Source organism: Lissotriton helveticus, chromosome 5_1, assembly GCF_964261635.1.
Source record: "Lissotriton helveticus chromosome 5_1, aLisHel1.1, whole genome shotgun sequence".
Classification (NCBI taxonomy): Eukaryota; Metazoa; Chordata; class Amphibia; order Caudata; family Salamandridae; genus Lissotriton; species Lissotriton helveticus.
The window spans coordinates 1,311,013,319-1,311,085,407 of NC_136065.1; positions in this window are offsets into that span (position 1 = coordinate 1,311,013,319).

A 72,089-nucleotide genomic window follows, 5' to 3' on the forward strand; every position below is an offset into this window, starting at 1 on the left:
AATTTTATCCCCATCCATACCCTCTGTGATTCCCTGTCGGAATCAGAAAGTGGTCCCCCCTTTTTTTCATAGACATCCCCATACTATTTGGCCTTACACTCATTAATCCTTCATCTGCCTCTTTAGGACGGACACTCCTTTAACTATGAGATCCCCCAGTCACTCTAGGCAGATACTTCCCCGACACTGAAGTTCTCCAGAGTAAAACACCATCCCTTTGTGGCACACACCACTGTCTATAAAGACACATTCATATGAGACATTGCCCTCTTATAGACCTTATCCCTCCTGTGCTGTCAGTAAGCACTTTAAATGTCCTCTAGGCAGACACTTCCCTGACACTTAAAGTTCTACAGAGTAAAGCACTACCCCTTTCTGACACACACCACTGTCTATATGGAGACATTCCCATGAGAAATTGCCCTCATATAGACGTCATCCCTCCTGTGCTGTCTGCCAGCACTTTTATGTCCTCCTCCATTACCATTCCCTATTGAGAATCCGTTTTTCCAACCTGTCCATTCCGATAATGGAACATGTATACCACACTACCACGGGTCACAAGATAACTACACGACTCCGTACAACTCCCCATTCTAAGATGGTGCCCACGGAGTCCCTCGTGGTACAAAAGGGGGTGGTGATGGACGGAGCATCCGAATCAATCAAACACTCACACCCAGTCAAAAGATCTGGGTTTAATCCATCACCGTTCTTTAGCCCACTCTGCCACCCCAGTTCAGACATGGCTATATGCAAATCAGTCTGACCCTGTGCCTCATGGGAACAGTCCAGCTTGAACTGCCAAGCCATGTCTTCCCTGGACCGGAAACAAGCTTCCGATGACCGGTTTCTGGTATTCCAGCCGTCTTCAGCCCAGCTTGCTTGAATCCAGTGGCAAAGTGAGCAAGGGACTCACGTCTGAGCATACCCTGCCACACTTATGGCGGCCAAAAGCAGTACAAAAGGGGGTGGTGATGGACGGAGCATCCGAATCAATCAAACACTCACACCCAGTCAAAAGATCTGGGTTTATTCCATCACCGTTCTTTAGCCCACTCTGCCACCCCAGTTCAGACATGGCTATATGCAAATCAGTCTGACCCTGTGCCTCATGGGAACAGTCCAGCCCTAACTGCCAAGCCATGTCTTCCCTCGACCGGAAACAAGCTTCCGAGGACCGGTTTCTGGCATTCCAGCCGTCTTCAGCCCGGCTTGCTTGAATCCAGTGGCAAAGTGAGCAAGGGACTCACGTCTGAGCATACCCTGCCACACTTATGGCGGCCAAAAGCGGTACAAAAGGGGGTGGTGATGGACGGAGCATCCGAATCAATCAAACACTCACACCCAGTCAAAAGTCCCTCGTGACTGGATCTAGATCCACCTCTGACCTGGATGTGCTCACTACAGGGAGTACATCAGACGGACAAGCACCGCAGCGTGGTTGCTGACACTGACTGCAGAGACCGTCTTTGACCCACGGCATTTTTGCCTATGACCTAAAGGTAAGTGTTGTGTCTTGGCGGCAATAATAGGCGCACACAACCTTATATTTTAGGAGCTTTATTGGGTACTTCCATTCCTTATCACGTCCCTACTCTAACTGCCCTAGTTCCTGTCCCTGGCTCCTCCCGTTCCTGTACCTCCCTTTAACTCCACCCCCCAACCACTAGACTACATCACACAATCTTACATCTCCCCCTTTCTTAACAAAATGAACTTAATTTCCACAGTGTTCGCAATTCTTCAATCAGCCACACAGGTCGGCGGACAGCCTGTTCTTCAAGCATCAGTAGTGTCGAATCAGTGATGGGCCTGGCTTTGGTCGATCTTTCCGTTGTCTTAACAAAGGCATCCTTGACTGCGGGAGTGTACTTTTGAGAATGCAAGCCATTGCGTGTGAACTGCTTATTCTCAGGTTCCACAGTTATCATGGTTCTTTCTTGTTGTGTGACTGCTATTGGCTCAGCTCGGCAGTGGCAGTCTGTTTTCCTTTGTGGCTCTTGTTCTATTGACGCTCGATCTCCTTCATGAGTGGATGATGTTCTGGTTCTCTTCCGAGCACCCGCATCTACTTTTACTTCTTTTTGTCTTGTCCGGTCGAGGGCAACACTGCCCTCCTGTTCAGAGTCATGTATACCAGACGGTAAGGTACTATCTGAAGAGATTGTCTTAGTTTGGTTCGGGGACTCATTCGCTGCTTCTGGTTGTCTCATCCACTCCCGCTCGCGTTTGGGACTGGTGAACTCTTGGACTATCTGTGCATAGGCATATTTATCTCTCATCCGATGATGAGCTGTCTCTATTGACACATCCGGCTTTCCTTGCAGAGTGACTGGCTGGTCCCGTCCCATCCGGTGACTAATGTCCACTATATCTGTTTTTATTTTGTAGGCCCTTTGAGTCAGCCTCGCTGACCCCCTCAGGGGTGACGGTGTATTATCTATGTCTTGATATACCTGCGACTGACATGACAGGTTGTCTTGTGGAGTGATTGAGTATTCAGAGACATTGGTGTGGGACATGTTGCTCTTGACGGGAAGAATGTCCTTTGGTTCTATGGTGTGTTCGGGTGGTTGACGCCATGGCCGTTGTCGGGACCATGACTCGGTCGACTCGAGGGATCGAGCAGACGTGCTTTCTGAATCGGAGTAGTCTTTTGTTGATTTCCTTTGAGAACGTTCCTTTGAGTGTGTCTCGAATGGTAGATTTCTGAAACAGGTAGGCCGTGATGGGCTGCTCCTAGCGTCGGAGGTTTCTTTGGGATATTTCTCCGGGTACCTTTCTCGAAGTGGCTTCGGTGTCATCTCACTGGAGAGGTTGTTTGATAACCACATGCTTATTTCTTGTTTTTGATCCCAGGGTGCTTCATCTCTGCCTCTCTCGTATGATGATAATGGCCTCCTCTCAGTTTCCTCGTTATCTCGGGTGTCATGAGTCCGTTTGTCTTCGCCTCTCCGGTGTCTGAGTGACTTACTCTGTCGTATGTGGTTTGCTTCTTCTTCTCGTTTGTTTGGTGCCCTGACATCCGTGCCATTGGGGTGATGTGTCCCACTGCTTGATGCTTCCTCGGGTGCCCGGGGGTTTCGTGTGCCGATTTCCAGTGTTGACAGGATTGGTCCCATCTTCTGTAGTTTGCCTTTCTTGCCCACTTGTTGGGCAGGCTGCCATCTTGTCCATGGGTGCGATCTGTCTCACTTGACGCTTCATCCTCTTCAGAATAGTTTGTGCTATACTTTGAATGACTCCTTGAGGTTGAATACCTCCTTGAGGTTGTGTCAGTGAGACTGTCACAATCCTGGATTGTCCCGGTCTTTTGTATTGTTGACTCGGAGTATTCCATGTCACTTTGTCTCTCCCTCTGTCTTATCTCTGGTCTGCCTTCACCCTCCCTCTTTCTGGTCTTGTTTGTTTCTTGGGCTTTGTTCCCAGATATGAGGGATGTCTCTTTCCTGGTATCTTTGTGTCTTGCATTCGGGTGCAATTCTTTTGATATGTCTCTTGCTTTGACCCGCGCTCCAGCTTCGGCCTTTCTGATGATATCCTTTAGCGACCAATGCCCTCGAAGGATCTTGCGCTTCGAGCTAGAATTTGAACAGCCTTCGATTATCCGGAAGCGAACTGCTTCCTCATTTGTAAATGTGTTGAAATGGCAGCATCGTACCAGACTTTGCAACTGGGTGATGAATTTTGGCAATGGTTCTCCTGGTTCCTGCCGTGCTGAGTTGAAGGCGATGCGATCATGATCCACGTCTGCCTGTGCGTGGAAATGGACACGTAGCTACTCTTGGAATCTTTCATAGGTCTCTGTGTCCTTTTCAGGAAATGTTCTGACTAAGCGTCGGCCCTTATGACCTACCAGCTGAAGGAGTAGTATCAGACATTTTCCATCTCTTCATTCACCGATTGCGTCAATAAAATCGTCCAGTGATTCCAGCCACCGGTTCCATTTGGGACCCAAACTCTGACTGTCAGTCTGCGTCACTGGGGCTGGTACTTCAATGCAGGGATTGGACCGGTGAGTTGCTTTTCCCACCGCCATGAGGGAGGAAAGTTTTAGTCTGCTACTGTCACAGTACTGTTCACTTTACTTCCCGTCTTATTTGCTGACCTTCTTCCGCCGAGATCCTGTGTCTGGTCGTTTCCTTTGATTCTGGGAAGGGTCGCCACTCCTGGGTGACTACTGTATTATGTCCACCCTTACTACGACTGTCTCAGTGAGTTAAGCTTGGATTTCCTGAGTTCGAAATGGCCATCACTCAGCTACACCATGCGTGACTCGTGGCTCAGCAAATCCCCACTTTCTTTAGGGTTGCCTGCTAGCTGGAGGTGAATTGGGGCTCTTTCACGATGATACGTGACACCAGTGACATCTCGTTCTTGTGTTTCTTTTCGGCCTAGCTCAGGTTATCCAGTCACTTAAGTGATGAGAGAAGGCTTCCTTGATATTCGTTTACTCCTGCTTCTGGATCATTTGATTTCTTAGCTTCTCTTGCTGTTGATCATTTATCTTCGCGTGGTGCTGAAAGTTTACTTTGGTACTTGCCTCTGCTCGTGTTTGTTACATTCGGGATCTGTCTTTGCTTGGTGCATTCAGGATTTGCACTTGCTTGTGCTCACTGACTTCAGGACTTGTAGTCGTCCGTGCTTGGTATGTTCGGATTTGTGTTGGCTCGTGCTTGTGGCGTTCCGGATTTGCATTTGCTTGTGTTTGTCGCATTCGAGATTTGTGTGGGCTGTGTTTGTTTACGTTGAGGCTTGCATTCGCTCGGGCTTGCTTATACTTGAAACGTGTGTTTGCTTGTGCTTGTTTTCAGTGTATCTCTTGCATTTGCCAGTGCTTGTTGTGTTTGTTGACACCTTCGTTCCTCTCACTTTTGTTGCTGGTATCAGTGCTTGTTTGTGCTCACCGTCGTCCTTATTTGTCTCTTGCATTTGCTTATATTCGTTTCGTTGCTCTGCTTGCATTAGCTTATGCTTGTTCTGTTGCACTTCTTGCATTTGCTTGTGCTTACTTGATTACATTTCTTGCATTTGCTTAGGCTTGTTTCATCACACTTCCTGTATTGGCCAGTGCTTGTTCGTTTACCTTTGCCAATGCTTGCTCCTTTACATTCACCAGTGTTTGGTCTTTTGCATTTACCAATGCTTGTTTAACTATTTCTCTTCTTGTCTTTATCAATGCTTGTTTTGTAGTTGCTTGTGCTTGTTTTCTGGCATCACTTGCATTTGCTTGTGCTTGTTTGTGGTGGCTCCTGTATTTGCTTGCGTTTGTTTGCTTGTTTCATCTCGCGCATTAGCTTGTGCTTGTTTTCTTGTTTCCCTCTTGCATTCGCTCGTGTTTGTTTATTCTGTTATCTTGCATTTGCTTGTGCTTGTTTATTTGTCTGCTCCTTTATGTTTGTCAAAGTTTGCTCCTTTACATTCGCCAATGCTTGTTGACTTATATTTACCAATGCTTGTTTCTTTGCACTTGCCAAGGCTTGTTCTTTATTGTTCATTTACATTTATCAATGCTTGTCCTTTAACTCTATTGGCCTGACTTCAAAATGGCCGACTCAGGTCCCTGACAGGGGATTGGAGGAAATCGCCTGGTTCTAAGATGGCCGCCGACTTGGAAATCTCGTTTTCGACGAGATTTGGGCTCTTATTGATTTCTATGTATTTTCACTGCATCCCGGTGTTCACTCACCACGCCGGGCTGCAGGCACCGGCCCACCAGGCCAGGACCACTGCACCTCCACGCCGGACTTCAAAGCTTCTCCAAAGCTCCACAGAGGACTGCCGTGACAGCGCTGATCTGCAGGTAGGACCGGGGTAGGCTCCCGACGTCCTTATCTTCGCTCACCGCGCGCGACCATGCGCAACCTCACGCATAGGGGGTGAGCACCCGAACTTCGGCGCTCGACGGCGCTTTCAAGCTTGCGCTCCACGTGGTTTTCTGGCCACGGAGCTATGAGGCACCCACCACAAGGCTGTCCACATCTACCTCAGCGGCGGTCTTCACTTGGGCATGTTTGTCGCGACGGCGACCTGCTGCCTGTGCCTCACGGGGCGGATTTCACAGCTCCTGGGATTCACGCAGGGATACAGCGCGACCATCCCACCCTCGTCGCCAGATGTCGTGTCTTGACGGCAATAATAGGCGGACACAACCGTATATTTTAGGAGCTTTATTGGGTACTTCCATTCCTTATCACGTCCCTACTCTAACTGCCCTAGTTCCTGTCCCTGGCTCCTCCTGTTCCTGTTCCTCCCTTTAACTCCACCCCCCAACCACTAGACTACATCACACAATCTTACAGTAAGCAATGCTGGAAACCTTAAGAGGCATCTACGTGCCGCTAAGGCCGACCCCCGTGCTGTATTAATTGATTTTCCTTTAACCTTTGATTACTTATAAAGCTTTCGAACTGCACGGACATTTGCAGTCCCTATCATAACTAACGGTGAGCGTGATAGCTGTCCTACGAAAATCACATTATTCCGCTTCCCCACACTGTTTTTAACTTGATGCCCCATGCTTCACCGTAATCGTGTTTCACCGAGACAAAATAATATATCCCTGTCATGATACTTGAGACACGAGTTTTAACTAGATAAACTGTGTCACTGTTTTTCATCGATTATAGCCCACCGGACCTCTAGACACTCGAGACACTAGTTTCCAATAGACATACCCCGTCACTGTTTTTTCACCAATTTAGCTCACCGGACCTGCAGGCTATACCTCATTGACCGCTTATGTATAATACCTGAGTCCAACCGATCCAAATACAGCACCATGTTATGTAGGCCCCCCTCTGATCTCTTTTCCTCCTCTTCTCTCCCTTCCCTGTTTTTCTCTTTCTATATCGAACCAGGACCTGTCCTTCAACTGTAACCCGTAATTATGCCAAATGTTGATGATATGTGTTGCTTTAATATGTGCTCCTTAACCCTTCATGCTTCTGAACATTACCCAATTCTGATTATTTCATAATGTTCTAACACGCATATGTCCAAATCCGGGTAACCAACTGTTTATTGTATGTTGTCTCCACACACGTGACAACTCGAAATATGCTAAAAGAATTTTCTTATATATGTACTATGATTTATGTATTCTTTGGCCGCATTGAAATCATGTCTCTTATTTTTATACATACACCTGTCCAATTTTTTGAACTGCACGATGCTGCATCACCTCTCAATGACTGATGCTTGCTTCCCATATTTTGTGATTTAACATCATGCAATTTGCTTGTATAAATCATTTCTCTATATGTCATTATACAGCCCTGAGGAAGCCCAGGCCGGATGGCCGTGTAAGGGGGCAAAACACGTGTTGGCTGTAACTTTTGGCTAATCTCCTAAATAGGAGTCCTGGCAACTGTACATAAAAACACTGCACATGATCAGCTGAGTCTGGGAATTTGTTCCGTGATTGAACTACTGAATTTCTATTTGTCCTGACAACCTTGGATCTCAGGGTATGGTTGTTGTATTAAATATAAAACAAAAAATTGAGGCCATGCTGCTCTCAGAAACACTCAAGCCATGAGAAGGCCATACAAAAATGCCTTCTCTAGTGAAAAACAATTACTTTCTGTATACAATGAATGTAAAAGATAAAATAGTCAATGTTTCAAAATGTTTTATGGGTGAGTGTATATGGAGATGTAAAATAGCCATGCACTCCAGTGCAAGCCTATGCTCCACTCCACTCTCTGCCTCCTTACTCTACTCTGTGCCACTATGCTCTATTCCAATGCATTCTATGCCACTGTACTCTACAACACTGTACTCTTCGCCACTGCACTCTACACCACTCCCATCTCAGCTACCCCACTCTACTCTGCACAACTCCACCTTATGTTACTCTGCAACACTACATTCTAAGTTGCTGCATTATATGTCACTGCACTCTAAGCCACTGCACTCTACTCTCCACCACTGTACTCTATGCCACTGCTCCCTATGCCACTCTACACTACTGCCTCTTCGCCAATTCACTCAATGGCACTACGCACTACTCTCCACCACTCTATGCCACTCTACTCTGCACCACTCTAAGCCACTACATTCTATGCTACCCTACTCTATTCTGCACCACTGACCTCTAAGCCACTGTACTCTACCCTACTCTGCTCTACTCTGCACCATTACACTCTACACTATTGTACTCTACTATGCAACACTCTCATTTACACCATTGCATTCTACCACGCTGCACTTTACACCACTGAATTTTAAGCTGCTACACTCTATGCCACTACAATCTGATGCACTCTATGCCAATGCACTCTACACCAGAACAGTCTACAACACTTTTCACCATTCCACTTCATGGAATATGACACCACTCTCATCTACGCCGCTAACTTTGAGCCATGCAGAACCGCAGCCACACTGGTGTATGGCATGCTTAAAAAGCATTGGCAAAGCCAAGCTGTTGCATAGGTGAGACATCTACTGGATTTGCCAATGATTGTATATTTAGTGGGCAAGACAGTCCTTTTATTCCTTTTAGTCCATTGGACAAATCCCCTGGGGGCTGACTCCATTGGAGGCCATATTTCTTCTGGTGCCTACGAATATTTCTGCAGCTCAGAAGCACACAGGGGGCTTTGAGGGAGAGGGTGTACGAGTGGATAAAAGGGAGATATAAGAGAGCATGGAGAAAGTAGTGAGAGAATAAATGGATGGAAAGGGAGAAATACTGCAAAGAGAGAAAGGGGTAGAGTCTGGTTTCAGCATTTGTGTCAGGGTTGTTTTTCTTTTGGTTTCCTGTCTAACAATGCAATTCCACGTTTCAGTAGACATATTTTGTTTCTAGCAATTTGCAATTGTTTTTCGTTGTTTTGTGTACTCTTAATTAAGTCCACCAGTTTTCCACATTTACTGAGTAGTTTTACATATAAATACAAATGGAAAACAGGGTGAGGCACTGTCGGAAAAATGTAAACATGCACAAGTCTTCATTTGGGTAACCTGCCTTCCTCTCTATCATGGCTGCCAGGGCAATAAATGAACCTAAGGACATAATGGGGAGTTAAGAAGATACCACTTATTTCCTTTAATGGCTGCAGATGTGCAGTTGATTTGCACTATAAGACTGATGTTTTCAGAAGTGTGTATTTTTGCATTATATGTGGCTGCTTATTTATGCTAAAACGTGACAGATATACAAGTATGAGTGTACATTTATCGATTAACTAAATGAGAAAATATACTTCACACTGACAAATTTTTATTCAAAGAAAGCAATGCAAATATGGTTATATAATAAAAAGAGCAACAACAATAATTATGTTTAAATACGGACGGTGATAAAAAAAAACCTGAAACTTTGAGTCCTATTCAAAGAGTTGCGCTAATACCTTCAGTGGCAACATTTACAACACATTTCATTGAAGCAATTTATTGCATTACAAGAAGGCACACACATGTAAATACTTTATTCTTCGGTTACAAATTACTAACAGGTCCAAAGCAACGTACCCCACCAGGAGCTCCAGATGTTCTCTGCTCAGCCCCTTAAATCAGACACATCAAATGACTGCAGGAACACTGACTACACAATAATTCCATGCATTCCAAACACACACAGATGGCGGGAACTCTCCCAGGATGGTCAGGTAATCGGCTGTCATAGGGTTACTATAACTTGACCTAAATGTTGTTTTTGGTGGTTAGTGTACAAAAGACATTCTGAATAAATTGTGTTAAAGGATAATATGTTTCTTGATTTTTGCTTATGAATTGTATTTGAATGTCATTTTAAGGCCTTGGAAAATGTTTTGATATCAAACCCCCCTCCCCCAAGCTGGATCCAGTCCATCACCAAACTGCAAGGAATTTGCCTCCATCTTCCTTGAGAAGATGGAAAACATGAAAATTGATTTGCAGAAGGCTTCAGAGCATCGTCCTCCTTTACCTCACTCCCTCCCTGAAGGGATGCGCCTTAATTTCCTGCGACAACACTATAGAAGGAGTAGAATTCACACACCAAAACGTCAAATGGGAACATACAACCTTCACAAACTGTAGGACGAAAAATGTTGTATATGCTGTTGTCTGCCCTTGCAAGAAAATCTACATAGGGAAAACTAATCAACAAATCAACCAGAGAATAACCCAGCACCGCTCTAGAATTAAAAAGAAAGTGTGTACAGCCCCTATGGTTGACCACTTCATAAAAGAGAGCCATTCTGAACATGATTTTAAATGGATAGTTTTGCAATCTGTGAATGTTTCCAAAATCACCACAGATATTGACTCTGTATTGTTGGCCAAAGAGGCATATTTGATAATGAAATTCAACAGCGTCCTAACTGGCCTGAACGAAATGTCTCAGTTGTCAAGAGTTTATTAAATCTAGAGAGTAGCTGTCAAGACTAAAACACCGACCAATCAATCAATCAATCATAGCATTTTTATAGCGCACTACTCACCCGAAGGGTCTCAAGGCGCTAGGGAGGGGGGGTCCGCTACTGCTCAAACAGCCAGGTCTTGAGTTGCTTCCTGAAGGCGAGGTGGTCCTGGGTCCGGCGGAGGTGGGTCGGGAGGGAGTTCCATGTCTTGGCGGCGAGGTAGGAGAAGGACCGTCCTCCTGTGGTGGCTCTTAGGATGCGGGGGACGGCGGCGAGGGCGTGGCCGGTCGATCGAAGCTGGCGTTTGGGAGCGTAGAAGTTGAGGCGGCTGTTGAGGTATCCCGGGCCTTGGTTGTGTAGGGCTTTGTGTGCGTGGGTGAGGAGTCGGAAGGTGATTCTCTTGTTGACCGGGAGCCAGTGCAGGTCTCTCAGGTGTCCGGAGATGTGGCTGCGACGGGGGATGTCCAGGATGAGACGTGCTGAGGCGTTCTGGATCCGCTGGAGCCTCTTCTGGAGTTTGGCGGTGGTACCGGCGTAGAGGGAGTTGCCGTAGTCCAGACGGCTGGTGACGAGGGCCAGGGTGACCATCTTCATGGTCTCGGTGGGGATCCACCGGAAGATCTTACGTAGCATGCGCAGGATGTTGAAGCACGACGAGGAGACGGCGTTGACTTGTCTGGTCATGGAGAGGGAGGAGTCCAGGATGAAGCCCAGGTTGCGTGCGTGGTCTGTTGGTTGGGGTGCGCTGCCCAGGGCGGGGGGCCACCAGGAGTCGTCCCAGGTGGAGGGTGAGGATCCCAGGATGAGGACTTCCGTCTTGTCCGAGTTCAGTTTCAGGCGGCTGTTCTTCATCCATTCGGCTACCTCTTTCATCCCTTTGTGTAGGTTGTCTCTGGCGGTGGCGGGGTCGTTGGTGAGGGAGAGTATCAGCTGGGTGTCGTCGGCCTAGGAGATGATGTTGAGGTTGTGCTGGCGTGCGATGTCTGCGAGGGGGCCCATGTAGACGTTGAAGAGGGTTGGACTGAGCGAGGAGCCTTGAGGGACGCCGCAGATGACTTCGGTGGCTTCCGATCTGAACGGAGGGAGGCGGACTCTCTGTGTTCTTCCGGCGAGGAAGGAGATGATCCACTCCAGTGCCTTCTCCTGGACTCCGACGTTGCTGAGGCGCTGTACTAGGGTACGGTGGCAGACAGTGTCGAAGGCCGCGGAGAGGTCTAGGAGGATGAGGGCCGCTGTTTCTCCGTTGTCGAGCAGGGCACGGATGTCATCGGTGGCTGCGATCAGGGCGGTCTCGGTGCTGTGGTTTGCCCGGAAGCCAGACTGCGAGGGGTCGAGGGATCCGTTCGTCTCGAGGAAGGCGGCCAGCTGCTTGTTGACGGTCTTCTCGATGACTTTTGCAGGAAACGGGAGCAGCGAGATGGGGCGGTAGTTCTTGAGGTCGGTGGGGTCGGCTGATGGCTTCTTGAGTAGGGCGCTGAGTTCGGCGTGCTTCCAGCTCTCCGGGAAGGTAGCGGTGTCGAAGGAGGTGTTGATGATGTCCCGCAGGTGGGGTGCGATGACAGCGTCGGCCTTGTTGAAGACGTGGTGAGGGCAAGGGTCGGTCGGAGATCCGGAGTGGATGGAGTTCATCGTGCGGATGGTGTCTTCGGTGCTGATCGGAGTCCAGGCGCGGAGGGTGGTGGTGGGGGGCGGGGGTTCGGTCGTGGCGTGCGTCGGTTGAGTGCTGAAGCTGTTGTGTATGTCCGCGATCTTGTTGTGGAAGTAGGAGGCGAGGGAGTTGCAGAGGTCTTGCGAAGGGGTGATGTCGTTGTTTCCGGCGTTGGGGTTGGAGAGCTCTTTGACGATGTTGAAGAGTTCCTTGCTGTTGTGTGCGTTTTTGTCCAGTCGTTCCTTAAATGCGGTTTTCTTGGTGGCGCGGATGAGTTGGTGGTGCTTTCGGGTGGCGAGCTTGAGGGCAGCCAAGTTGTCCGGGGTTGGGTCTCTGCGCCAGGTTCTCTCGAGGGCTCGGCAGTTCTTCTTGGAGTTCTTGAGTTCGTCGGTGAACCATGGGGCTTTCTTGCTGCCGGGTCTGCTGGGCGGGGTCCTCAGGGGGGCGAGGTCGTCTGCGCAGTCGCTGATCCACTTGGTGAGGTTGGTGGCCGCCTGGCTTGGGTTCGGTGTGCAGGTGGGAGGGTTCATGCTCAGGGAGGTCGCAAGTTGGTCGGCTGTGATCTTGTTCCAGCTTCTGCGTGCAACCTGTTGCTGGTGGTGGTGGATCGTGGTCCTTCTGAAGCTGAAGTGGACGCAGCTGTGATCCGTCCAGTGGAGTCCGGTGGCGTGGCTGAAGGCGATGTCCTTGCTGGATGAGAAGACGGGGTCTAACTATTGGCCCGACGATCCCAGAGAATGCTCTGCTTCCAAGGACTTCTCTGCCACTCTTCAGTCACTGAACTTCTCCCCTCACATCACTGTCCCCACCCACGACAAGGGCCACATTCTAGACCAAATCTGGTCATTGCGTCGCCAAATTTCCCTTCCCTCTATCCTTCCCTGTATCTGGTCGGATCACTTCATGATTTCTTTTAATATTTTTTCTGCCTCCCCTGTTAAAATCCCTTTCACTAAGAATGTGTCAGTCCGCTGCTGGAGCAAGACGGACCTCGTTCTTCTTTCCTCTTCCCTGGCCTCCACAGCCCCTGATTTGACGGATCTCCCTCTTGAATTCCAAGCTGATGCCATCAGCTTTTGGCTTTCTTCTTCCTGTGACACCGCCGCCCCCCTCAAGAAAGTCAAATCTGTTCGGCCTCACGATGCCAACAGATGGTTCACGAGTGAACTAAAAGATCTCAAGCTCAGTCTCAGGCGTTCGGAGCGCCATTGGAGACGCAAATACTGTCCCATGCTCCGCTCCAGGTATAAACTCTTATTGAACAGCTATAAGAAAGCTATTGTGTTGGCCAAAGCTGCTTACTTTTCAGAGAGGATTGCTCTCTCTATCAATAAACCCCGCAAGATCTTCTCTTTGGTCAAGCAGCTTGCTATCTCTGACCGCACAAATATTAGCTCTATTCCATCTCAGTCTTTTTGCCTCACTCTTAATAATTATTTTATCGACAAGATCACGGCCATTAAAAACAATATTTCCATAGTCTCCCAAACTCAAGTTACCTTTTTTCCCCCTCCGCTGCTTGTGCTACTGGATTATTTTCTTCCTATCACTCATGATCAATTTCTTCTCTTGCTTGCCAAGGTTAAGTCTGGCTCCCCAGCTGACTGCGCCCCGGCTCGAATCCTTCAAACTCTCTTCACTTCCTGCCCCGGACCTCCTCTCACTTTGCTTAATTCCTCCCTGGCCCTTGGATCCGTCCCTTCCTCCTTCAAAACCGCAATAGTCCTCCCTATCATAAAAAAACCTGGCTTGGATCCCTCTTCACCCCCTAATTTTAGGCCCATTTCCCTTCTTCCCTACCTGGGCAAGATCTTGGAAAGGCATGTCACCTCCTGTCTGTCCTCCCATATTGAGGAACACTGCCTTTTAGCTTCCCACCAAGCGGGTTTCGGCCCGGGCCATTCCACAGAGACTGTTGTCACCGCGTTTTGGATGAGCTCAAGGGCAAGGCGGATCTCGGCCTTCCCCAGGCGTTGGTGCTCCTCGACCTGTCGGCTGCGTTCGACACGGTCGACCACGCCATTCTTCTCGACCGTGTCAGCGCAGCCGGCATTAGAGGTGTCGCACTCTCTTGGATAGCATCTTTCCTCCAGGGCAGAACCCAGGCAGTCCATCTTGCAGGATTCTCCGCTCCTCCCCGCCCTCTAGTGTGTGGAGTCCCTCAAGGCTCCTCTCTTTCCCCTCTTCTCTTCAATCTTTATATCTACCCTCTTATTCTCTCTCTTCAGGAGCTGGGGGTCTCCGTGTACAATTACGCTGACGACCTTCAGCTCATCTTTGATCTCTTCACTCCTGACTCTCCCTCTTTCCTCAGTTCCACTCTAATTTTAATCGTGGATTGGATGATCACTCATCATCTCAAGTTGAATCCCGACAAGACGGAGCTTGTCCTCACGGGTGGTCCCACCAATCCTTGGTCCCCCTCTCACTGGCCCCTCTCCTTTGGCCCCTCCCCTTCACCTGCTCCTTCTGTTTGTACCTTGGGCATCAAGGTTAGCAATGACCTCTCAATGCACGCCCAAGTCAGCTCCGTTGTTTCATCCTGTTTCTTGTCCCTCCGTCTCATCTGTAAAATTTCCCGTTTCTTTTATACCACTGCCCTTAAATCGATCATTATGGCCCTTATCACTTCCCGTCTTGATTACGGGAATTGCCTCTATGTCGGCATCCCGGCCTTCGAATCACGACGGCTACCGGCAATTCAAAATCAAGCAGCCCATCTCATTTTTCATCTCCCCAAATTCTCTCACATCACGCCTGTCCTCAAGTCCCTCCACTGGCTCCCGGTCCATTTCCGCTCTTTCTTCAAACTAGCCTGCCTAGCCTTTCTGGCCTACACTCACTCTGCTCCTCTCTTCATTGTTTCTTTAGTCACTCCTTACATTCCGACTCGCACCCTTCGCTCCTCATCTCTTCTTCTTCTCCAAGTTCCCCGCTTCCGCAAATACCGTTTCTCGGTTTTGGCCCCCCCGTTCTGGAACAGTCTCCCTTTGTCCATCCGGTCCATTCCCAACTATTCCTCTTTTCGTAAAGCCTTAAAAACTTTTCTTTTTCTCCAGGCCTTCCCAGCTTAGCCCTCTGGTAGCACTGTAGAATCTGACTCCCCCAGCGCCAGGAAGCCGCTTGGCCGCAGTGCGCTTTAGCAAGCTCCTTTTCATTTCATTTCATTTCGAATGTGTGTCCGGCGTAGTGGGTGGGGGTGGTCACCAGCTGCTTGAGACCGAGGTTGGTGACGTTGTCCAGCAGGGTGGTGGTGTTGCAGTCGTTGTTGTTCTCCAGGTGGAAGTTGAGGTCCCCGAGGAGGATGTAGTCAGCGGAGCAGAGGGCGTGCGGGCTGATGAAGTCGGCGATGTCTTCGCTGAATTGTGTGCGTGGTCCCGGGGGTCTGTAGATGAGGGTGCCTCTGAGGGTGGTCTTGGGGTTGATGTGGACCTGGAAGTGAAGGTGCTCGGCGGGTGCGAGGGTGTCGTCGGTGTTGGTCGAGATGCGGATGGTGTTCCTGTGGATGATGGCGATGCCTCCTCCTGTGTTGTTGATGCGGTCCCTTCGGATGATCTTGTAGCCGTCTTGGATGGCGATGGCGATGTCGGGCGCTGAGGAGGCGTTCATCCAGGTTTCCGTGAAGAAGGCGACGTCTGGGGCTGTGGAGTCGAGCAGGTTCCAAATCTCGATGGCGTGCTTGTGGACGGAGCGGGTGTTGAGCAGGATGCATTTCAGGTGGCTGTGGCTGTTGCTCGTCTTGGTCTTGGTCGGTGCTGGTGTAGTGGAGGTCTGGATGCAGGTGAACTTGCAGGTGTTGCAGCAGAAGGGTCCGTGGGTGCGTCTCGGGGTGGCACGGTAGCACCCCGGGGTTCTTCCGGGGTGCCCCGAGACGTGGGTGCGTCTCGGGGTGGCACGGTAGCACCCCAGGGTCCGACAGAACAACTTACGAGAGTGTTTATTCAAGAAAGCACGGTATATAACAATTCCTGCACAAGAAAGGCAGCTGGCCAGGTCTATCACGCTATAAACAAGTGTAGTTAAAAGAAATATATCTAGTTGTCCTAAACATAAGCTGTCAACTATACACTAAATCACACGGTCCAGCGGGCTTGATAGAGGTACTTGGCATGTATACAAAAGGTGAATCCTTAGGTGGTGCCTCAACTGTGATACAACATAGTCAATTTGTTTAATTATTTATCCTATTTACTTATCTAAAGGACTTTTAATCACTTCATTTGACAGTAGTGCTTCACTGTGTGCGCAATACATTTAAGTTAGTGCGCCTGGGGCCGCACTTAGACAAAGATTTCCCAATGCTCGCAATAGGGACCACAATTCCCATCATCCCTAGAGGCGGCTCCGTGGATACCAGGAAATTATTTGAAGTACATCCGGGTTGCCAGGTTAGAGCGCACCAACCCGACGGTGGCGTTTGGCGTTGGTGGAAGAAAGTACTAGTTCTTAATGCACCATGAAAAAGCTCCGACGAAATAGGTGAGACCCGCAGCCAACTGTAGTGATTCCGTTCTTGTGCGCGTATGCAGACAGCGTGGTTGTAATGAGGCTTTCCTTATCCGCAGATTGCCCGAGTTAGAAGCGGATGAATCATTGAAAATGAGGCATCATTAGAAGTAACAAAGGCTCACACAGGTATGACAGTACAATGTAAAGTCAGATAAAGACTTAACCAAGACCAGAGAGTCAACATTTAATACACGATTGATTCCTCCAAACAGAGCCAACCCCATGCGAAGTCACATGCATATGAGAAAGAGAGAACCACTTCCACGAGTAAGGTATGTGCCACGGTGCAACGGCATCTTGAATGTCATACACTTTTAGTAAGAGGTGATTTAGACCAACCTCGATAATTGGTTTGTTTTTTGTAGAGAAATTACAGTTGTGACGCCACCTTAAGTAAAAAAGTTTGGAGTTACAAAATTCCTTGATACAAGGGCCATCCATAAGGTATGAAGTATGGGAAAACAAATGAGGTTCAGATTGTTGCTGGTAGGCGGGGTCACCATAAGTGATACATATTTTGTTTTTTGTTTTTAGATGGTGTTAATATGCTATTAATAAGAAGCCCTGATGAAAGCCCCCAAAGGAATTAAAACGTGGCTAGAAACGCGTCGGCATATTCTTTGATGATAATAATTAGTCAAACTGTTAAATCAGGCTAAATGCATTGAATGAGTTGGAAAGCATTTGGAGGAAATTGCTACCTTATTGGGTTGTATATAGTAGCTTTTTCTTTGAATTGAAAGGATTTCATACACACACAATTTAATTGTGGAGTTCTTAACGATATTGTGCAATTTTGAGCATATGTTTGTCACATAAATGTTATTGAGTTTTGTCCAATGTTGTTTATAAATGTTTTTGTGATTAATATTGATTGTGGTATAACTTTTATGTTTTTCTGGAAATGAGAGAGCTTCTTTTATGAAGTCATATAAAACAATGAAAGAAAAAAGAGGGTAAATAAACAACCCTAACCACAAAAGGCATATAGTGTGGTTTGTTCAAATAAATAATTTGGATCCCAGGTTCTTCCCCCTTTTTACATACTAATTTCCATCAGGGCACCCCCTCAAAAACAATAACAACACCAAGTGGTTCTCTTTCAAAACCTTTCAGGAATGCACCATTCTCAAAATTCTAGTGACGCTGAAACCCGCAAACCACTTCAACAACCCTCTTTCCTCCAATTTTTTCATTGGAATCATACCATTGTTACTCCCACTCTGGACCAAGATTGTAAATGACACTGTACTTCAAAGCACTATCCCGGACTGCCTAAAGTCAGGGCAAGTGTCCCCTGTCCTAAAGAAACCATTGGCAGATCACAGTAATCTAAACAACTTCTGCCCAATCTCCAACAATCCTAATCTGGCGCAGCTTTTGAAAATGTGTACACATTTAACTCTCTGACCACATTGAATAATTCTGTCTTGTGGATGAATTCTAATCCGGCTTCCGCACGGGGCACAGCACCAAACCGGTTCTTCTACGCATAGTGGATGATGCGCTAAAAATGTTGGATCAAAACAAATGTTGCTTCCTAATCCTCCTTGACCTATCTTCCGCATTCAAAACAGTCAAGCATGACAACTTACTAAACTTACTAGAAAATGGAATGGGCTTATCAGGGACCATCCTCATTTCCGCAAAACAGAACTCAAAAATGTAAGTCTAATCTGTCCCTATCTAATTTGAAGCAGATCATACTACGGGTCTCACAGGGTTCCTCCCTCTAACCCACTCTTTTTAACTTGTTCATTGAGCCTCCAACCAAAGTTCATCCAACATCCACTATCACATGTACGCTGACAACACTGAAAGGGCCGGGTTCCGCTATTTGAAATTAACCAGAAACCCGAGACCGATGAATCGTTATTACCTGCTGAGAAGTGTGAAGGGGAGAAATAACTCATGAATCAACATTTAAATGACTCCAAATTCAAATTTAGTGGGTTTATTACAAAGCCAGAAACAACAGAATGTACAAGCACCTCAAGACGAGGTTGTATAAGTACATAGGAACTAATTTAGAACCATAACTAAGAGTTAATTTGATCCGATGAATCATGAAGAGAATAAAAAGTTCCAAAAACAGAACGCAAGCAAAGACTGCTCCAATATCTAAGTCATACTTCATCTATGGCTGAAAAGTGAAAAGAATTAGACTATCCCAATTCTATCTCTAAAGTGACATCCCTTCTTACCGTTTCCCAGGCAAGATCAATTAAAGGTGTCAGCTTGTGAAGACTTCCTAAGAAGTACACTCACGCTGTATGGGTCAAGTAGCTAATACTACCGAGCTTGTTCTAAAATCTTTTTTCAGGTAGATCTCATCACCCCTTCTCCTAACTACGTTCTTCTCCTTTTCATCCCTCTGGACACTGTCCCTAATACAAAACGCAAAGATGTAAAATATGACCACAGATCACCTCATCCCAACAGACACCGCTCCTACGTAATTTTCCACCGTCTTCCACACTCCTTTCAATGTTTAGCTTGATGACCTTGATTCCCAGGGCTTCTCAGTGAGAAAGAACACCGGCTCCCAATTATTGACAGTCTTTGTACAAAGTATCAGCTCACCTCCATGCCTAACTCCTAAAACAAAGAGCGTTAGTTTAACTAACAAAGGCAGCTTCTTCCACCTGCAACGGAAAACGTGAGAACAGAACGTCCTTGCATGTACATGAAATTCGCGGACTACCTCCAAATTAACCCTGGGCGAAGCACTACGCTACGCTCGCGGAGTTTGCAAAGTTTTCGCAACTTCGCACTACGCGAGCTGCACGTAGCACAGTGCGAACATGCGTAGTGCAGCGTAGCGTAGTGCAGCGGTCATTTTTTGCTTGTTCGCGGTCCTGAACGTCATGTTCGCGACCGCGAGCAAGCAAAATGACATACCAGAGAGATTCTCAACGCGAGGAGGTCAGGTTTCTCATTGTGAGTGGTTGCACATGCTCGCGACCGCTCTCAATGAGAAACTACCTGTTTGTGTTGAGAAAGCTGCCGCTCGAGTAATAATCTACTCGAGCAGCAGAAAACTACAGCTCGCACTGTGCAAGATGCCGTTTTCAATGCTTGCACAGTGCCGGATGCTTGTCCGCACTGTGCAATCATTGAAAACGCATCTTGCACAGTGCGAACATGCTACTACGCAGCTCGCGTAGTGCTACGTGAAGTTCGCGTAGTGCGAAGTGAACTTCGCGTAGCTTCGCGTAGCGCTACTTCGCGAACTACACCCACCCTTACTCCAAATGCGAGAGCTTACCAGGGAAATTACATTTTCAGGCCTACACAAATCAGCCAACATAATAATAAGCGAATAGGCCTTTCATAAACACAGACGTGAACATTTCATTTAGGCCTTTACACATCAAGTTATACCCACAAGTTATCTGTACTTTTCTTTGCAAGCATCTGCAATTATTACACATTAAGCACAATTAATTATCTCCATGTGCAGACTCCAACATGATGCACATTTAAATTAGAAAGCATTACATTACACATAGGCTTTTTGTTAGGCAATTGCAATATACTAAAGGTTACACTTTCAAAACATAAATGCCACTTAGTTTCTCTTGCATGGAACAAAGAAAATTCCATTCTTTTCACTTTGCACTTTTATTATTACAACACATTTCTAATGACCATAGGTTAATACAACACAGGAATATATGCGGATGAGGACTAACCATGATTATGATTAGGGCTCCCGGTTTTCCGTTTAAACGGATTTTTACATATAAATACAGACGGAAAACATGTTTTCCTTTGTCTGTATTTATATGTAAAAACGGGGAAATACTAGCACATTTTGCGCGTTGCTGTGCTCCAGCAGACTTGCCTCGTCACGCCCTCTTGCTGATTCTAGGGCTGTGGCTGCCGTCAATAAAGTCAAACACCAGCTTTAGTTTTGCTGGAAATTTCTTTCAATGAGGGGTGTTTTTGCACTCTTGTCGGCCTTTTGTTAGCTGCCCCAGCCATGACTGGGGCTCCGCTATGCACCTCGAGTGAGCCTGGCCAGCCTTTTCCAAAGAAAGGCAGGTACGTGTGGCTTGGGCTGGAGTCAGTGGCGTATACAGTTTGGGGGGTCTCAAAAGCAGGAATCAGAAGGTAACGCATAGAGCTGAGCCCGAGGCACACAGATTCGAGTGTAATCACATGGGACACTTTTAAATAATTCGTTCTGGTGCTGCTGTTTGTCCCGTTCAGCTTGTCGGATTGTGTTGTGTGTAGCCCCCTCCGTCTCACCCTCACAATGCCTGCTACTCCTGTTAATTGTTTTAGCACTGAGTAAGTGCCTGCACAATGGGGGGTCGTAGCAGGAGGCACAGTGCCCTGAGCTCCCAGATGATCCACGGCTGCCAGCGCCAGGAGGTCTGCATTGTTCTCAGCGCCCCACCTCTGAGAGGTGAATCACTCTCACACACTCCGCATTCAGCCCCCCTCCCTTCCCTTGTCTCGGGCTGCGATCCCACTCTCAGACATGCCTGGGGTGGACAGGGGGGAGTGGGCAGTGGAGAGAAGAAACCTAATTCTTGTATTTTCAGCCTGGGCTGTGCTGGAAGGCAGGGCTCAGTCAGACACACACAGGGAAGAGGGTGTAACTAAGTGAGACTCAGAAGCCGAGTTTGTTACCATATTGCAGAGCCCATAACTATTGCTGTCTCTTCCTTCTTGCCGGACAAAACAAGGACAGTGTCAAATTCTGCTGCCCCCCCCTCTTTCTTCCTCTTACTCTCTCTCTTTGTCGTGCTCCTCCTCAATTGCAGAACACCGTGACTGTTCTTTCCTTTTCTTTCTGTCATTCATTCCCCAGTGAAATGGATCCAAAAAAAGGACACTTGTCTTACAAAAGTCTTTTCCTGAAATTTTTCTATACCAAAACGGGGCCTCAGGAGGAGAGAAAAGGGTTTTAAAAATAGGAACAATAAATACATAACTAAATAAAACAAGACAGAGTAGTTGCAAAGTGACCAGATTGGTTTTATTCACACCCAAACACATTAGCGCCACCTTACAGAGTTTGCCAGTCAAGCGCTACTTTTCTTTTCATGTCCTTAGCTTTCTGAGTGTAAAAGCTTTAAGTTGCATTCCCTATGAGTGTTTAATTTTGCCTGAATGTTGTTACTTTTTTCAGGCAGCAAATTACTCTTGTCTAGTGCATAGTTTGAATTGAGTTGCTTCTAGATGTTTATAGCTGGACACGATTGGGTTGTAGCTGAAGGGAGTGTGAGTTTCTCTCAGTGGGGCAGGATGGTGTTCAGTGGGGGAGCGGATGTAGCACTCCTTGCCGATGACAGAAACTGCAAGGCTCTGAGACAGATCGCTTGTGATAGCACTTTTAAGCGTATTTGGGACATTCTGCGAATGGCAAAGTTTTCCGATTCATGTATTGTGTTGACCAATAACAACCGAATGCATGTGTGCATTGTCAATTTTAATAAATGTGGAAAAATACCAGCTGCAGCGTTGCCCTCTGCTTGTCGCAAAATTAAATGTGGATAAATACAGATAAAATGCCCAAAAAATAAATATGGATAAATACAGACGGAAATGGCAAAAAAAAAAATACCATAAAACCGGGAGCCCTAATTATGATGCACCCCTACAATAATTTTAGAGCACTATTGCACTCCATCAACACCCAATTGTACCTGAAAGTCTCCTCTCCTGAAGAATCAGATCCCTCAATTTAACTCTGTGAAAATTCTAAAGCTGGCTGGCAGACAACCACCTCAAAATTCCTACTAATGGCACCATCCAACCAGTCGCCCATCATTGAGGAATGGTTGAAACAACTAAAAGCACTCAACTTCCTGCCCCCAGTTATAGATTCAGCCAGATCACTGGTAAATACTCTGGACAAGTACCTTAACATGAAGAAGCACATCGGTGCCTCCACCAAAGAATCTAACCTTCATATGAACATCTTGAGAAAAACCCTTCCTTCCTCCCAATGACTTCATGTCTGCAGTCCAAGTTCTTGTAATTCCTAGGTTAGACTATGGAAGTGCAACTCTCTGTGGCCTGCCCGATCCAAAACTGCTTCTCCTATGGCCTCTCTTAACTCTGCTGCAAGACTCATCACAAGATCAAGAAGAGGCAGCCACATCACCCCTGACTTAAAAGCCCTCATCTTGCTCCATTATGAAGGAAGAATTCAATTAAAAAATGCCTGCATGACCCATAAAACCTTACACAGTAGATCCCCCAGAAGCTCCAGCACCTTACTGCTGAAACCATAGAGATTCTCTAAAAACCTACAACCAAGCTTTTTCAAGGATCGCCCTGAGAATTCGTACCTCCCTGCCCACTGAAACCAGACTGAATCCCTCAACTGCTTTATTCAAGAAAGATGTTAAAATATTACTCATGAACAAATGTATGCCCTAGATCCTAGGATCTCCTCTCCCGTACCCCTCTTGACCCATCAATTATTCCCTTATTACTGTTGGCTGTTATTGTTTTGATTTTATATTATCTATGGCATTTGTTTTTGAACTAACAATTGTATCCATTTATTTCCGGATGTCTCTGCTCTTCTAAACATGTGTAAAGCGCACTGATACCCGCATGGGTCATGTTTGCAATATATACAACTTTAAAAATAAAAATAAATAAATACAAAATCTTAGTTTACTGTAATATTTTTGGGGATCCCAGTCCAATGATGTTAATATTTTAGACATTTCCATCTGTAAATGTACATATTAATTTTTTCTTCTTTTTATCTTATTTATTTTGTAGTTTGGCTACCTGCTCAGTATTAACACAGTAAGAAGCCACATACAATGCACCACTCATTTGCAACACCATATGACATTAGCACTTTAGTACTAACACAATGGCAACTTTTTAATGCTTCATTCACCGTGTCAAAGGTCACTCAAATGAAGAGTTATTTGTTTAATGTTTAGAAATACATATTAACAGAGAAATAGGTGATATTCTGTCAGTATTAGTCTGTAAAGATCTGAAAACACAGAAAACTGGGAGCCATAGATACACCAGCGTCTGCTGGTGGCATTTGAAAGGGGTGGGCATAAAAGTTTGGTATGACTTTTATGTGTTAGCAAAGCGGGCAAGCTTAATGGACAAACATGTTGGACCCTCCTCCAGAGAAAAAAAGATTGTCAAACTTTGCATTTTAAAGCAAATTAATTATTAGTTTTGAAATATTAAACACAAGAACATCTGCCCTATATCTTACTGTATTAATATGTTCACAAGTTACTGTAATGTACGAATTGTACAATGCAACAACGTCAGCCTATTAAAGTGTGTGCTTGACCAATGTCTTGCACTGCATGCAGCATTAACTTCAGAAGAAAATGCTCTAACCATGTATGGGAAGGACCCACAGCTTCTGAAATAGAAATATGTGAAGATAAGTGGGCCGAAAGAGTTTGGGACTCTCTAAAAGGGAACACGTAAAATACATTTCTGTGATTCCCATAGTGTGCTACCCGACCAGTATTTTGGTTTCTCTCTGAGATATAATTGCATCCATATATATCACAACTGACCTACACCTAAAAGCTGGCAGTACGATTGGCTTTGTCAATGGTTGTTGGCTGTTTAACATAAATGAGTAACAACAAGGGTTTGTTATAATTAATTAACCTTCAAAATATTTCAGTTCTGAAATTTCATTAATATTGAGGCATGTAGAAGGAGTTTTGGCCTTCAGTTATGTGCGCTTTTTGTTGGACATATATCTCCTTTTTCTACGCACATCTCGTTCATCTTCACATCTTCAACCACCTCTCTTTCCTCTTCATCACCCTCTTTTCACTCTTCTCCAAATGCCCTTCCTTGCATCTCCCTCACTTCACAACTTCCAAAAATACACTGCACTCACATGTTACTTACTTTTGCTTTTGTCCTGTAAATATTTTGCCATCTGTGCACCCCTTCACACACATTTTCCACAAAATTGCAATTACAACTGGAATACATGACCATTGTTCTATGTGCTCTGCTGCAGAGAGCCCAACCCACTGACAGGCACTTGCTTTGGCTTCAACATCAGAGCTCTCCATCAAAGCCCCTCATAAACACTTGCACAGGTACAAATGTATAGTTAAGACAACTTTAGCTATAGATTTGTATTTGTTGGACTTTGCCTTTTGAATGGTTATCCTCAAACCTCTTCTTCCTATGTTGTGTTTGGCTTTAGGACTCTGGGCACTTTACCACTGCTAATCAGTGCTAAAGTGGATATGCTCTATGTGTAAATGTTCATCATGATTAGTTATCCATGATTGGCATATTTGATTTACGGGTAAGCCCCTAGTAAAGTGCCCTAAGTGTGCCAGGGCCTATAAATCAAAAGCTACTAGTGGGCCTGCAGCACTGAATGTGCCACCCACATGTGTAGCCCTGAAAAGGTATATCAAACCTGCCACTGCAGTGTCTGTGCACGGTTTTAAACTGCCATGTTGACTTGGCAAGTACACCCACTTGCCAGGAGCAAACCATCCCTTTTCTTACATGTAAGGTGCATGTTAGGGCCAAGGTATCCCCATGGACAGGCAGGGCATGTACTGGTGTGTGTAACATTTCCTGATAGTCAAATACTGCCAATTTAGTTTTTTCACAATTGAAAGGTTATCCGTCCCATAGGATAGAATGGGAGTCACCTAGTAACATCTTACAAGTATAACTTCCCATTGGGACAAGATAAAAATAAAGTTCAGGCTCTCTGAACTCAAAATTTTATAATACATCTTTTAGTAAAGATGGTTTATAAATTGTGTGTTTGAAAATACCACTTATAGAAAGTAGAAATGTTCTTGTTTAACCATTCTGTGTGCTTCTACCTGTTTGCGGATTGACAGTCTGGTTTTGGAGTGACAGGGAATGGGGATGTGCTTTCACTGGGCACAGCACTGGCGTGGGTTGCGGTGTGCCTGGCCCTTCCTGGATGACTCAGAGCTGAGGTGAATGGGACTTGGCTGCATTTAGAGTAGTGGGAAGAGTTTTCCCTGCAAATAAATAGAGCCAGTCTCCCTTGCGCAATGCTGTCTTCACCCCCTGTGGTTATGCTACACTAGTGAGGACAGAACTGGTTTGGACTGGGCTCAAAGACCCTTGCACAAAGACGAAGTGGGGTATAAGTAGTAGACCTTAAACTTCAGAACTTTAGATCACTTCTAGACTCAAAAACAACCTTTGCCAAGGAGAAGAGCTGAAGAGCTGTGAGGAGGAGTACTGCCCCTTTGCTGTGTGCTGTGTGGGATTGGCCTGCAGTTGCTGTTTCTGCCAAGGAAAGGACAAAGACTGGAACTTTACTGTGAACCTGCTTGAAGAAGAATCTCTAAGGGCCTGTGTGTGCTCGCCTCCTGTTCTGTAGTCTCAAGGACACAAATACTTCACCAACAGCTCCCCTGAACTTTGCTGCTGAGCGTTCTGACCTGCCAGGAGGGGCATATTCCAGTTCTGGGCCTCTGGAGGTTGTGCCTGCTGTTGGGAGCTGGAAGAAACCTGAAGAACTGAGAAAATCGACTCATTATGCGGCTGTTTTCCCGACATAGCAGTTGTGAGAAGAATCTCCACACACTGCCGCACCACTGCAGAGATGCCGCAGTGCCTGTCATGGCTGCAAGAACTGACACATTGTGGGATCATGGCTGAATAAACCGTTGCAGCGCTGCTTGCCGCTGCATCGATCGCCAATGCATCCCGGATTTCGACGCATCACACCTGTGTGCCATGTTTTCCCTATGCATCACCCACAGACCAGAACCGTCTTGGAGTCAAAGCATCACTTCCCCCTACAGTCCAGATTCAACACATCATTTCTCCTGCATGCAGCAGAACTGTTGCATCGCCTCCATGAGGACCCAGGAACTGACGCATCTTTTTGTTTCGCAACACTTCCCTTCTCTGCCGTTGTTTGACCTTGTTAATTTTGACGCATCTACAGGTATTTTGCGTACAATCACACCTTTATAGTTTTCTATGGACCCAGTTGCTTGAAACATTTTAAAAGTCATATTCTTATTACGTGTATGTTAGATTTTTGATGTTTTGGTCTTGTTAAGTTTAGATAAAGATACTTTATTTTTCCTAAACTGGTGTAATGTCCATTTGTGATGTTATGACTGTATTACTGTGTGTTTTGAGTACAAATGCTTTACACATTGTCTTTGGGATAAGCCTGTCTGCACGTGCCAAGCTACCCAGGGGGTGAGCATGGGTTATCTAAAGCATATATCCCCCTTACCCTGACTAGAAGCAAGGGCCCCAATTTGCACAAAGGTACCTAACTCTGCCAACTAGAGAGCCCCATTTCTAACATTGGTGGCAGCCATGGGATTTGAACTTGTATTTGTACTTGACCCACAGTGAGTGGTGTACATCACTAGTTTTGTGCAGACCACCACGCAACCATATTCTGTGTTTTTTGGTTCTATTTTTGATTGACCTTGAAGTATCCATACACCATGTCTCTAAATGGTAAACCAGCAAGTGAGGCTGCAGAATTGGAGTTTTACATTGAAATGTTATGTACATACAAAGTGGATCAACTCAGACAATTTTGCAAAAGCTTTGGATGCCCCATGAGAAGCGCCTCTAAGAAAGAGGCACTGCATAAGGCCTTGAGTGCCTGGTGGCCGGCCAGAGGAGCTGGGGAGACAGGGGATGAAGTTGTGGAAATGGATTTACCAGAAGGGGGCTTTGTGTCCTAGGATTTGCCTGCAGGAAGAGCAACCTTTGTGGCTGGCAGCAGTGTGTCTTCCAGGAATTTGTCTCCAGAGGAAATGAAGGTGAACCAAAGGGTCAGAAATCAAGAGTTAGAGCTGCTGAAGCTCCAGATTGAGAACCAGAAAGTCGTAACGGAGATTGAGAAGGCTTATGCCTTGGAAGAGAATACATTTATCTTGACTCATTATCTGCGAATAATAGAGATTGATGAGGAGCTTGAGAGGCTTGAGGTTATTAGTGTCGTAGCCAAGAAAAAGGAAAAGTGTTTAGCTCATGAAGTGAACTTGGCTGGGTTGAAGGTGGAGTCCAGCTCAGCCACAATGTTATTATGTGATTTGATTATGAGAACTTGTATTTTGGTGCATTACTACTGGTTTTAAATTATAAAGATTTTATTTGTAATCTTGGTAACAGTATATTTCAATTTTAAATATTTCAAATTCACACTAAATAAGAGATCTTTACATAAATAATGGTCAGTGTCTAGAGAGTGTTGCTATGTAATAGGTGACTTTTTTTATTTTACTTGAAGGAGAGATGGAGTTATGACTGGTATGAATAAGTGAAGGAGTGCTACAAAAGGGACTCTACTAGTTGTGAATTCACTTTGAGACCCTGTCCCTTTTGATGAACAGGGCACCTCTCCCACATTTGTGGAGCTGTAGTGGATACTGCGATAGACTACAATGGCAATGATTCATTATGAGGGACTTTAGAACAGTAAGCCCTGTGTCGTGTGTCACAGAACAGAAAGTTGATTACTGCCTGGCTTCTGTTTCCTGCTTCAGAGTGAGATGGGGCAGGAAGCCTGGGAAAGACAACCCAGACTTAAATACATTGATTTGTTTAGAGATAATATCATATCTATAAATAAATTGATCTCTTTATATTTGTACAGGAATGTAAAGGAAATTATTTAGGGCGGAGCCCTAATGGCGAATCCGCCCATGACATACTCTTTACAATGTTGGAAATCAAAATTACTTATGTGTGGGATGCAGCATGGGATGCATTATGTTTAGGCAGTTTTGAGTTTGGTAATATAATTAAAACAAAGTTCTCATATAATTCTTAATGTGTTATGATATGTTTTGTCATATCTGCCCTTACCATTGTTGTAAGTGCATCATTCGTAGTATGAATGTACTGTGGTAAAAACCTACTACGAATGCCCAGGAGCAACAGCACAGAAAAGGCACTTTTTCTCTGTGCTTTTCTTTTGGCACTGTTTTGTAGTGCAAAATGTGCCCTCAAGTGAAAAATAAAAGCAGGAACAGATTTGGAGCTAAAGTATAGGGCAAAAGGACAGATTACCAATTTGCATAATTATGTGTAATTTTGCATAAGTTTGCCAAACGTTCATGTAATTACGCAAAAGCAAATTTCACAAATTTCTCCCACTCCTAATTTGAAGGGCATGTCACTTGTTGCTCTCTTCCAAAAGTTATTGAAGATGAATGACCCACACAATGAGTTTAAGTTTCAGCAGTTTATGATCACATATGTGCCACTCATCAATTTCATTCTTGTTTGCTGAGATTTAAGACTGAACTCTTGCTATGTACAGCATCAATGGACAGGCTTGTCCATCTTCAGCTGTATCCGTAAGGTGCAAGGAGTGGTAGCTAGTGCCGGGTACCAAGCTCCACATTAGGCCTTGAGAACCTACCCATAATGCTCCCAACAAAGACGGATCAAGCTGAAGTAGTAAGCATCACAGTAAGCATAGGTTCTCAAAGTCAAGCAAGCATCAGCAGGTTATGCTCAATCTGACAAAGATTGGCCTTGCAAGGACACCATCTTGAAAGAATGACATCAGGGTGGATAGCCTGGACAGAGGCCATTCAGGTTGGGTTGACAATGTAAAGATTTAGTATTGTTTCCCTGCTGATTGTAAGTGTTATTTTGTTGTTTTGTTATTTTGACCGCAGAGAGCCTACACCTGAATGCTTAGTGATGAGGATGCCCATGGCAATGCTTCTGGATAACATATGCAAGTACAGTGTGAGTATTCAGTGCATCAGAAGGAAATTCTTGCAAGTACATGGGGCACACATTATTGTTTGAATTGCCATAACCTACTAGTTTATATTACGTGTTCAAAACAAAAAGGATGGTTCTTAAAGGAAGGATAAGAGTGTCGTGGACATGGATGTGGACTTGGAATGTTGAGTGGATTGCATTGACCTTACTGGGGAAAAATATAAGAGTATGTCACAAGTAAATGATCAAGGGAACTAGAGAATGGGGCCTATTGAGTAAATTATAACTTTACGGTAAAATGTCATCTTAGTTATATTTATAGGATGGTTTGTTCTTCGGGGGAGAGAGAGGGGGTGGAGGGATATCATCATCGATTGATGGATCATTTTAATACTAGCTGGTTAGGAATTACATAATAAGATTAGCCTATTAGAAAAATAAATGTACTGGTGGCCCAGTAAGGACTAAGGCAAGGAGAAAATGATTATTCGTTGAAAGGTGTGCAGTCCAAGTGATAAAAGTTTAAAGTGCAGCAATCTCTCACTTCGAAATGTGGGTTTTCCTTGTGAAGTTTGTTGGAAACTGACTTTCTACTTTAATTTCAGATTTTGTCATCTGCAACCTAAAAATGTACATGTTTTCTCACCTGTTGTTCTAGCAACTCTGGGTCAATGGCTGCCCAGTCAGGGTGCAAGAGAGGGTGACAAATCGAGGAACTGTGGGGCAAGTGGCAATCTGTCACACAGGGGCAAACACCCAGTGTTTGAGCTACGAAGCACAATGAATCACACTGTTCAAGCGTACTCGCTGGGTTCAAATGCATGCTTCACCACTACCCTGCAAGATGAGGAAACCTAGCTATCGATGTGGGATACTTCCTTAAGCACATGGGTAATTTAATCTAGTAATGGTCAGGTGCTCACATCATACTTCATTGAGGCTAAAGAGTACTGAGAAAGGAAATGTTCCTTGGTCCAGTTGACTTTTTATTTCAGTGAGTTGTAGAGATGCCTTTATTTCTACATCTCAACACTGTTTGAGCTGGTTGAAGACAAGGTGAGCAGATTCAACTGGACAGGTCAAGAGAGATTCGGCAGAATAGCATGCTGTTACCCTTGAGGAAAAAGACGTCACAGGGCTCCACATTCAGGAAACATCACACTTAGTTGTGTGCAAATTTGAGTACATGCAGATCTTCCCTGAGCTGGAAAAGAACGGTAACTTCTATGCCCAGCTATTGCCAATTGGGCAACTGCCCCACTGCCAACCAATGGCAGTGCTTCTGTTTATTTGATATCGCAATAAACAAGGTGGATTCATAGATTCCCTTTCCCGAAGACCCCCCCCCCCCTCAGAATACACTGCGGGGCTAATGCCAATGTGATACTATAAGGGTCCTATGCTTGCTGAAAACATGCTTTTGAGCCAGGGCCTGGAGACATAGATACCAAGAGAGGAAGAACAGAGACAAGTTGGTATGACTCCTTGGCGCAACTAAAACACATCAAAATGAATAAAAAGCTCCCAGCAGCCAGGAATTGCATAAATGGGTTGAGTGGGCATACATCTTTAGACTAAATATTGGGGACACGACACTATTGTCTCCCAAATATAAGGGTGTGCTGCACATGAGAGTTTCTACACTAGAGAACAAAGTCTTGCAACTCCTGACACACACTAGGCATGGTTCACAAGGTCTTAGGTACATGGAAATGCAACTTTAGCTTCACCTTCCTAATTTGCTTCAACAGGACATACTGAGAGGTCCGAAGGAGCATGAGGACCAAGAAATTAATAAAAAAAAATTCTAGGATTAAAGGTTGGCTGGCTGGGTGAGGAGCAGAAGACAGTGAAAAAAATGTAGTCAGAGTGCGTGCGGACAAAAAAAGAAATCATAGTAAGATGTTTTCTATATAGTACTAAACTAACCTCAGTTTTGTAACAGAAATGTATTCTCATAAATAAGCTTGTAATGAAGAGTGTTTTGGTTGTAGCAGGTGATCGTGGCTATAAAATGAATACAATGAAGAGTAGTTATTCCCTTAATTAACTTCTCAATACTTTACAGAATCTCTGTTTTTTTAAGAAACAATAATATTTTCTTGACTTTTCCCATGCCACCGATTTTCATTTGTTTTTTATTTTCTCATTTTATTAGCTATTTAGGCAGTCGTTGTTTAGTCATAATTATCCGGTACATGTTTGAAATGCTATAAAATGCGAAATTGCTGGCCGGCTCTTTGAAAGTATTATTTCAGTCAATCCTTGGCATATTCAGAAACCATACAAACTCTGTGAGGTTTACACGTGGAATCAATAAAACATGTTTAATCAAGACAGGCTAAAAAATGTTATGCAGTCATGCTTCTTACTCATGAAACTAAGTTAATTCCACATTTTCCTTATATATACTCCTCAAAGGCCTCTGGGATATTTGCGTAGTAAAGGTCATGGAGAGACACCTGCTCCATATATGTTAAGTGGCTGGAAAGTCCTCTTCTGTGCGTGGTACAATATAATATTTTCAAAACATATTAATAATAGTATTTAAATAATGAGATTCATAGTGCTTCGCATTGCATAAAATATGCAGAAACAGATTAGGTCCTGTGCTCTACGTAGACGCGACCTGTTGTCTTTTCTGCAGTGTGAAGTATAAGATAATAGATTGTTCTCAAACATGCTGATGACGTTGGGCCCAACACAATGGTCCATACCAACAAAGACAAAGCGTAGTGAATAGTTCTGCATGTCCCATCATTTGTGGCTTTAATGTTTTTAGTTACATTTAGATAACATATATATTTGTACTAAATTCTATAAATGATTTCAATGTTTTACTTTTCAAGATTTCTCTGTAATTTAAAAACGATGGCATTTTCATTCTGTCATTTCATAATTATTTTGTATTATTGACTCTCAAGCATTTCATAATGATCACAAGACCCTTCTCCGCCTCCTATCAATGTCACTTGACCACCTTCCATCGCTATCATCACTTATTTTAAGGTCTTCAATCATTGCTTACTTCCTGTCCCAATGATCCATGTTACCTTAGTCTTCCCATATCTTCCCCTACACTCTGATACTTTGATAAAAGTTGCCTTTGTTCGATTCTTCTATCGTTAAACGTCGAGGATAAATATCCCCAAAGCAATCAATATGCCTCACACACGAAAGGATAAAGGCAAGCTCTGCCACCTTGCCTCCATGTTTTTTGTGACATTCACACAAGGCTCTTCAGACTGGGATCATCCAAGGTCTTTCCTCACCCGGATTTGAATGAAGGTGGCTTATGCACACTCACACAAGTCAGTGACTGATGGCCCCTGTGGAATGAGACCCGCGAGGCCCGGTAGACATTGACAGGGGGGGGGTGCACTATGTCCCTGTCAGCAAGTGTCTGCCCAATAGATTGCCTGAGCTCCCCTTCCCACCTGTGTTTTGTCCTACTTGTTACCTTGCAACCAGAAGGCTTTGGCTGAACCTATCTGGGTGCAATCCGGGTTACATTCTGAAAAGGCAGTCGAGGGAAGCAAACGGTCATGCTATGGGAGAGTTCAAAGCCTCCAAGTGAGCTGTGACTGAGATTCCACAATCCCAATCAAGGAGATTCCAAGGATAAACAGGTTTCTGTAAGGAATACCTCACTCATCTTTGATAGTTTGTCATTAGCAGCTAGTCCATCCATAGAGAAACGGTATGTGGCATCTATCCAGTAAGTAGTCCAGACAACACAATAGTTAGGAAATATATATGAATAAAAATGTAAATGTTTGTTTGTTCAAAATCGTATATCTCCGAAAGTACTTGACCGATTGCTTTGAAATTTAGACACCACGTTGGATTCGGATACGCTCATGTTTTTATATATACAACGTTGGATTCCAATATGTGCATGTATCGAATACACGCGTGTTTTTAATCCAAAGCCCGAACAGACATAAAAATGACAATGTTCGTTTGTTCAAAATCTAAAATCTCCGAAAGTACTTCACCGATTACTTTGACATTTTGACACAATGTTGGATTCGGATACGTGCGTGTTTTTTTTATACACTACGTTGAATTCCAATACGCGTGTGTCGAATACGCGTATGTTTTTAATCGAAAGCCTGAACAGACACATAAAAATGTCAATGTTCGTTTTTTCAAAATCTTAAATCTCCGAAAGTTGTTCACAGATTGCTTTGAAATTTTGACACAACGTTGGATTTGATTAAGCGCGTGTTTATATGTACACAACGTTGGATTAGAATACACGCATGTCCAATACGCGCGTGTTTTTAATCGAAAGGCCGAACAGACCCTATCGATTTGGTTGCTGCGCAACAACTACAAGGGACGCATAGAGACAATAGTCTACATATATAAGAATGGACAGTTTGTCTCAGGAAGGCAGACCTTGAAGTGGGGGTGGGAGGGGGGAGAAGTTGCTTTACTTTGCAACATTGAGAAAGGACGCATAGAGACAATAGTTTACATATATTAGGATGGACAGTTGGTGTCAGGGGTGGAGTTGGTACACTTTGCAACATTAGCGCGTGTTTATATATATACAACGTTGAATTTGAATACGTGCGTGTCCAATACGCGCGTGTTTTTAATCGAAAGGCCGAACAGACCCTATCGATTTGGTTGCTGCGCAACAACTACAAGGGACGCATAGAGACAATAGTCTACATATATTTGGATGGACAGTTGGTGTCAGGATGGCAGACCGGGAAGTGGGTGGAGGGAGGGGGAGGAGTTGGTTCACTTTGCAACATTAAGAATGGACGCATAGAGACAATAGTCTACATATATTAGGATGGACAGTTGGTGTCAGGGGTGGAGTTGGTTCACTTTGCAACTTTAGCGAGTGTTTATAGATACACAACGTTGGATTCGAATACGTGCGTCTGTTCCTTGCTCCGGGGGAGGTGATGCTTTGGTCGCTTACTGCAGCGCAGGGGAGGTGATGCGTTGGTTCCTTACTGGAGAGGAGGTGATACGTCAGTTTCTTACTGCGTGGGGAGGTGATGCGTCAGTTTCTTACTGCATTCCCCAATGATGCAACAAACTTGGTGCCTCGATGTGATGGGATGATCCCGGATGATGCGTGACCTCTTGCAGCCTCACAGCAGGCCTTGCGTCAAAATCAGTGCTGTGATCTCGGACTCTGGAGATTGGTGCACTTAATGCGGCATGCAGCGATTTCTCGAGCCTTGGGCAGGTGCTGCTATGATTTCTATGGCGATGAGTCGGAAAAATGTGCAGATGTGTCTCACTTCTCGAAGTTACGTTACTTTTCCAGCTCCCAGTGGAAAACAGTCTTTAGAGGTCCAAAACAACAGCAGGCACCTCCTTGCAGGTCAGAACTCCCAGCAAGGCAGTTCAGGGGAGCTGTTGGTGAAGTATTTGTGTCCATGAGACTTAGGAATGGGAGGGAAGCTCAGTTTCAAGCCCTTGGAGATCTTCTTCAAGCAGGGGGCACAGCAAACAGCAAAGTCATTTTCTCCTTTCCTTGTAGCAAGTAGCCACTGCAGGCGAATCCCAGCCAGCAAACAGCACAGGGGCAGTATTCCTCCTCAGCTTCTCTGGCTCGTCTCCTTGGCAAAGGTTCCTCTTGATTCCCAGAAATGATCTAAAGTTATGCGGTCTGGGCCCCAATATTTATACTACAAAATCCTTTGTGTTCTGGTGGCAGAGAAAGCCTGTGCTTGGCTTAAACCGGTTCTGTCCTTTCTGGTGCAGCTTCCTGTCAGGAGGTGGAGACAGCATTGTGGAAGGCAGACCAGGTCCATTCAGGTGAAAGGAAATCTACTTCCCGTACTCTAAATGCAGCCCCGGTCTATTCAGCCCAGCCCTGACTCATCATGCTCTCTGGAGCCATTGCTCCTCCCCAGCCCCTGTCATTCAAACTTCAGACATGCAATACACAAACCTAGCAGAGGCACTCTGGATGGCTAAGGAAGAAAATACACACTTTCTAAAAGTGGTATTTTCAAACACAGAATGTAAAAATCAGGCATACTAAACTTTATTTTTCTGCATTGTTCCCAGGGGTAGTTATGTTTATAAGTTGTTATAAACAAACTCACCAATCTATTCTATGGGAGCAGGAAGCCTTGCAATAGGGAAAACCGCCATTGGCAATAATTCACTATCAGTACATGCCACACACCAGGGCATGTCCTACCTTTCACACACACCACACCCTGCCCAAAGGGGTACCTTGGGCATACCTTAGAGGTGACTAACATGTAAGAAAAGGGAAGGTTAGGGCCTGGCATGTGGGTACGCGTGCCAAGAAGTCGACATGGCAGTACTAGACTGCACACAGGCTCTGCAATGGCAGGCCATATTTACATTTACAGGCTGGTTATGTGGGTGGCACAATCAGTGCTGCAGGCCACTAGCAGCATTTGATTTGATTTACAGGCCCTGAGCGCACACAGTGCACTGTACTAGGGACTTACTAGTAAATAAAATCAGCCAATCATGGAAACACCAATCCATAACAACAATTTACAAAGGGAGCACTTGGACTTTGGCACTGAACAGCATTGGGCAAAGCATCTAGACCAGCAAAACGAAGTTCAATATACAGCAAAAACACAGGAGGCAAAGGCAAAAAATGCAGGGGAGACCCAAGCCAATGGTGCCAGGTCTAACAATCATTCTGTAATTGGACATACAGGACTATCTCCATGGTAATGGGGGTATTGTCTCCAAAGATGTCTTCCCTGTGATGAAATCTCCCCTCAGTGTACATGTTTCCCCACCTGTGTATGGTAAGGTGGTTAAGCATCCGACGGCATACTGCCTCTTGGGTCACAGGGAGCGAAGGATGGTGGTCAATCTGGAGGGATGTGGAGTAGATCATGGGTACATGCAATCGCTTTGCTGTTCCCTTCCTGGCCACATTTGTGCATGCTACAGTGGAATCCCTCCCTCCTAATGCTTTCTGAGCATGGCTGCCAACGGTCCACCGTTAGGGCAAAGAGTAGGGTTTTACGTGATATAGTGAAGGGGCGAGAGTGAGCCATATTTATCAGGAGTTTTGCCAATGGTCGTTGGTATAGAAGTTGCACCCATGCCACAAATCATGGGGGAAGCCCATGCGTTATAGCATTGCCAGCAGGAAATCCCACACCAGGGAGTCAAAGGCCTGCTCAACGAACCCAAGCCAGGCGGCCACCAACCTCGCAAAGTGGATCAGCATCTGCGCAGACGACCTCGCCCCTCTGAAGGCCCCGCCTAGCAGAGCCGGCAGCAAGAAAGCCCCATGGTTCACCGATGAACTCAAGAGCTCCAAAAAGAACTGCCGAGCCCTCGAGAAAGTCTGGAGCAGAGACCCAACACCGAACAACATGACTGCCCTCAAGCTCGCCACCCGAAAACACCACCAGCTGATCCACGCCACCAAGAAAACTGCATTCAAGGAACGACTGGACAACAACGCCCACAACAGCAAGGAACTCTTCAACATCGTCAAGAAGCTCTCCAACCCCAACGCCGGAAACAACAACATCACCCCTTCGCAAGACCTCTGCAACTCTCTCGGCTCCTACTTCCACAACAAGATCACGGACATACACAACAGCTTCAGCTCCCAACCGACGCACGCCACGACCGAACCACTGCCCCCCACCACCACCCTCCGCGCCTGGACCCCGATCAGCACCGAAGACACCATCCGCTCGATGAACTCCATCCACTCCGCATCTCCGACCGACCCCTGTCCTCACCACGTCTTCAACAAGGCCGACGCCGTCATCGCACCCCACCTACGGGACATCATCAACACCTCCTTCGACACCGCTACCTTCCCGGAGAGCTGGAAGCACGCCGAACTCAGCGCTCTACTCAAGAAGCCACCAGCCGACCCCTCCGACCTCAAGAACTACCGCCCCATTTTGCTACTCCCGTTTCCTGCAAAAGTCATCGAGAAGACTGTCAACAAGCAGCTGGCCACCTTCCTCGAGACGAACGGATCCCTCGACCTCTCGCAGTCTGGCTTCCGGGCCAACCACAGCACCGAGACCGCCCTGATCGCAGCTACCGATGACATCCGAGCCCTGCTCGACAACGGAGAAACAGCGGCCCTCATCCTCCTAGACCCCTCCGCGGCCTTCAACACTGTCTGCCACCGTACCCTAGTGCAGCGCCTCAGCAACGTCGGAATCCAGGGGAAAGCACTGGAATGGATCACCTCGTTCCTCGCCGGAAGGACACAGAGAGTCCGCCTCCCCCCGTTCACTTCAGAAGCCACCGAAGTCATCTGCGGCGTTCCTCAAGGCTCCTCGCTCAGCCCAACCCTCTTCAACGTCTACATGAGCCCCCTCGCAGCCATCGCACGCCAACACAACCTGAACATCATCTCCTACGCCGACGACACCCAGCTGATCCTCTCCCTCACCAACGACCCCGCCACCGCCAGAGCCAACCTACACGAAGGGATGAAAGACGTAGCCAAGTGGATGACGACCAGCCGCCTGAAACTGAACTCAGACAAGACGGAAGTTCTCATCCTGGGATCCTCACCCTCTGCCTGGGACGACTCCTGGTGGCCCCCCGCCCTAGGCAGCGCACCCAAACCAACAGACCACGCACGCAACCTGGGCTTCATCCTGGACTCCTCCCTCTCCATGACCAGACAAGTCAACGCCGTCTCCTCGTCATGCTTCAACATCCTGCGCATGCTTCGTAAGATCTTCCGGTGGATCCCCACCGAGACCAGGAAGACGGTCACCCAGGCCCTCGTCACCAGCCGCCTGGACTACGGCAACTCCCTCTACGCCGGAACCACCGCCAAACTCCAGAAGAGACTCTAGCGGATCCAGAACACCTCAGCACGACTCATCCTGGACATCCCCCGGCGCAGCCACATCTCCGGTCACCTGAAAGATCTGCACTGGCTACCGGTCAACAAGAGAATCACCTTCCGTCTCCTCACCCACGCACACAAAGCCCTGCACAACCAAGGCCCAGGATACCTCAACAGCCGCCTCAACTTCTACGCTCCCACACGCCAACTTCGATCGACTGGCCACGCCCTCGCCGCCGTCCCCCGCATCCGAAGAGCCACCACAGGAGGAAGGTCCTTCTCCTACCTGGCCGTCAAGACCTGGAACTCCCTCCCGAACCACCTCCGCCTGACCCAGGACCACCTCGCCTTCAGGAAACCGCTCAAGACCTGGCTGTTCGAGCAGTAGCGGACCTCCCCTCCCCTAGCGCCTTGAGACCCACCGGGTGAGTAGTGCGCTTTATAAATGCTGTGATTGATTGATTGGTGGCATCCAGGAACACCGACACAGCAGCCAGCTCTGGGTCAATATCCTGGAGTAACGAAAAGAGGGTATGCAAGTTGTGTGAGGTGACTCTCCCTGATCGCACCAGCGTCTCCATCAGTAGGTCGGTTAGCCAGTAGCTTGGCCAGTATTTTCACATTGTAGTGAATTAGAGATAAGTATGACTCGCGAGTATCTGCAGGTTTGCCAGGTTTTAGGAGGGAAATGATTAAGGCTTCCTACATGGTAAGCGGGAGAGTGCCCAGCTGTAGCGCCTCTCCATATAGCCTTTTGAGTAATTGTCATGACTATGTCAATGTACATTTAATAATAATTCAGCTGGAAGGCCATATGGGCCAGGGGCCTTCCCGGATGCTAACTGCATTATGGCTGCTCTAATTTCTTCTTCCTCAAAGTCAGCCAAGTGGAACTCACGTTGTGCATCACTCAGTCATCCGAGTTCTACAGCTTCTAGGTAAGAGTCAATGTCTGGGGGTGCGGGGAGGTAAGCCTTCGTGTCATGTATAGAGAGGAGTAATAATACTAAATGGTATGTAGGATATTTTCAGTGTCCTTTTGTGTTTCCCCTCACCATCTTTAATTTCCAGGATATAATTGTAAAATTGAGGAGTACGTGTTGTCTCTGCCAGTGCCTTCCCTGGGTGTTCTCCCTCTCCATACCATCTGGCACTATGGTATTTGCCACAAAATAGACTTTCCCTCTCAGCAGTGTTTTGATATTCAGTGAGATTGTCCCTTATCTGAACTTGTATCTCCCCCTCGTGAGCAGCAGGCAGCATAGCATCCAGCCCTCAGAGGTCCCCCTCCAGCCTCTCCAGCGGATACCGTATGTCTCTCAGAATGCCTCCTGCCTATGTTTTTATTTATTTATTTATTTATTTTTTATTTATTTAAATTTTGTATAGCGCTAGCTGGACCCGAGGGTATCAAAGCGCTTCACAGCAAATACAAATAAGCATCAAAAAGACAAGGAGGACGTCAACAGGGCAGGGAGCACAGGCAGAAGTAAAAGTCTGTACAATAGCAAAATGAGCGCACTACATGGCGGAGATCAAGGGTGAGTCATCCAGCTCTCTCTGGGAGCATAGAGATAGAGATCTTTCAAAGTCAAACAAGGGGTTCTTGTTACGATCCAGCCAGCCCAAGAAAGAGGGCTTTGAGTTGCATCGTGAATATCGGGAAGGAGGCAGTCATTCTGATGTGGGGGGGGATGGAGTTCCATATCTTGGGAGCATTACCCGCAAAGGACTTACTAGATGTTTTATGTTTCTGTGATTTCAGAGGAATGAGTAGGAGCGTGTTGGAGCTTCTGAGGTTCCTAGACTGACCGGCTCTTTTGAGTTTGTTGGCCAGATATTCTGGTTTGCCTGTATGCAGGGCTTTGTGTGTGAGGAAAGCTGTGCGGAAGCTGGCTTGTTGGTCAATAGGGAGCCACCTCAGATCCTTAAGAGCCGGGGTGATGTGTTCATATTTCTTTGTTCCTGTGACCATTCTTGCTGCGGCGTTGAGGGTAGTGGTCAGAGGTCCCAGGTGTTATTTGGCTGTTCCAGTCAGAGTAGCAATGCCATAGTCAATTCTGGAGAGTACCAGTGCCTGGGTGGCCTGTTTCAGGCCTTTCGTGGGGAGGAAGGGTTTCAGTTTGTAGAGAAGTTTCAGGTTAAGGAAAGCACTTTTGGCAGTTTTAGAGATGTTTTTCTTTCATGTCCAGTTTGGGGTCAAGAGTGATCCCCAGTGATTTGACGGAGGTTGTAGGTACAAGAGGAACATTAAGGGCGTTTAAGGCTTTGAGCCAATCAAGTATTTGGGGGTTTTCATCTTTATTTGAGATGAGGAGCACTTCTGTCTTTTCTCCATTAAGTTTGAGGTGGTTGGATGAGAGCCAATGTTGGACCTCTGTGAGTGTGCCATTCAGTCTGTGGATGTCTGCGATCGAAGAGGTTTCCAGGTAGAGTTGTGTGTCATCCGCGTAGAGGTGGAAGGGGATGTTGGAGTTTCTTAGAATAGCAGTGAGGGGCTCCATGTAGATGTTGAAAAGTTGTGGCGAGAGTACTGTCCCCTGTGCCACTCCTCTAGTAATAGGTAGGGGGTCCGATTCGAAGCTTTTTATTTTGATTATTTGTGTGCGGTTGTTTAGAAAGGAGGAGAACCATTTGAGAACTGTCTTTTCCAAACCCGCTCTCTTCTGGAGGACATTGAGTAGCAGGGTATGATCCACTGTGTTAAACGCCGCCGAGAGTCTAAGAGGATGAGAAGGCTACATTGGTTGGAGTCGAGCGACATGTGTAGATCATCCAGCACATTGAGGATTGCGGTTTCTGTGCTGCAGCCCTTTCTGAACCCTGATTGGTGTGGGTCGAGAAGATTAGTGTTCTCTAGGTGATGGGTTAGCTGAGACATCACACATTTTTCCAGAATTTTCGATAAGAGCGGAAGGTTCGAAACTGGTCTGAAGTTGTTCATGACCTTGGGGTCAAGGCCGGGTTTTTTTAGGAGTGGCGTGACTTGACCTAGTTTAAGGCAGTCAGGAATGGAGCCCTCGCTCAGAGAGCTGTTGATGATCTTGGCCCAGATAGGGGCTAGAGTGAGCTTCAGGTCTTTGGTCAGTCTCGGGGGTAGCTGATCACGGAGTGTGACGAGGGATTAGCGGTGGCTATGAGATCGCTTATCGCTTCAATTTGGATATGTTGGAAGGGAGACCAGCGAGTGGCTGCGGTTGCTGGCCTTGATTGGGTAGTAGCAGTGGGGAGCGACTCAGTGAGGGCGGTGGGCATGCCGCTGAAAGAACGGTCAATTGAGGCAATTTTTTCGTTGAAGAAGCTAGCAAAGTCATCACATTGGGATTTGGACGCTGCCAAGCTGTCTATCATTGGAATGGAGGTTTGGTTCCTGATGATATTAAAGAGTTCTTTGGGGCGGTTTTTAGCCTTGTCTAGAGCAGAGCAGAAGAAGGATGACTTTTTGCTCTTGATATGATTAAAGTAGGTTTTGCGAGCTGCCTTGAGTTGGCCCCGGTTGAGGGCGGTGGGGTTGTTCCTCCAAGTTCTTTCCATGGATCTTAGGAGTCTTCGCTCTTCGTTGATGTCAGTGGAGAACCAAGACCTGGAGGGGATGCTTCTGTTTTTTTTTAGTTTTCTAGGTGCCAGCTGATCCAGGATGTGCTCCAGGTTGGAATGATAGAGCGAGGTGAGTTCCGTGGTTGAGATGAGCTCCGTCGAGTTTGGGAGGAGTGAGCTAAGAGCATCTTCTAGCTTGTCAGGGGGGACTCTCGAAATGTTTCTGACCCACTTGGGGGAGGTTTGAGTGGGTGGGAGAGATAGAGCCGAATGGTTGATATGAAAGAGGATGGCGTGATGGTCTGACCAGTCCACCGGGATGATGTGGTCAATCGAAATTGTCTTTTTGTCCTCAATGATTGCGTCTAGGATCGCTCCTCTATGGTGGGTTTCCTCTGAACAGTGTTGGATCATATCGTGGTCTTGTAGAAGGGAGGTGAGAGATTGGATGAGCGGGTTTTTGGTTTCATTCCATCTTAGGTTGAGGTCGCCCAGAATTATTCTGAAGTCGCTATTGAAAGCGGTTTGAGTGATCAGATCCGTCAGCTGATCGCCAAATTCAATAGCGTTGCCTGGAGGGTGGTAAAGGAGAAGGCATTGAAGTGGGCTGTGGTAGGGTGAATTGAGGTTGACCGAGAGGCATTCAAAGGAGTTATAAAGGAAGGAGGGGGATTCAGTGACGGAGAGGTCAATTTTGTGGATAATTGCTATTCCACATGCTTTGCGTATGGGCCTGGGAGAGGATGGTTTCGGCTAATTCCGTTGCATGTTTGACGGCGGATCTGCAGTTGATAAGCATGCAGTTAATGGGGGGGCCTGCATTCAAATTTGGGTTGACAGAATTCGCTCTGGGTAAGGAGGAGAGATAGGCTGGGGGTCTGGTGACTTTTCGGTGGGGTGTGTCTCTCCTCATTCCAGTGATGACTTGAATCGAGGAAAGGGGTGAGGGGTGCAGCGGAAGTGCTTGGGCTGGCTGGTTAGGAGGGGGTTCGTAGGATGCGACGAGGGAGCTCACTTCCTGGGGGGGAGGGAGGGAGAAGTTATTCTGGGACTGTCAACTCGTGACTCAGCCCGTGGTTTAGTGAGAGGAGGCCAGGAGCCTGGGGGGGACAGGGACCCGACAGGGACCCGATAGGGGGGAGGGAGTCATTCCTGATGGGAGGCTGCTGGAGGTGGGGAGGTGCGACGTGAGGGGGGTAGCTGGAGTTTCTCTAGGGAGGAAAGGGTTTCCTTCAGTCCGAGCTAGTGGATTGGGGGTTGGCGCAGGGGGCTGGTACTCGGAGTTGCTAGAAGGACTGGGATCTCTACGGGCAGGAGATAGGGGACCTGGGGTGTTTTGTGCTTGGTGGAGTGGAGGGTTGGGAGTCGGATGGGTAGGAGGGGGGGACAGAGTTCTGGGAGGTTGGGTGAACGGGGAGGAGGCCGGGGGATGTAAGGTATTGGGGGCTCGGGCTGGGTCTGGGGGAGGTGAATGACTGGTGACGTGATTAAGCATGGGGGAGGGGATCGTTGAGGTGAAGGAAGCCTGCTCTGCGGCTTAGGGGTTTGAAGGGAGCCACTGGGGGGGGAGGTGCGTGGCTGGTGAGGGTAGTGAGCAGTAGCCGTCTTTAGAGTGGGGAAGAGGGAGTCGAAGAACTCTAGGTTTTCGTCTTTCACCTGAATTAGAATGGTGCCATTCAGGAAAATGGTGATGGTGATGTCTCCGGACAGAGACTGCTGGTTAAGGGGGGAGATAGTTAGTTTCCGGTTGTGTTCTGTGAAGGTGATTTTGGAGACAGGGAGGAGTGAGTTAAAGATGGTAACCCATAAGTCAGGCCTTGAGGTGTGAAAAATGAAGTCCATTTTTCTTTGTCCTCTCGATGAGCAATGGAAGGTGTCCACAATAAGTGTTTCGGGGTGTTGCCTAATTAGATTCTGTTTAAATCGTTTTTTAGCTTTTAAGGAGAGTCTGTGTGGGAATGTTATGGTGTAAGTGTTCTGTTCAAGAGGGGAAATGTGTTTCTGTGATAGGCAGGGCTGCGTGTCTAAACGCATGGCCGGAGGCATCCTGGTCCAATTAGGGAGAAGTGGGGTTGTTAATCGACTGGAGTGTCCGGGGTAGTTAGAAGTGGGTGGACTAAGCTGCAAAATCCGGAGAGAGGAGCTTAGCCTGAGGCCATCATTGCACCTTCAGAGGGAGAGGAAAATCCGCTTTTGAGATAAGGCTCCTTACTTTGTGGCGAGATTGTTAGATTGTGGAAGAAGCGAAGAGATGCTTGAAATTGGGTAGAGCCAGTTCGTTATTCAGGTTGACGGGATGTCCGAGGTGGCGGCCATATTGGGGGCAGTCAGCCCTTGGCGGGGGAGGAACGGGCTGAGGCTAGCGTGGGGGGCCGAGTAAGGTGCTTTTGTTGATCGGAAATTCCACTTTTGCGTTGAGTCCTTGCTTAAAGCGTGATTATTAAGTTGCTGCAGAGGCGAAGAGCAGCGCAGCAGGGGCCCAGATGTGTGCTTCCTGGTCAGAATCTCCTTTAAACTGAAGTGATGTCCGAGGTGGCAGCCATATTGGGGCCAGGCAGCCCTTGGCAGAGGAGAAACGAACTGGAGCTTGCGTGGGGGGGGGGGCGGGTATGGTGCCAGCAAAAGTGGTTCTTGTATCCTCTGGTCACGGCGTCGGGCAGGCGCAGCGGGGGTCCAAATGGTGAGATTCACGATCGAAATCTCTTTCAAACTGCTGCGGTGTCCGAGGTGGCGGCCATATTGGGGCCAGGCGGCCCTTCGGCAGGGGAGGAACGAGTTGTAGCTTTCCTGGAGGGGCCGGGTATGGTGCCTGTGAGTCTGTTGGTGAGTCCAGTGGTCGCGGCCTCGGGCAAGCGCAGCTGGGGCCCAAATGATGAGCTTCACGAACAGAATCTCTTTAGGCCTTTCGTTTTAACATCGAGCCGCCATCTTGGAAGCAGGCATCTACAAAATGGACCGGAGAGGGGACAGCGGCCTTATCGAGATTTTATAGCGGGAGCCAGCGTTGCTCCGTTGTATTTCCCTGTATCTCACCCCTCACCACTCTCCGTACGTAGCTCCCCGCAGCTCCCTGGTCGTCACCAGCACATTCGCGCCGCAAACGAGCGTCACGCCTTCCCCTCAACCCCGGTAAGTGAAGAACTGATTACCGGAGGGGGGTTGCTGCTGAAGGGAAGCGGGGGAGAGCACCGGATCAGGAGCGGTAGGGCGGGGGACTCCAGCCCGTACCTTGTGTGGTCACCTTCAGTGCCTCCGAAACCACTGCGAGTGTAGGAACCACTTCAGTGTTCCATTTGAGGAAGTCCTCTAGCTCTTGCCGCATTTCTTCCCTAAAGGGGACATCCATCAATGAATTAGTAGAGAAGCGTCAGGACAGTAGTGGTGGTGTGGTCGATGGCGGGGTTAGTCGCATGTGTCCTGAGGAGTGGTTGTAGTATGTGCATGCTAAATGTTATATATGTGCTAGCCAGGAGCCGAGGCCCCTGGACACTAGCCAGTAGTCAAACCTCAACCAGCTGGAGTGTACAGAAGAGTACTGAGTTCCCTCTCTGCCCGTTGGATGAGTCATCCGCCATGTTTCTAGGAGCTGTCTTTCTTCCATGATCTGCTGTAGTTGGCAGTGTGCTTTGAAGTAATGGTGGGATGGGATCGGTCTATGACGGGGTCGATGGTGAGATTAAAGTCTCGTCCTCAAATAATGTGAGTGGAGCCAATGTTCATAACCAGTACCCAAAGGTTAGTGAAAAATATCTTGTCAGCATTGTTGGGGTCATAGCAGTTTATGAGCATGACCGAGTGAGATGCCAGTCTACCCCAAACCATACTGTAGGATCCCTCTGCGAAGTAGAGGACGTTTTTACATATTATAATGTCAGTTCCTCTTGAGTAGGAGGAGTATGAGAAAAAGTACCTATGTGATGCCCATCGCATTACAGACATGGTGGTGGAAGTGGGAGCAGTATGTGTTTCCTGTAGCATGACCACATGTATATTGTGTCTATCTATATATGCAAGGATATGTCTACGCTTCCATGGGTCCCCAAGTACCTCGATGTTCCATGTTATAAAATTGAGTACTGGGAATTGAGTGTTATCCACAATGTGGGGCCAGTCTTTATCTGCACAGTGGGACGTGACCACCAGTGTAGTGCCTGCAAGCCCATAATGGGTGGTTACAATCACCTATTATCTTGTGTAATGCATTTTAATTGCAATATATTTTCACCCCTCCTCCCACATTGTCTTCCCCTACTTGCCGAGGAAATTCTTACCCTCCCCCCTGTGCCCTGCAAGAGCTTGAACCACATCCTCATCTATCAAAATATCGGTATCCATAATCAATTTCCACAGATAGTGCGAGATCAGATGTAGTCAGAGATAAAGCAAGAAATGGGGGTGTGAAGGAAGGGGTGTAGGATCAGGGGCCATGAGAGGAGAAAGTGAGCACATAGAAAGGAAAAAGTAAAGGCAGGGAAACAGTGTAGCAGATATAACCATATCACCCAAGAGGGTTCTCCTGTCGGGGTGTCGCCAAGGGTGAGGCAGTTTCTCTCCCCACTGAAAGGGGGCATCCGGGACTATGGCATGGGGCCCTGGTTGAGTTGTAGCTATCAATTGGTACTGTCAAATTGTTCGTTATTGCCCTGGTGCTGTGCTTCATCGCACATCCGTTAGAGTGTGCTGTGGAGCTAGTGGCTATCCAAGTGGGCTAGGGTGCTTCTTTACGCTTTTTGTAGCATGTTGAGTGTCATAAATCATTGCAATTGCATGTCATGCTAGGGACATTTTATGAAGTCACTGTTCAATTTTCACCACTATCACTGCTCTGATGATGGTGAAGCAGATCTACTTTCTGGTTGCGTGCATCCCTCGGGGGCAGACACCGGGGCAGGCGCTTGAGGAAGTCCATCACTTCCTGTGGGGTTGTGTAGAAGTGCGGCATCCCCATAAGTGTTATTCCGAGCCGGGCTAGGTACAGCATTGTGCTAGTGATGTTCACCTACTGTAGTTTTTTCTTGGCCGGGAGGAACTTTTTATGGGCCTCCTCACCCGCTAGTTTAAAGTCAGAATACAGTGTGATGTTGTGGTACCCAAACGATAGGGCACTCCATTCTCATGCCATGCGGAGGGCCTTGTTCTGGTCTTTGTAGTTGAGTAGTTTTGCAACTATAGGTCTGGGGTGAGCTCCAGGAGGGATCTGTGTGCCCTTTCCACCATGAGTATTGGGGAGAATGAGTCTTTTCCAAAGGTGGCAACTAACCTGCGCTCTACGTATTCCTCCATCTTTCCTGTATTGGCTGATGCTTGAACTCTCAGCATTCTTACATTGTTCCTCCTGAACGAGGATTTTCAGTAGGCGAACCATTTACGCACCTGGTCGCCCATTTCGGAAGTGGAGTTCTCAAGTTCCGAAATCCTATGTTCTTCCTCCTCGATCTATCGAGGTGAGGCTGCATTTCATGGTTAGAAAGACTGCTTTCATGTCCCCTTCCCCTTCTTGTTGGTTGTCTCCCATCACCTCCATCGGAGCTGCAATTTGGTCCAGGTACTGTCTATGCAATGTCTTTTGGGGCTCAAAGGGCTGTTTCGGCTGCCTGCCACCTGACGTGCCCATCATCGTTGCTCACTGTATAACCGCTCTATAGGCAAGCCCCTGATGTGACCCCTGCAATATGGCCTGCCCCGTCGCCTCCCGCCCCTCAACACAACTGGTGGGACCAATCCAGCAGCAGCATGTGTGGCTTTGTGTCTCTGCCTATAAAATTTTTGGCTCCTTAGTTGCCCTGTGTTGTGGGAGTAGGACAGGAGTGTCCAACAAGCAGCCTGGTCAGTCCAAAAGCAGCTGGATCCCCATGCGGGGTTGCTGTGCGGCATGGTTCTGTCTGCAAGGGTGTCAAGCACTTTCTGAGCACCCTCCGGGTGGCTGTCCCCACTTTAGATCACAAAAGAGAGCTTCTCCGCAGTTAGCCAAGGATGTAGCTCCAGGAGTCCCACAGTCTCTGCCCGCCCAGGGGCCACCGGGCGACCCAAGATTGTGGTTTAACCCAAGCTCCACAAGGGCCTCTAGCTCATCTCTGATGTTGGGAGTTGCAAGACCACCCTTCACTTCCCTGCTGTCAGTGTGCGCCCTCACTGCAGCAGTTGCCGTTGGGGAGTCTCTACTCTCCTCGCACCGCTTACAGGTGCTCGGGTAGGATCAGATCTTCCTCCTCGCGGTCCCCAATCCTCAGGTTCAACCGCAGTCCTCCCCCTTGCCACCCCTGTTTTCTTACTACCTTGTCAGTCAAACCAAGAAGCATTTGAGGTGGCGGCAGTCGTGTTGTTGTAGTTGCCTCCTCTTTGCAGCCTCTGTGGTCATGAATATTGTTCAGCCTAGTTGGAGCGTGGCTTCCTTACCGCTGCCGCAGTCGCAGCAGGCCTCATCGGAGCTTCACTTCTACCTCGGCGGCCACGTGGCAGGGCCGCCTCATGCAAGGGCCATCTAGTCCTCCAGTATGTTTTTTGTCAGTTTCCCCTTTTTCTGCAGCATTTCCCATGGCAGTTCCTTTCAGTTTCAGCTCTCTATGAGGGCTCCGGGGACAGGATAATGTTGTTTTGGTGTCCCTGACTGCAGGAGCCTCACTAGGGTGTGGCCATTTTGATAGCCTGCCCTCTAGTGCCCCCGAGATCTTGAGGGTTTAATTAAACTGAGTCGATCTGTTCAGAAGAGTATAGCAAGGAGGACCTTATTTCACATTCAAAAGGAGAAAGACCTAATCTTTTTGGAAAACTACAAGCATTTGGATCTGGTACATGAATCCTATTTATTGTCTCAAAGGGATTACATGAACTTTAACTTGAAAGGTGCAATGAAAAGGAAGTATCTACGATTTCAATTGTTATATATCCCTATCATTGAATTTGAGAGGACACGGCGCCAGTCTCTACAAGGAAAGAAGACATGACGACTTTGTGGCTATAAAGCGGAAACCGTTAGCCACCTTTTATACTTATGCCCGACACTTCAGCTCTTAACCCCTTGCATGCTGATGACGGCCCCCATCCGTCATGCACTACGGCGCTCGTGTGCTGATGGCGGCTGGGGGACGTCATAAACCCACCCACTCACGATTTTGCCGCACTGGCGCAGAATCGCGGCAGCATGTAAGGGGTTAAGGAGATGCTATCTGCAGACCCTTTTCATTGACGGCAAAATGGGATCAATCTCAGAAGCAATTAAATACTGTTTTAATTTGAAAAACCATGACTTTCATCAAATTAATGAAATTTCTAGATTTAACGTATAAAATGTTAAGTAATCCTGTGATTCTGGGCAAATCACTTAACCCCCCCCCCTGCCTAACAAAAATGTATGTGTCCTCATGTAATGCAACTGGTGCTGTGCTATGCAAAGCACTCTGATACCCGATTCAGATCATGTTTGCGCTATATAAACTCTGTAAAAAAAAAAAAATGTTGTACCATACTGTATTGATTATCAGTACAGGGGATGATGCTTTGGTTTCTACCTCTTTTCTCCATTAATTGGATACAAGCTTAAGACCACACAAGCTTGGATGAGCCATAGCCAGGGCCGGACTGGGGACCGAAATCGGCCCTGGCAAAGTGCTCTGCCGGCCCCCCCTCTCCCCTGGGGGTGCGACCGCACTCTTTGCCGGGGCCGGTTTTCGGCCGATTTTGTTACAGGGCCGTTATTGCAGCTAAGCTGCAAAGAACGGCCCTGTAACAAAAACGGCCCCCTGGGGCCCAAAACAGGCCCCCACCCATGCGGCCGACCGGGGGATTGCCCGGTGCCCGCAACGGCCAGTCCGGGCCTGGCCATAGCTAGACTAGAGCGGCAGAAAAGGTTAGCTTGCGCTGTGCATGGTGCTGTTTACATTGTTTGCACTGTGCGGACAAGCACCTGGCGCCGCGCAATCACCGCAAACTGCATTTTTATACCGTACTCTGCTGCTTGCGGAGCTCCGCGTAGTGCGCCGATGATTTTTTTGCACTTTGCCTAGCTCCACCTAGTGCAACAACGCGAACTCCACCCAGGGTTGCTGTAAGGACAGATTGCCATTGTATATGTGATCAGTTGAGAATGCAGGTCTGGTCGCTTCTGTGACTCCACTGTAAGAATAATGGACTTTTGGGATATTAACTTTGTTGACACTTCAATGGTTTGCAGAGACATTTTGAATTTTCAGAAGCAGAGAAATAAGTGGTGAGAAAGTACATAGAAGGGATGCCAGAACGCTGATTTGCCATTGTGATCATGTGACACCTGCACCCCTAATAACCCATAACACAGACTACCGCTACTGTCCTATCTACATTCACTGAGGATGCTACTGAGGAAATGCATAGAGGACTATGAATTAGGATAATGAAGGAAAAAATACAAGGTCACACAAATGTAATGTTTATTTACTGACGAGTAGGTTCACAGTGTAGTAGAGTGTAGCAGAAAACCAAAAAGAGCGGAAGTGGAATATCCTCTTTTACTCCTGCTGCAGATGTTGCCGACACTCTGCAAGTGGCTGCTGCACAAATAGCTATAAAATCATCCGTGGTATTTATTAGATGCATCCCACTATGCACCTTTTTGATCGTTTCAAGTATTAGACATTGCGTTTGCCACCACAGGTTTGCTCGCTTACACAAAATCCCAGAAGAACAATTCTGCACTGAGGGAGGGCAATATGAATCTCTTTTTTTTTTTTTTTTTTTTTTTTAAGTTTGAAGTTTATTGAAGTATAAAGAAACAATGACAGAAATATAAAGAAACAATGACAGAAAGTGAAAAAACAATCATATGTTACGAAAAACAAGAAAACTCTCTTACAAAATGGCAGAATCTATGAATAGAACTGTACATAAAAAGGGATACGTAATAATGTTTATAAACATAAGGAAGTGAAGGAAATAAGCTGATTAATAAAAACGTATAAGTGATAAGAAATAAGCAAGTACATTATTGAAATACAATGAAAATTGAAAAATGCATTCACGGTGGTTTTTGAACTTCAACATTACGAATGGAAGAAATGGGGGGGAGATGGGTGATTCTGGATAAATATTCAGTAAGGGGGATCCATAAGAGGTCACGTTTAATTGCTAAAGAAATAGGGGAAACAAAATTGGTGTCGAGACAATGGTTAAAACAGACTGCGTTCCACCACGCGTTAAAAGAAACATCGTTAGCCTGTTTCCAATGTGACGTAATATGGTGGAATGCAATGGCAATCAAGAGATCAAACAATTTATGTTTCTGTGGTGAATCAATGAAAACAGGGGAAAGTGAACCTAGGAAAACATGGACAATGGTGAAGGAAAAACTAAGGTTGAAAATCTTTTGATGTTGGGACCAAACCAAGTGCCAGAAACGCAAAATGGGGGGACATTCGAATAGCATATGTGTGAGATCAGCCAAAGGGCATGGACAGGACCAACAATATGAATCTCTTAACCTGCCCCTTGGCACACCTTGTCACCACCATTACCCCCTAGCGTTGGAATGTCATCTTCTCCACATTCTTTTTTTGAGGGATACCACAGGTATGCTCTTAGATAATATTTTGAAGTACCGTTTTAGCAAGTTTTTGCCTCAAGGTTGAGAGGTGGCAGGGGGTTGGCCAGCATTTCTGGGCAACCCCCAGAAATGCAGTATGCGAAGGAGGCACTACAGGTTCAGAATCCCCCTCTCACACATAGATAAACACCTTAGGGCGTGTAGACACATAGTCTGTATCACACACCCACTAGTTTAATTGCACCCACATTTTTAGGTCCTGAAGAAAGCCAGCATAAATATAAGGCACTGGCTGAAACATGTTGACCCACAGGATGTGGGAGATCGTAACTCGCCTCTAACATCCAACAGCCTTATTTTTAACCGCTGACGGAGGCCCAGGTATTAAAGTTTAATTTACCCTCGGGTACTGGGACCCCCACCTAGCCGTTTTAAATTTCACTCTCATAACACCCTTCACTGCACACTCAGCTAAATACCTGCTTCGCTGTAATCAGGCGTCGAAGCACACCCTGGACACGCTAGGTGTCACTGGGTGGGCCCGATGATGAAGCATGCCACCAACTAGGTTGGTGGGTGAGGGCTTTTTGAACACACTCACCAGGTGTTCTCACTCAATGACAAAACATACATGAGTCTCTTTATTTATTTATTTTCTTAATTATGAGCTAGTCTTCTTTTGATTAAAATCATAAACACTGAAGGCCTCATTAACAAGTTTTTGTGCAGTAAGTCACTTTGCTGAGCTGACCGGAGTCCAAAGGAAAGGGCGAGAATGCACCATATGTATTATATACAGTGCATGCCTGTCCTTTCCCGTTGCACTGGCAAAGATTTGGCTGCCTTGCACCAATGCAGGCATCCTTGTCCCATAATACAAGGGTATCTGCAACGTTGGCAGGATGGTTTCTGCCCCGGAAGGGACACCTTTCTGCACAAAAACTATCCTATGAGGAGGTTTCCACTTTCCACGTTGCCTTGTAAGTATGATGTTCAAATGTGCGTCTTTAGAGCGCCAGACAAAGGGACAGCCCAACGGCCCAAATGTGCTCTAAGGGCTTGTAAAGGAGCCCCTGAGGGGTTTTACATGGAAAGAACTTTTACACTTCTGCAGGTTTGATGAGAATGGCAATACTCTAGGGTCACTCAACAAATTGTGCTTGTGGGCCCCATCATTTTGCATATTGTCACTGAAAGATACTTGTATAGTCATCACATTACATGAACCAGCAAAAACTGTGTTTACGAGTGCAAGAGAAACACTTGTGTGTGCTTGTAGTCTGGTTCATGCAGTCATTGAAAGACATATGCGAGTGCAGCCAAAGTGCAAGGTATTGGAACGCCCTTTGTTTCTCCAGAAGGACCTCATTGGACTTGATGAACACATAGATGTCCTACCTACTATTGACCAATTTAAAAATATTTCTTAGACATGGTCTTGGAAACGTGGATTTCCATCAGTCACTGGAGCCTCCGAGTTGAGTTCAGCCAGGTGTTGCGTTCACTGGCCAGCTGCTGAATACAGTGAAGTTTAGCCTTGGACACACTCCACGAAGGCTGATGACAACCATCTCTGATGTCTGGGCTAGAGCTTAAAAATCAAAACCGGAAAACGGTTCTCTGTGCATGGTTTAAAAAGATCCATACTTCTAATAAGCACAAGTTACATTGAAATTGTAGGGTTCTCTGTGCATGGTTTAAAAAGATCCATACTTCTAATAAGCACAAGTTACATGGAAATTGTAGGCAACAGAGCTGTAAAAAAAACTGCATCAACTATTCTGACATCAAGATTTATACAACCATTGTTTCAATCTTTTTAGTTAATATAGTATGTCTGGGTGACATAATATTGAGATTCATCCTTCCTTGCGAGATGTGTCCATTTATGCAGTAACAAATTATATGATGACTTGTCATCTGTCACTTACTAACTGGTTATCTTATCACCTTCACTAACTCATTCCTAGCTTACATTAGAGCCATTCATATCTTCTTGTACGTTATAACAAAAGTAGTATTTCACACCAACCTAACTTTCTGAAATTCATCACTCAATTATCTTTGAGAGAACGTACATCTCCTTTGAGCTTTAATTATGTTCGCCTGTATTGCTTTATATGAGAAATGCCTATTTTTGCCCGGTCACACCCAATTTTGGCTGACTGGTATTGCTGGGTTTTGAACTCTGTGGACTGTTGCACTTCTGTCCAGGCCCCAGTGCATATGCTCTGAGTATTTAAACATGGCAAAATTGGCTAATCCAAAATAGACATATTTTACTTTACAGTAAGGCTATTGTATATGTTACATGAAAATACACCGGTGACATGGAAAACTGGAAAATTAAATGTCACCTGTAGGCTAAAGTACTTATTGTGAAATCCACTAAAGTGACAAAGGAAACATGGCTTCAGTTAAGCTCTATCTGCAAAACCTGACTCATGCAGTTTCTGAACCTGTAGTAAACCTCTCAAAGTATTCCTTTTTGACAGGAAAGAATCCTACTTTTAAACAATAAATACGTCACTGCTAAGTAGGCATTGTAGCCCACATGGCATGGTGCTTAGTATTTTAAAGTGGTGCCAGCAAGAATTTAATGTTGGCATGTACCTGCAGTGACTTGCCCCCAATAGCTATTTTCACTGTTGCGGCTATATCTATGAAAAACACTAAACTTCTTAAAAACTGTTAGGTCTACTAACTTTGGATTGAGATAAGATGCAGAGACAACATCCAATATTTTTCAATATTTATTAAAAGTACAATTCATTAGTGAAATTGGATTTTTTAATAAATATTTCGGAAAATTACTTTTAAAAAGTTGCACTTTTCCTGCCTGAACCTGCAGTAGGTCAGTTAGCATTAGCCTTCTGGCAGATGTCCCTGCCCATACTTTCCCCACTTAAGGTGTAAACACAGTTGCAAAGAATAAAGAATGGCTTAGGCATGCTCACATTAAGAGCGTGAGGTATGTGACACATATCAGATGAGTAGCCCTGCTGGGGAGGGTTAAGGAACCTGAACAGTACAAGGGTGAGGCCTGCCCATTCTTAAATAAGGATTAAGGGAGGCAATGGAAAGAGAAGCCTTTTGCTTAATAGAGCCCCTGTAGCCAGTGTGGCACCAACCCAGTGAGAAGAGGAGCTGACCCCAGGACCTGTTTGGTGTAGCTGAGTAAGGGACCGCTCATTTTCCTAGATGCCCCCCTGTAAGCTCCTTTCACAAGAGAAAGATTCTGCCATGTTGGATTTGCCTTGGAATAGTGGACTGTGGGATATCTTACAGTAAGGCAAACAGGATGTGCTGCAAAAGTGAGAAGAGTTGCCCCAAGGAACGTTTTCCCTATTGGTTAGGGAGTGTACAAACGTGACAACTGCCACTGGCTAGGCAGATCTACAAAAGTGGTGCCTCACCCATACATCACCAGAACACTTTCCGGACCTGCAAAAGAACTGAAAGGTTGGGATTTGCTGTTTCAGACCTGTGTGGAGGCCGGATTTGCTAGACCTGCTCCCACTTGTACCAGGACAAAGAAGTTTGGCTACAGGGACATAACAATCTGCAAAATGCCCTTTTCCTGAAGTTTCTAGCTGGCCAGTAGCAACTAAATCTGGACTGGACCCCACTGGTAGCCTCTACTGGAGCTGCGAAAATGGTCCTGAAGCATTAGAAGTGACCAGAAAAGTAGGGACTTCTTAGAATCAGTGGTAGAAGTGTGTGCAATTTGTGTGATTTCTTTTGTGTAGTTACACAAAATGTCAGCAGAAGTAGGCATAGTTATGTGAAATGCAAAACTAGCATTTGGCACTGTATTTTAGCACAAATTGTGTCCTCACTTTCACTTTGGACATAATGATGCATTTGACAGAAGCTATTGCAAGTTAAAGGAAACTACTTGGTTTGCTGTAACTGGAGATCAGTAGACCACTGGCAATTGGTCCTGAGCTGAACTTCATCCTGACCCCTTCAGAGATGAACCCCTGAGACCAATGTTGACCCCCTCCCCCCAAACAGGAGGACCATAGGGTGGCCACAGGAAGACTCGCCACTCCAGCTCAGCATCTGAAGCATCTTCAAGCATCTTTAGCATCCTGTACCCCTTGCCTCAGGACCACTCCATTGTCGGCTGACCTAAGGGCTTAGAACTGGACTGGAAACTGCTATAAAGGACAGATATTTGTCCCCTGGACCTACTTGCTTTATATGACTGGCTCTCTCTATCGGAATTTGCCCCAATCCAAGAGTGACACAAGTTACTTGTCAGGGCTAACCCTATACTGCGACTGCATTAGATTACAAAGATTTATTGAATTCAGTGAAAAGCAGTGATTTATAATTTCTTTAAAAATTCATATCTCCGGAACACTCTTGTGGATTTTTATTATTGAGGTGTCTATTTAAAGAAATACATACAACATATTTTTATATTTCTTGTGTCACAGTTTCTTCTTTTAATTACTGTTTTGGTACTAAATAATGTTTTGCACTTGTTACTTTGATAAATCCTGACTGCCCTGAGTCACAGTCAAAGGGTTTACAAACGAACCTGACCGGACCGGTAATGGATTTGTGTCATTATTACACAGTGCAATTGCACAACCACACCATGTAATAATCCACATTTCTCATAGTAGCATAATAAGGAGCCAAACCACTTGGAAGCCCCATTGATTTAGCCAAATCCCATTCACAGAGTGCAAATTTGTGTCCTGCTTCTTGCTGGCTCTTTGACAAGCTGAGTTAGAAACAATCAAATCCTATTAAGACAATTACAACAATCAATATTGGCCTGAACACACCAGCAACTATCCAGCTTTTATAATCTCAAGCACTGTATTAAAGAAAACAATTTGAGAGTATAATTTAAACCTATTTGTGGACAATGAGCATGATGTGTAGTAGTACCCCATCGAAAATGAAACTTTATTTGATGTATTATTTGTTTAGGTGTTCATGTAACACTATGAGCCTACATTGGACACATTCAGAGTGGTCTGAAAGAATGTGAAAAATGCTGAAACCAGGTCATTTTCAGTAACTTGTGCCCCTGATATGCTCGGAAAAGTGAAGTTCTAAATGTAGTTGAAGAACATGTGACAAGCGACACATTAATCTTTTATTTATGTATTTGAGTTTAGAACCCAGTATTCAAGATCACCATGTAAAAATGTAATTCTGTGGAGTTGTAATCAGATAATCAGTGTTTTAAGCTTTCTCAAATATGAAAATCTATGGGATATAAATAAGTGAACATTTAAACAATTCCAAAGTATATCTGCATTTGTGAATTAGTAGGGCATTTGGTTGAATTAGCTACCCTTAGTTGACAATTACATATTCATAGCTTTGTTGGCTTTCATAACTTAGCGTTTCCATCAAGCTCTAGTCGTGCTATTAGGAGCTAGGACAAAGTACAATAAAGCTATTGGGGTGCAACATCTTGATCCCTCAACAGATGATCTAAGACTAAAATGGAGATTTGTAGCACCAGAATGCCTATTCTGCAACGATTATAGCGGGAAATTACCACTTGGTACAGCCATGCCGCACAGAGACTGATACTAGTAATGCTGCAGTAGTTCCCTTTATAGATCTCTGTAACACAATAAAAAAAAGCGCTCATGGCCCCAAAACTAGAGTGGACCAGTAGCCCACAGTGGTTTAAACAAGACTTTTCGAGTGCTAATAACCATTTGCGATGTACCCTTAAGGCCATACCCAAGAACCCCACAGCTGTAACAGAAACACCAAAACAATACAAACAATACAAGCTCGTTTTCCAGAAAAGAAAAACTGAACTGATGATACAACAATGGGAATCACTTATCCTAGCTGCAACCGGGTGGAATAGCAATCTTTTCTGGGCTTCAGTTAAACAGATGAAATAATCTAATTGTAAAGTTCCAAAGATTTGTTGTTATATCTCCAGCCAAGATTTGGAGAATCATTATTCCAAAATTTATGACCAGGCTAACTCAACATTTGATACCCTGCCAGGTCCTGATTTTAGTTTAATTCAATTATCTCTGGAAGAGGTCAAGGTGGCACTACAACAGAGTGCCAGGGTTAAAGCACCAGACTCTGACGGAGTGCCTATAGACCTTTTTAAGTATAACCTGACATTTTGGGCTCCATTACTACTGAACCTCTTCAAAAGCATCGCCATATCTCCCATCCCAGAATCCTGGTCAACATTGATCATAGTCCTGATTTTTTTAAAAAGGGGACCGTTCTTTACCCAGTTGCTACAGACCTATTACTTTAATAGACACCACTTTAAAAATATTGGGCAGAGTTTTATATATATGTATAAATGGCTGGGCACAAGAAAAAGCAATTTTGCATCTCAGCCAGTATGGCTTGAGACCTTAAGTGGGTACAATAGAGCAGTGCCTAAATCTCAAACCAATTATAGAAAAGTATACATTGGCAAAAAGCTCCCCTGTGTTCCTAGCTTTTATGGACCTAACTACAGCGTTTGATAGTGTTAACCGGTCTAAGCTATGGTCTATTTTAATTTCTCCTGGCCTAGATGAAGCACTAGTACACTTTTTAGTGTCTTTGCACAGAGGAATGAAAGCCAGAGTAAGGATTATGAGAGGTGTGAGACAAGGTTGTGTTTTAGCCCCACTTTTATTTATTTCATATATAAATGATCTCCACTCCTTTTTAACTACTGGAACCACTGATGTTCCCTTGATTCGAAGCTCACCGTTACCTGCTTTGATGTACGTGGATGACGCTGTGCTGATGGCTCGTACACCAAAGGCTCTTTCTCTTTTAATGAATGGTTTTGTTAAATGTATGGCATCATTAGATTTACAGACAAACTTTACTAAATCTTTCATTATGTCCTGCAGCCCTAAGAAATATAAAACACCTTCACTGAAGGCAGGCGAACGAAGATTATTAAGCACAGCCACTTTTACCTATTTAGGCATGACTTTATATGACAGTGGCTCATGGAAAACACTCTTAGTCAATAGTGGGAACAAATTGTCTAGAGTGGTAGGTTCTATACTCAGCCTGCCATGCCCTAAGAAAGAAAATGTTTTAACTCCCTTACTGCCGATTTATAGATCACAGTGTCTACCATCTGCGAATTAAGGGGGACTGAGAGCAGTCTCTCAGTACAATTAGAGGAAAATAGATTCTGCAGAAAGATGCTGAGAGCCCCGATCTCTAGCTCTTGTTTTATTTGCCACAATGAGCTGGGTCTCCCCTTTGTTGAAGAATATATCAGTGCCCACCCTTTGCTTTTCTGGTATGCCATTTGGCAAAATACAGAGGGAGTATTTACAAAAGACATCATAAAATATTGCCTTGCATGCTATAATGGTGGAAAAATCCCCAGGATTAATTACATCGAATCATGTCTGCCCATGATTGGTGTTAACCAACTATTTGAAAATCCTGAGGGCCCTTGTCCTATCATAAGAAACATCTGTAGGCGTGTTGGTACCAACATGTGCAGGAAGAGAGAATAAAGAGAGAGTTAGCAAAATCAAGAGTATCGGGCTATCTAAGTAGGAATCAGAGACGGATTGGCTCACCTCAAAGTTACTTGGTTGGCAATACGAGTGATTGGGAGCGCAGCTTACTCTTCTGTTTTAGAGAAGGCACTATAAAATACTTACAGAACTTCCAAGCTAACTTAGACACCCGTCCCTGTCCCTGTGATGGGAAATCCGGCCATTCGATGCTGCATTTTTTTAATAGTTTTTATCTTATATACACTAAAATTATCCTTCTCCCTTTTATCAAGAAGCATCAATATGGTACTTTGAGAGAATCTAAGGATGCACTACTTCGATTGTATGACAAGGTCATTACTAATTGTGTCATCCTGTTTCTGAAAGTCACAGTTTTGGCATGTAAGTCAATGTCTGCATTTGAATTTTATTTTAGCTTGTTCCTGAGTCTATATCTGTATCTTAAAATCTGTTTGATATGTATCGTTTTAAATGTATTCTTTTTATGATAACAGCGGATCAGTTTCTAAAGTGTATAATGCATTTCGTGCTGTTTTACCACCCTATTGTTATCATGTACTTTTATGGTTTAAGACGCTTAAACCGAATAAAGAATTAATTGATTGATTGAATTGGCAATGAGGCACTCTACTGAAAATCCACGCTCTAGTAAACTACTTCATGAACAAATAAATGTATTTCCAGAAGGTATTAATGGTAATGTACATTGGGCCCAAAAGTTTGTTTGTGCCAAAGAATTGATGTGAGTTATCAAAAATACTGCTTTGCTTGTGTAGCACCAAACCCTATTAATGTTTGCAATGGGACATATTGGGTGGGAACTATGTAAACTTTTCTAAGATATTCTGAGGCATGCAGTTCTAATACATTTAGCCCCCATTTATTTTTGCTTTTGAAGGGCCTAGTTTTTGGAATCCCAGCTGTGACTCTCACTCACATAAGCACCAGAAAAATAGATTTGCATGTTAACCATTAGTGCCTGCCTTTTAAAATAAGGTCCGCTGTTGTGCAACATCTTGGAATAGGGCCTTTGCTGATTGTATTTTATCACATGCATACACACACGTGTGCATACATATGCAGGCTGAGCAAGTGGGACTATAGTCGAACTCAGCACAGAATCTGCACACAGGTAGCATGTCACAGAGGAGACTTGTAATACATTGTTTATGTGCTCTGAGAGAGAGCCTGATCCCGAACCACCCAAAACCCATTACTTACCATGGGTCGAAATACCTTCCCACGTAAAGCAGCCAAGACTGCCACGGACCTGGAGAAAACAAAAACATGAAAGGGTTCATCCATTGCTCCTGGCCTCTCCCGTACAGGAGAATCTTATACCTTTGTGTTATTGCAGCTCTATTATCAAATTTGGTACACCCGTACATAGAATTTCCTGTATTGTTTATTTTTATGGTTAAATTGGATGAGAGTGGGGAGAGAAAAGGGTCCAGGCGTACCCACCTCAAATTCTTCCTACCTTGCACCTGACCCTAAGGAGTGTGAGAAAAAACCCATTGTGTCAGTCTTGGTGCGATGGAGGGCGCTATCCCAACTCCCAGTCAGAACATACCAACCTCAAGATACTCACCGTCCTTTTTCTTCCCTTGAGCCTCCTGGGAGATGTCTCCCTGAAGGCAAGAGACCTGAAACAGAAAAAAGAGAATAGAGTAATTACACAGAGGAAAACAAGAAGAGGACTATAACAAATAAATTCTGTGAATAAAGAAGCAAAAATTGATAAGCATATCCAGCCTCCTAGCTTTTATTTCCTCCCATCTCTCCCAGAGGTGTTGTCAGAAGTGGGGTCCCGGGAAATGGAGGCGGTCATGCACAAAATGGCGGAAAACCAAGAAAAGCTGGGAAAAATAATAGAGAAGTTCCTAGCGGTGGCCGAGGAAGACAGAGAAAAGCTACACAAGACCCTCACCAAGGAAAATCACACCCAAGAAACTGATCAGGAAATTAGCGGAGATGCTCAGTCAACAGAGGGCTCATACTACTCTCCCCTTGGTGGTCATGCAGAAGTATGTCAGCGGAGAAGATCTGGATTTTTTTTTCTAATTTCAAAAGAATGGCAGTTTTGCCGCGTGGCCCTTGGATAAGTGGGGACAATATCATTGGTCCTCTTCTCTCTGGGGATCTCCAAGCTGCTTATCAAGCAGTCAATCCACTTGGGATAACCCCATATGAAGATGTTAAAAGGAGTATTTTAGAATGCATGAAGGTAGACAAAGAGACCTACAGAATCCGTCTGAGATAAATTTGAGAAGGACCAAGGGCTCTATATTATAGGGTAAGAGACATGGCGTACCGATGGTTGAAGCCCTCCACTTCTACCAAGGAGGAAATAATGGAAAAAATATACTTAGAACAATACTTATCATCCTTACACCAACCCATACAAAAATGGGTACGACAACATACTCAGCTTATCATGGAAAGGGCTGTTGAAATTGTCAACGCTTTTAGTAGAGTGCAAAAGATACAAAGAGAACGAGAGGAGAACCGGTGGAAACATCAAGGAGAGGAGGTTGCATCCAGAACCCCACAATCTCCCCCATAAAAAAGTCAGAAACTGTGACCCTATTACCGGGACCTTTACCTATAACCACGACACCTTCACCTAACCCTGGAACTCAGTGCTTTCACTGTTGTATGTTTCGTCATATCGCCCGGGGTGCCCCCAAAAGAAAGAACCCATGAAGGTGGGGCTAACAAGATACTTCTATTGTTCCCCAGAGGGACATAAACCCCCACCCTACCACCAACAAGTATCAATTAATGGGGAACGCTGAGAAGCTTTGATAGACATGGGTGTCTCCAAAGCGTCAATGCGACCCCAGGCTGTTCGGGAGGGGAACAAAGCACTACTGGAGTAATAAACATTGCATGTGTGCACAGAGACAACAAACAATATCCGACAACCGAAGTATGCATACAACATGAGCTAACGATCAATCTGGTGTCCTTTAAATAGGACTAATGCCAAAACTACCTGAGACCCTGGTTTTGGGTAATGGCTACCCCTATATGGATAAACTGATAAGAGAACAATGGACAGAGGGAGACGAATGGAGGAAAACGGCCTCATTCTCCCAGGTATCAGACCAGGAATGGCTCCAAGCAAAACCCAAGAAGAGTAGAGGACAGAAGAGAAGAGAAAAAAAAGACTGGACCGGAAATTGCTTCAGCCCAAGCAGACAGGACTAATATTTGGGAGCATGATCAAGGGTTCCATGCTGCCCAAAGGGAAGATCCCATGTTTCAAGAAGCCTGGTAAAGAACAGTTTCCATTGAAGAGCCCCATCAAGTAGGTCCCCAGTTTCTAGTAAAGAAAGGGTTATTTTAATGAAATGGGGGAAAAGACCTCAAACCACAGTTACTAGTACCCCAGTCATACAGGGAAAAAATCCTGTTTCTTGCACATAGTCATCCACTTGGGGGGCATTTTGGAGGAGAGAAAACGGAGAAGGCCATCCTACAGAAATTCTATTGACCCGGAATTTCTCATCAAGTATGTAAATATTTCCGGCAATGCCCAATTTGGAATCTTCCCAGGAAAGTTCTGTTGCACCCCTACTGGTTATAGAAGAACCGCACTCCAGAGTTGGAATGGACATAATCGAGCCCCTCATTCCTTCATGCAGTGGGCACCGTTATGTCTTATTCATAGTATCTATGCAACCCGATTCTCAGAGGCAATCACCTTAACCTCTCTTGTGCTCATGACGAGCTCAGCTCGTCATGAGCCACGGCGCTCCGGTGCTCATGACGAGCTGAGCTCGTCATCGCCCATGGAACGCTTGCACGCTGGGCTGATTCCCCTGCTGTGTTGAGCGTTCCGTTAAATGGGCGTGGTCATGACGAGCTCAGCTCGTCATGAGCACCAGAGCGCCGTGGCTCATGACGAGCTGAGCTCGTCATGAGCATGGGGGCGCTGTGTGCGCCCCCAGCACAGCAGGGGAATCCTGCCAGCAGCGAAGGGGTTAAGACAACCTCACGCCACAAAAATAGCAAAAGCCATGATTAATATTTTCTCCAGGGGAGGGTTCCCGAAGGAGATCATAACTGACTAGGGAACACCATTTGTCTCCCATTTAATGAAACAGGTCTGCCAACAGTTGTACATAAAACAAATATGAGCTGCCACTTACCATCCACAAACAGACAGATTGGTAGAAAGGTATGCCACTCTTAAGACAACCCTAAAAAACTGCTGGACCTAAAGACCTGAAAATGGGAAGACATGTTGCCCTTAGCCCTCTTTGCCCTCCGAAGCATACAACAAAAAAGCACTGGGTATTCCCCGTTAGAGGTTTTATATGAGAGACAACCCCGTACCTTGCTGGATATGCTAAAAGAGGAAAGGGAAGAAGAACAAAATGGAGCAAAACCACTCCCTGAGTATGTATGGAACCAGAAATCCCTACCACATAAAATCAGGAGTATAGTTAAGATCCACCAAGAACAGGCCCAAGAGGGCCAGAAAAAACAGCATGACAAAAAAACTATAGAACAAACCTTAGACATAAGCGACTGAGGGGCATATTACCAAGCAATAGCGATAATTATCGCTATTGCTTGGTTAGAGACAAATTTTACCGCTGAGCTGCGGCGATTTTTATCGCAAATAAACCTTGGTATTACCAAGGTTTATCGCAAATGCGATAAAAAACGGCCGCAATGCATGAATATCGCTGAAAAGTCAGCGATATTCATGCATTACCGAGCTAATGCTCTTAGCCATGTTATCCACCTCCCATTGGATAACATGGCTAAGAACTGCTCAGGGCAGGTGTTAGTTTTTGGAGATATTCGCGCTTAGCGCGAATATCTCCAAAAGTTGGTAATAGGAGATAGCGATGTTAGCAACTGTTTCCAGTCGCTAACATCTTGGCACGCCCACTTTGCATGTCATTAGTGATAAATATCACTGACATGCAAAGTGGGGCCCAAGATGGTCGCTATCTCCTACTAGCTGTCGCTAACTGGTGTTAGCGACAGCTAGGTAATAGGGAGATAATTTTATCTCCGCTTTCTTGGCTTTTAAAGCCAAAAAAGCGGAGATAAACCCCCGTGAAAATATGCCCCTTAGTCTTATTGCTGATGCCCACATCTGATCATAAACTGATAGGTCTGTGGCAGGACCCCTTTAAAATACTTGATAAGGTAACCCCTGGCACCTATCGCCTGGAGCAAGACCCCCATAACAATCAATAACATATCAATCGCCTTAAAAAATTTGAAGGTGCTAGCCCGCCCCATTAGGATAGATAGAGAGTCACACCCCAATGTATCAACAAAGCATAGATTCCGACTTGCCTAATGAACTCCAGCAAGAACTGAATAATTGGTTACTCCCTTTACAGGACGACTTTTCTTTAACCTTGGGGAAGACTTCCCTCATTCACCCTGCAATACATGCCACCCCAGGTAAAAAGGTATGACTACAACCCAATGGTATAGCTGAGTCCCGGTGAGAGGCCATTGAAAACAAAGTACAACAAATGCTAAAAATGAGGATAATTGAACCCTCCAACAGTGAATGGTGTTCGTCCATCGTCATAGTACCCAAACCTGATGACTCTATAAGGTTTTGTATAGACTTTAGAGAGGTCAATAAAATATCCCAATTTGATGCATACCCCTACCTCGAGTAGATGGAATGATTGAGAAACTGGGTAAAGCCCAATACATTAGTACATTGGACCTATATAAGGGAGTACCGTTACGGGAACAAAACAAGGAAAAAAACAACTTTTTCCACACCGGGAGGCTATATCAATTTACCATGCTTCCTTTTGGGTTACACGGAGCTCCTGCCACCTTTCAGAGGATTATAATTAGGATTCTTAAACCATGTGAAGCCTTTTCCACATTCTATATAGATGATATAGTTATCTATAGTGATTCCTGGGAACAACACTTTGACCCATCAATACAAAGTAATCCAGGCTTTAAAGGAAGGAGGTCTAACCATAAATACCACCAAGATCCATTTAGCCGCCTGCTCTGTGAAATATCTTGGGTACCTCCAGGTGGGGGAGGGGGGCAGGGGGGGATACATCAAACCACAGGAAGAAAAGATAGCCGTGATCTCCAGACTACCCTTCCCTCATACAAAAAAAGCTCTTCAAGCCTTTTTGGGTCTCCTGGGATATTATAGATGGTTCATATCCTCCTTTTCCCAAATAGCTGCCCCTTTAACTGATCTTTCGAAAAAAGACGTAAGAACAGAGAAAGAGCACAAACAACCCTCGGCCAGAGCCTTGCAGGCTTTTCATCAGTTAAAGAAATCCCTTACAACCAATCCCGTACTTCTCAGTCTGGTCAACACCAAACCATTCATTTTACAAACGGATTCTTCGGAATATGGCTTAGGAGCCGTCCTATCCCAAAAAGATTCCCAAGGGCAGGAAAGACCCATAATATACATCAGCCGTAAACTTTTTCCCAGAAAAAAAAATGCTGAAGTGAAGAAGGAAGCTCTGTCCATCAAATGGGCCATTGAATCTCTGAGGTATTACCTTGACGGTCGGGAGTTCACTCTATACACTGATCACGCCCCACTAGAGAAAGTCTTCCAAAACAAAGGACACATTGACAGGATTTTACATTGGTTCTTAGCTTTACAACCCTTTAGATTCACTAACCTTCATAGAAAAGAAAAAGAAGAAACCATTGCTTACTACCTCTCTAGGTACCCCTTGGGTCCATTTCTTGCTAGCAAGAAAGTTAGGGAAGGGGAATGTGAGAGAGAGCCCAATCTCTCTCACATTATTTACCATGGGTCAAATCACCTTCCTGTGGAAAGCAGTCGAGACCGCCATGGACCTCGGGAAAACAAAAACAAGAAAGGGTTAATCCATTGCTCCCAGCCTCCCCCATACAGGATGGAGGAGGAGCTCACTGAGAGAAGGACCAATATCGAATCCTCCAGGGAGGGGAAAAGGTGAAACAGGAAGGAGAAGCGTCACCAGGAGCTGAGGTTAAGAGGCAGATTCAGGAGGAAACAAAGGACGCCGAGGAAAAGAGATCACAAAGGATGCGGAAAGGTGGAAGCAGGGAACCAGAAGAAGGCTTTGATTATGACAAAAAAATGACAGAGGAGTGGAGCGAAGATTGGTGGAATACCCCTAGGAGTTGGTGCAGTGCTGCCACAACTCAGGAGAGTTGCCGCATGGACGGTGAGTGACCCTTAACTGGGTGACACTGAGGGAGTAGGACCGGGTCTCGAAGGAGCAGGGTGGGTAGTGAGGGAGCAGGATGGACAGCCCTCAAAGGACTCTCAACGTTTTTGCCTTCTTTTATTTTTTCCCTTTTTTCTGCCACGTCGAACTGCATATCTGTAGAAAGCAGTCCGATAACAAAGAGTATTCTTGTATTCGAATATACAGTGAGTGAGGCATTTTGGTTGTTTGTGTGGAAATATTTTTTTTTATGGTTTATTTTGCATAGAGGCACTACTGGGAGGAGTGGGGGTGAAATCCCAGACAAAGTAAAGCATAGAATCTCTCTCCTATACATTTGTATTATTGCATCTCTGTTCCCAAACTTGGTACGCCAGCATGTAGAATTTCCCATATTCTTTAAGTTTATGGTGAAATTGGATGAGAGTAGGGGGGAGAAAAGGGTCATGACATACCCACCTCTAGTTCTTCTAACCTTGCACCCAACCGTAAGGAGTGTTTGAAACCCCATCTTTTCACTCTTGGTGTGGTGGAGGACGCTCTCCCAACTCCCAGACAGAACATACCAACCCAATGATACTCACTGTCCTTTTTCTTCTCTCTAGCCTCCTGCGGTATGTTCGCCTGAAGACAAGAGACCTAAAATAGAAAAAAATAGAAAAGCGAGAAGAGTAATTACACAGAGGAAAACTATACCAAATATATTCTGTGAATAAAGAAGCAAAAATTGATGAGCATATCAAGCCTCCTAGCTTCTATTCACACCCATCCTTCCCACAGGGCTTATAATGTAATTGGTCATTTAATAAGGAATATTCATATTTCCTTTTGTGAGACTGTAGTGCTTCACTGAAAATGATAGCTGGAGAAAAATAATAACTTCGCATTGGCTCGTCTTACAGAGATGTTTAACATGTGCATCCCTAGGTAAGCAAGAGTTCTGAGTGAAAATATAATATTGATTTGGCCCTATTTGCTCTCCTTCATTTATGTTGAGACTGGACATATTTCTGTGAGCCACCACTTAAATAGACTCAGTCTTTTAACTACCTCCTGGGCCAAGTCAACTACTTTGCGTGCCATCAACGTCTTCCCCACACAATAGCCCCATCTGGAGAGCATTAAGCCTGTTCCTTGGAGAGAAAGAGATTGGGAATTGTATAAGTTAATTACATTCCTCCTACCTTACAAGCCTGAGCATGCTCTTTCCTGGTAAAAAAAATGGGAGCAACCAGGCATCTATCTCTACTCTCTGCAGGAAGGGGTCTTTTGTCATACCTGTCTGCTATCTGAGCTGCCTCCAGCATGCGGCAGGGGTGGAGCATGTAGAGAATAAAGCATACGCATTTGGGCAGGAAGCTGCTTGGCGTTCTAGTTGTTACAATTTGCAGTGTCCTGCCGTCGCATCACTTACCTGCACTTCCGGTCTTCCCTAGCGGATCACAGTGTCCTTCTTCAGCTTCTCTCAACTGGCTGGTTTCCATCTTAGTGCATTCTTGGCTGCTCCCTCAGGGTAAATTCTCCTTGCTCTTCGGTCTTGAAACCTAAAAGTCACTTTGCTAATGGTTTTGGAAAGACAGAGGAAAAGACAGAAAAGTATCAAAAGCCACTTTTGATTTAATCTTGGAATCGTGTTTATGTGCTTGCATTCATGATCAAAAATTTGATTTTATCATCAACTGCACCACTGGTATGGGTTTTGAAGGAAACAGGTGTTTTACTTATCTATAGGAGAAAACAGAGACGCAAACATTACTTCTGATCTATAGTACTGGTTTGCACATATTACCACATTGAACTCCAACCATATCTACTTTGTAAAGCTTAATATTATGAGACTTTGAAAAGCATTGGAGTGTGAAGGAGCCAAGACAGCACAGACCTGTGTAGACCCCAGTTTGAAAGCAAGACCTGAAAAAGACAGAACAGTTTAGAGGCCCGACAGCTAAACTAAACACTACTGGTAGCTAGAGCACACAACCAGCAGCACAATGATCCAAACTTCTTCCTAAAATGCCGGGTAGGGCCAGAGAAAACAGCATTTGCTGTGTCCCTTGTAGGGAAGCTGACCCACATGCCTCCAATACTGAGAGGTCCACACATCCATTGATTGTGCTTCACATTTTTCAAATAACCCCAGGGAAATACCAGCACCCTGGGGGAGCAAACAAGGAGTGCATAGCTCCCCCAATCCTCTGCTGCAAACACCTTCAAGACATCAGGGCCATGGGAGTTGATGAAGTGAGACTGAGGGGCGCCCAGCATTCCCCCCTGCCATCCGCTTATCAGTCCTGGAGAAGGCCAGCACCCGATGGGTACTGAAGAGCACCACAAACGTCTTTTCTTCAATCTCCCACATAGAGCTACAACCACAGGAACAGTGTGGTGTGCCTCCCCCATCCTAGTTCCCCTGTAGCCAATCCTACACCAGTATGTATTGAGCTGTGCCAGCCTGCGAGGGACCTAGAGGAGTCTCCCAGACTTCGGCACCTACATTGCTCTTGCCTCCCATATCCTGTGCCCCCTGGAGAGAGTGGGGCAGGGACAACTGAATCAAAAAGAAAAAAAGAATCTAGAAGGTGCACCCAAGAGTGATTTGCTCTTCTTTGGGTACTCCTTTATTCGCTCCCTTCTTGTATTTTTTACCACCAAACTCTTGTAACACTGTGTTATTATACTGCACTTCCATCACCCATACATAACACTACTAGGCTGTATCAAGGACCAAAACTTTTCACCCTACTGTGTACTTGTAGACTATGACTATGTCACAGGGTGCTCATGTGTCATGGTCACCCTTGCAAAGTTGTCGCCGAATGAATGCTTAAGTTGTTGTGATCATCTATATGTAACTTAGACAATATCCACATTGCATATTCTTTTCAGCCCTGATGAAGTCTTGGGTTCACTCCCCAGACGAAACACGTGTTGGCTGGGCAACCTTCCAAGATTAAAGAAGAACAGAAAATAACTTCGGAAATGCTTATTGTTTCTTAAAGTATTTGCATGACGTATATATGTGTTTTGAATTAGCACATACAGAGTACTTACTCATCTCCTTGTGTTTGCTTTGGTCACCCTAATTTGGGAGGATATGCCCAGACGTGGGTCCCTTGTTCACTTTGCCACTGGATTCAAGCTAGCCTGGCTGATGAGGGGTGTTTCCCCAGAACCGGTCCCAGGATGCTTGTTTCCGGCCAATAAAAGACCTGGTTTAACAGTTTGGGCAGGACTGTTCCTATTATGAACAAGTTCAAGACTGATTTGCATTTGGCTGGGTCAGAACTGGGGTGGCGAAGTGAGCTAAAGAACGATGATTCACCTTTTTTGGAAAACTTTGAATAGGTCACTTAATTAACAAAATAGATGTAGTAGAACAAATTGGTATTGCTGCTTATTCATATACAATAACTTTTTGAACTTTTGATCCCCTGGGCACTCCATACCATCTTTGATAATAATTGATAAATTGGTTTAAAAGGGTACTATACCCTTCACGAAGCTATTTTTCCTTGTCTAGTCCCTATCCACTATGTTTTTTTTTAAATGATCTAAATAATTTCATCTCAAATTAAAGAGGGCTTTTTTGAAAATCCTTATTGACATAATTTAGGAAACGTTAATCAATTCTTATATATTGTTTGCAAATAGAAAACAATATATAATGTGTTGTGTTAAAGCTCAGGGATACAAAAATATGTAAGAAAATTTGAAAACAACCTGTATAAATATGTGAGAAGGGTTAACACGCACTAAAAAGTAATTGCATTTTTTTTTTAAAGTTTGCACTGTGGAAATACTGTGTCAAAATGTTTAAACTACATGTTCCAGAATTCATGGGTATGTTAACAGGAAATGGAATGCAATAAAAACAGTAGCTAAAAGTAATACCACCAACCGTGACCAAGGCCGCAAGGTTGAAACGCGTCGGTGTGCAGACTGGGCTCTGTGAAATAAAACTTTGAAATTTACAAGTTCCTGAGTGCGGTGTATCCTTGTGTAAAAATTGATTCCAGCTCTTGGCTGAGCTCAACGTCGCACCCGCTGCTGTGCTGCTCTGGAAATCAAGCCACATTGCGAAAAAAATATAAATATATATATATATATATATATATTCACTGAAAAAACCATAGGTTTCACACTCGTTATAGTTAGGAATTAGCATTTAAAAAACCTTTGAAATTCACTGAAAAAACCATAGGTTTCACACCAGTTATAGTTAGCTGAACATTTTACTCATACAAAACCATTGAAATTCCCACGTTATAGTTAGTTGGACTCACTATAACTCGCGCGCCCGCAATCTACTGCTGATGATGTCACATATTACATCATTCATGACATGGTCAGTGACATCACTGATGACATCACTGATGACATCTCAAATGACATCACTGATGACATCACTGATTACATCATCCAGTGAATGTGTGTTTCTGAAAAGTAAAAATATGTTTTATATATTGAAGAATGAGTGGATGTATGAGTGTCTGGATGAAGGATTTAGTAGGTGTGTGACTGACTGTATGAGTGAGTGATTAAATGTGTCTTACTGAATGCATTGGTTAGTGACTAAACTGTCTGAATGTGTGCATCAGTATGTCTGTTGTTGTGTAAGCTGCTGCATGTGTTGATCAGTAGCTATATGAGTGGCTATATGGGTTATTGATTGGTTGCCCAAGTATTTGTATGTGAGGGTGAGTGTGTGTGTGGGTGGCTGGGTGGTGTGTGACTCTGTGCATATATGTGTGAGCAGTTGATTCACTTGGTATATGGGTTCAAGAGTGCATGTGGAAAGAGCTGTATGGTTAGTTGACTGTGTGCATGGGTGTGCTGGTGAGTGAATTGCTATCTCAGTGCTCCATGTCCAAGTAAGTACATATGTAAAACACAGTGCATGTGAGAGTTGGCATATATAAATGACTATACATGAGAGCCTGTGATTGCGTAAGTGACTGTATGGATCAATGTGTACTTGTATCAGTGATTGTGAAAGAGAGTAAGTATGTGTTAGTATATGTTTGAATAAGTAAGGTTTAGTGTGTATAACTGTGTAGTTGAGGAAATTGGAGTGTGATTGATTCTTTGCATAACTGACTAGGTGTGTGAGTAACTCTGTCGATGAGTGTCAGCGTGTGAGTGTCTGTATAGGTGTATCAGTGCATATGATAGTGTTCTATTGATGAGTGACTGTATGTATGAGTGATTGTATGGGTGAATGAGTGGATGTGTGTGTAGACCTAGAAATTAGTGAGGGCGTATGTAGTTACTGGTATTGGTGTGTCAATAATTTCAGGAATGGTAGTTTGTATTTAACACTGGGTGTATCGCAGGTTAGATTAGAGTGTGAGGAGGTGCATCGTATTTTCACATGGATGATGTCATCAGTGATGTCATTTGAGATGTCATCAGTGATGTCATCAGTGATGTCATTTGAGATGTCATCAGTGATGTCATCAGTGATGTCACTGACCATGTCATGAATGATGTAATATGTGACATCATCAGCAGTGGATTGCGGGCGCGCGAGTTATAGTGAGTCCAACTAACTATAACGTGGGAATTTCAATGGTTTTGTATGAGTAAAATGTTCAGCTAACTATAACTGGTGTGAAACCTATGGTTTTTTCAGTGAATTTCAAAGGTTTTTTAAATGCTAATTCCTAACTATAACGAGTGTGAAACCTATGTTTTTTTCAGTGAATTTCAAAGGTTTTTTAAATGCTAATTCCTAACTATAACGTTTGTGAAACCTATGGTTTTTTTCAGTGAATTTCATAGTTTTTTAAAAGCTAATTCCTTTGTATATCGACTTTGTAACCTACGATTTTTTTTATTAGCTGTTTTTTACAACTATTAATTATATTTATTTGTTCAATGTATATATATTTTTTTATCATTTTTTCCTGGTGCGCTCAGGGTGCACGCACCGGTAAGCTTATCCGTATCATTTTGTGTTTGAGCGCTCAGGGTGCGCGCACCGGTAAGCTCTCCCGAGAGCGCAGCGAGAGCGCTAATTCTGCATTCGTAAAAAAAATGTATGAAAACTAAATAATAATGCAAGACATTCAGTACCATACTTATAAAAGCAGTATTTTTGATTTTCGGAATGAAAATGATTTTGCACTTCCGTAAAGCTACCAAAACGTCACTCAGGCGTGCCGCATAAGCGCCCCCGGAAGCGCCTACGTTCGTGCCGCGTAAGCGCCCCCGGAAGTGCTCCGGTGCACGCAGCGTAAGCGCGTCAAGTCATGTGACCTTAAAATAACAATTTTCATTGGTTGCTAACAGTTTTTTTCACAAAGAATGAAAACCCCACCCTTTTC